The 66,754-nt window shown below is 38.6% G+C and overlaps 3 protein-coding genes across 14 annotated transcripts in view; 2 read left to right on the top strand and 1 right to left on the bottom strand.

The window, feature by feature from the left end:
• uts2r3 (urotensin-2 receptor 3) overlaps window positions 1–179 on the bottom strand; it is a 3,755-nt gene extending 3,576 nt beyond the window's left edge. The window contains exon 1 of the mRNA XM_030157974.1: window positions 1–179. This exon is cut by the window's left edge and continues 81 nt beyond it. The gene's annotated coding sequence lies outside the window, so the exon portion shown is untranslated.
• Window positions 180–19,807: 19,628 nt separating this feature from the next.
• On the top strand, window positions 19,808–26,628 carry kcnj14 (potassium inwardly rectifying channel subfamily J member 14). 7 transcript variants are annotated; one of them, XM_030157970.1, is made up of 5 exons: window positions 19,962–20,280; window positions 20,401–20,435; window positions 20,808–22,584; window positions 23,531–23,848; window positions 23,944–26,628. In XM_030157970.1, the coding sequence occupies exons 3-5, from the start codon at window positions 21,526–21,528 to the stop codon at window positions 24,166–24,168; spliced, it is 1,602 nt and encodes a 533-aa protein (XP_030013830.1). In that variant the 5' UTR covers window positions 19,962–20,280; window positions 20,401–20,435; window positions 20,808–21,525; the 3' UTR covers window positions 24,169–26,628. The 7 variants fall into 7 exon arrangements, with proteins under 7 accessions (XP_030013831.1, XP_030013828.1, XP_030013832.1 ...); XM_030157971.1 differs by adding an exon at window positions 19,808–19,926 and having other exon boundaries at window positions 20,127–22,584; window positions 23,944–26,625; XM_030157968.1 differs by adding an exon at window positions 19,811–19,926 and having other exon boundaries at window positions 20,079–22,584; window positions 23,944–26,625.
• A 1,277-nt stretch (window positions 26,629–27,905) lies between these two features.
• On the top strand, window positions 27,906–62,130 carry myh14 (myosin, heavy chain 14, non-muscle). 6 transcript variants are annotated; one of them, XM_030157960.1, is made up of 46 exons: window positions 27,906–28,164; window positions 31,396–31,576; window positions 34,429–34,635; window positions 36,571–36,727; window positions 37,871–37,898; window positions 39,564–39,678; window positions 40,351–40,398; window positions 40,683–40,694; window positions 41,730–41,822; window positions 41,928–41,991; window positions 42,098–42,196; window positions 42,363–42,506; window positions 42,604–42,818; window positions 42,905–43,057; window positions 43,253–43,426; window positions 43,621–43,794; window positions 43,909–44,023; window positions 44,409–44,477; window positions 45,524–45,729; window positions 45,837–45,958; window positions 46,184–46,253; window positions 46,357–46,517; window positions 47,322–47,430; window positions 47,700–47,831; window positions 47,939–48,145; window positions 49,140–49,277; window positions 49,472–49,595; window positions 49,824–49,995; window positions 50,087–50,299; window positions 50,765–50,909; window positions 50,996–51,202; window positions 51,381–51,485; window positions 51,618–51,770; window positions 51,968–52,216; window positions 52,314–52,427; window positions 53,341–53,439; window positions 53,528–53,740; window positions 54,354–54,515; window positions 54,597–54,725; window positions 54,827–54,915; window positions 55,004–55,127; window positions 56,100–56,308; window positions 56,463–56,571; window positions 57,096–57,268; window positions 57,467–57,490; window positions 58,751–62,130. In XM_030157960.1, exons 2-46 carry the CDS (start codon window positions 31,409–31,411, stop codon window positions 58,938–58,940), a joined length of 6,183 nt encoding a protein of 2,060 aa, XP_030013820.1. In that variant the 5' UTR covers window positions 27,906–28,164; window positions 31,396–31,408; the 3' UTR covers window positions 58,941–62,130. The 6 variants fall into 6 exon arrangements, with proteins under 6 accessions (XP_030013820.1, XP_030013821.1, XP_030013824.1 ...); XM_030157961.1 differs by lacking the exon at window positions 40,683–40,694; XM_030157964.1 differs by lacking the exon at window positions 44,409–44,477.
• Window positions 62,131–66,754: the final 4,624 nt, after the last annotated feature.

Raw genomic sequence — 66,754 nt, 5'->3', positions numbered from 1 at the left:
CTCCTGCTGTTGCTTGCATGTAGTTTGTTTAATCTCTTCGGGTTGAGGGTGATGTTTATTTCTCTTCGATAGGATGAGGTGGTGGTCTGATACTTAAGGCGATAATCTATCTAAACTTTGCGATCCGAACGCCTCTCCTGTCTTGTCCAGTCCTGCCCAGTGCAGCTCTGTCTCCTCAGGCTTTGATGTGTCTGAGTCCACAGGAGAGGAGTGTGTGAGTGGAAAGGGGGTGGGATGGGATGCTGAGTGAGGGGGCTTATCTTACACGGTCCTGAATATTAATTTGTTAAGTTGGAGTGACCTGAGCTGAGGTCCAGGGAACCCCCCACAAAGTTCATATTTTTAATCAATGGAAGCAGAGCAGCATATTAATTGTCCAAGTGTCATTTTTTTGTGCTATAACAATTCATAAAAAGCCTATACAGAGATGGATAATGTAGATATTTGTGTATGTATGATTTATGATCTGTTTTAAAGGATGGTCTTATATGGAAACTATAGTTGAAATCTGTTTGATATTAACGTGAAAATCTTTGGGAATCCCTGTAGAAGACAGACATGATTCACCCTCAGAGTATTCACTTTATGATGATTACAGTTGGTCTGTTTACTTTGGATTATGACTAAAAAAATGTTAGTAATTCAGTCGACAGCTGAGTAGTGGTGTTAGAATCTAAAACACAGACAATGTAAATACTATTATATGCTCTAAATTCTTTTCAGTATTTTACTGTAAGCGTGATCATGGTTTGATGACTCTCTAATGGTTTTTGCCGACCATAAATCTGACTTTGAATGTGAACACTTGAAAGTCAAGAGTTTGACCATAAATGGTATCACATCATCATATTTTGGCAAATAATTCCTTTTCTGTTTAAGTCAAAGATATGGTTAATACATCATGGTTTTAAACCTACCAATTTATTGGGATGGATTTATGAAACCTGAATGTTGTATAACATAAACTGAGTAATGGGTTTTCTTAGTAATAATACTGTCAATGATTAAGCAGAAAAAGTTTTAAAATAAGTTACTGGACATTTTTGTATTTTTTACATTGTGCAGTAAAATGGTGGTTTTATTTATTTACAGTATTCACACATTATACATTAGTGACAACATTTCCAGATGTTACGACCTGAATGCGGAAAACTGACAGGTTTTCTTGTTGAAGCAGATGAGTTTTCATTTAAACTATTATGACATCTCTTAGTTTTTATACTTAATGAATCTGAAGTCATTGAATGGATTATCCCTTGAGATATGGCATCTCATTTTCAAAGTCTTAAAACAACAAACAGGAGAACACATTAAAGTTCATACAAATAATACAGCAACACATAACATATAACACCACTACACAAATACCAACGTTTTACAGATGAGGACGGTTGGATTCTGATTAAATAAATGGGGCCTTGACAAACAAAAGGCCTGGGTTTGGTCACCCCAACCCCCCCAAAAAATCCATCAAGTGCCATGTCAAATTGATTCTGACACAGCTCTCCTTGTGAGAAGGTGTCATTTTCTGTTTAATACCTGAAAAATGTAAGCATGAGTATAAATGTGCTTGGTTGTTTCTTACAGAAAATAAGTGCAGCTCTGCTGAGTTTGGACTCTGTGGGAAGGGCACACAGACAAGCTGAACTAGCGGATCACTGGTGTCATTTTATGACGCACCGCAATAACTAATGTACTTCAACTCTGACCCAATGTCAATACCACATCAGCTCATGTTCAAACACAAGCCGTCTTACACCCCCGCAAAGCATTTATACAATGATTTGGTGTTTAAATTATAGAGGAAATTAATAATCCAGTTCAGGACGGGCCTATATCAACATTTTTCCATGTCAGAGAAAAGTTTAAATGGTCAGTCTAATAAGGGCCTGACTTTAAGGTCTGACAACATCACAGAATAAACGGCCTTTCAGGACTTATCAAAAGCAACTTACAGTTGCGTGTTATCCACCAAGTTGTTTTTGGCCCGACTGTTGTAACCCACAGCTGTGGTTTGCCAGCTTCGAGAGGTTGAACAACTTGGAAATGATTTAGTTGTGACTAGGCAGTAAAATGTGTAGGCTGTATGCCTCATGTTGGTGGTGGGGAGTCCACGTTGACTGCTTCATACATGTGCGGGCATACATAAGATAGACAGAGACAGGCAGTAAAGACGAGAGAGGGACAGGGGGAGGGGGGACATACCTATCCCCACGGGGTGTGAGGAATTTGTACAAATACCTGGCACAGGCATGCCAAAATAGGAGAGAGGGGGGAGACAAGCACAGAGCCATGAGAAGCCCTGGTCCAGTCATATGAGAAGATGGACAGGTATAACAGCTTATTAAATGGAAATGGAGACAGAATAAAAAAGCGCCATGGTTGGAAAGTCTTAATGAAGTGATATCAGGTGTTCGCTTAGTCTCAGATTTACATAGAAGTGGAAAAAAGGAGCACGGTTATGAAGTGTGTGACCAGGCATTTGGAAAAAGATATTGCTTAACTTAAACATGGAAACAGAAAAAGAGTAGTGGGGGAAGGAGACAAAGATCTGAGGCCTGCGCTGTTTATTTGACTTTGTTAGAACATATCAATCACGTTTGTACAGGCACATTATATAATTTTAATTACATTTACCTGAGCAATGGGCTTTGTTCTGCAGCTCTGACCTGCAGTGTACGTGTATCCCATATGGATTAGCCTCCCCTTATTCTTAGTATTCAAATCAGGAGGCTCTTCTGAGGCCAAATGAGGACTTGGAAAATGAAATAAAGGACTATGCAGTTCAGTAATGCTTTCAGGATAAACAGTTATTATATTTATATGTTCTGTTATACAAATGTATAATTTTATATTTTCCTGAATATGTAATTCCATTTTAGGATCTAAATGAGTTATCTCCCAATGAATAAACACTTAATTTGATTTTAAAAAAAAAACATTCTGCCAAGACATTCCTCCTTCACGTGACAAAAGATCTTGACCAATTATCGGCCTGACCAGATATCAACATTCGTTTTTAATATGGTGTGTGATGCGTGTGTTAAAAAAGAAAGAAAGACATTAATCTAAGCTGTGATGCAGTTGCCTCTCTGTCTGCATCACAGTCTGTTGTCTCCAAATCGTGAGCAGTCACTGAACCTCAAATGTCCATAGAAATGAAACATATTTTTATTTCATTTGATTCACAAAATCTCATTGAGTGCCTTTATATCAAACTTGAAAGCTAGTGGCTTCCTGCACTTTTTTTGTTTTGTGATGGTGTTGAAAGTTATCATTAAATTTCGGTTATTCTAGATTTAACACCAGTATTTTAATTTTGACTGCATAAGTGCATCAGTTCCAAACATCAGTTCTTATTCTCCTTGAAGACTCTGTGTCACAGCTGGCTCTTAAAAAAAAAAAAAAACCACACATCAGCTGTCTCTAGACCTGCAGTGTCTGAGTATTTTAATGTCTAGACCCCAAAAAAGAAATGTGGCATCTCCTTGTGACCCAGACTTCTAAAAATTCATAACAACTGCTGTAACATCTCCATTTCTGACTGAAAATAAATCCAAATATCTGTTTTTATATTGGATGTAAAAAATAGGATATGAATTCATGTTGATTTAATGTTCACTTCATTAAATCAAAATGAACAAAATAAGCATTAAAAGAAGAAAATGGACAAGAAATTACTGAATCAATCATGAAAATAAAGAAAATGACAATGAATAAAATAGTCAAGAAAATGAACAATAATGAACAAAGAAAAAGAGAAAATAATCAACAAAATGAGTACAGTTTTATCAAAATAATTTAGAAAATTTATTTCAAGTCACAAAAAATTAAGAAATAAGTGGCACATCAACAATAATAAACAAAAAATGTAAGAAAACAATCAACAAAATGAATAAAAATTTAACAAACTAATCTAGTGAATGTACCAAATAATCAAAAACATTAAAAAGATGAAGAAAATTATTAAGAACAAATGAATGAACAAAACAATAAACAAATAGGTGACCTAATAAAAAAGATTTTGTGACATTTTGTTTCGCAATTTTTTTTTTCTGATTTAGCAATTATTATTTAACATGTTAAGCTGGTCAGTTTCTTCTGATAATAATTGTTTCTTTTTCATTTGTGAAGCTAAACCTGCTCCAGCCTGTGACAATAACAGTGAATGACTTTATATCAGAGGCTGTTTTCTGCACACTGACATATTTCATTATACTAATTGCTTACTTGTCACTACAAATGTTGTCCACCGCATATTTTATTCAGGAGTTTCTCTGGCCCACGTGTTAAGATATCATGGAACTAAAGGGCCCCTGAGATGTCTTTGTGCTGAGGTTGAGTGTGTGAAAACAGAATGAAGTTTAGTGTCTCACTCACACTCGACTGAGAAAATAGAATTTGTTTTTCAGCGTCTTCATGTATTTATGCATCGCATTCAAATGAAGGGGCTGTAACAGGTCCAATCACTATGACAAACACCGACACGCAAACAGTAACGGCTCCCTAACCTTTTCCTGGCTGTCCTTCCTTTCTTCATTCATTTCATTAATTAGCTCCTGTGTTTTTTTTTTAGCAAACTGACTGACAAATTGCAGACTGGTTGACCGTCCTCGATATAGTGGACTTGATTAAATGGGCGGACGTTTTCGTGCGTGTGACAAATGGTTGTTGGACTAAGCTGATTCACAACTTGTGATGAGTTATTGATTCCCCCGTCCCACCCCCCACTTTCTACTGCCTGTCTGCATTTACAGTTTCCCATCAAATTTCTCTTGTTCCCTCCATATTAACCCAGGAGTTTGTGGTGTGTGGGAGTACGCAGAAAGATTTTACCTGCTTGTCAACCCTGATTGTCCTCCTGTCTTTTCTCTTGACCTTTCTGTTTTGCAAAAACTGTATTTGGAAGATAATTCACATTTTTCACATTTTGCCTGTGAACAATTTGCGGTTGAGCTTAATATCTGTGTATTTGTGTGCACTGTCTCTCAGTGCACAAAGGATCTGTCTTCCAGTGGTGGAATGAATACTTTACACATTTTTTCTATTTTATGGAACTTATACTGATACCACAAAACATCTCAGGGTCAATTATTGTATCTTTTACCCCAATGCATTTGTCAGCTTTAGTTATTTTCACAATAAAAGAATGTGATCAAATGAAGGATGGGGTGTTTCTTTATGGGTTGAAAGAATTCTCCTCCTTCATAAGCTATATAAATTCTTTTACAGTCCTCTTGGTTTTGCTGGAAAATGCATTGTCATAAAGCTGAAAACAGCTGTTTTTTCTGAGCCCTTGAAAAGCTGACTTAAAAACTTCTCATAGCACTGAGATTCAACAAACATATGTTGATCTTATACAATATGATGCTTCACTGTACAGGGTGGGGAAGCAAAATTTACAATGAACATTTAGTTGTTTTTTCTCAGCAGGCACTACGTCAATTGTTTTGAAACCAAACATATATTGATGTCATAATCATACCTAACACTATTATCCATACCTTTTCAGAAACTTTTGCGCATATGAGTAATCAGGAAAGCAAACGTCAAAGAGTGTGTGATTTGCTGAATGCACTTGTCACACCAAAGGAGATTTCAAAAATAGTTGGAGTGTCCATAAAGACTGTTTATAATGTAAAGAAGAGAATGACTATGAGCAAAACTATTACGAGAAAGTCTGAAAGTGGAGGAAGCAACAAAAAACGTACCAAAGCTTTTATTAAAGCTCTCAAATCCAAAATCCTAAAGGATCCAACCAAATCCATGAAAAAAATGGCAATTGAACTTGAGGTAGACAACAAGACCATTAGAAACGCAGTAAAATATGATTTGAAGATTTAAATTCTCATGACTTTCAATAAACTAATTGGTCATACACTGTCTTTCAATCCCTGCCTCAAAATATTGTAAATTTTGCTTCCCCACCCTGTAGATTGAACTGAACACTATATAAAGATGTTCAGATGAGTTCAACTTCAAACATCTACAGGAGTAAAATGTAATACATTCGTAATATGAATCCAAAAACATCACGTAAAGTAGTAACACACTGACAGGGAGTGTTTTACTGCACTATGAGTACTTTTACTTTATGTACATTTTGCTCATAATACTGCTGTTGTACTTTTACTCATGTAAAGGCTCTGTATGCCTCTTCCAATGCTGCTGTGTTCGATGTTGGCCCTTGAAGTCTCCCGAGGCCTGCCACCACACATTGAACCAATATGCACTGCCTCTGAAATCATGGAGCATTAGATTTGGACCTTGTGTGACCATGGCAAAATCTGGAACCCGTTAGTTGACACTGTCTGAGTTTGCTGCTCCATCTGCAGAAATCAGATCAGGCTTTCACAGGCCCATGTGGAGGGTTATCATAGCAGCCAGCATCCAACCAGCCAGCAGGGAATTGGACCCTTATCCTTATACGTACAAGCCAAAGCAACTCAGCAATAATTATTACAAAAGGGCAACATTACACTACCATTTTATTTCTTATTCATCCTGTTGAATACTCAGTGTTCTTCCATGATATTTAAGGAGGTATCTGTGAAACCAATTTGCAGGCATTATTGTTTCCCAGTTGTTATGCCTGTTAAAATGCTGAAGTCATAAAACACCCAAAGGTGTGAAGTTTTGCGTCTTTAGTGTCTGTACAGCTGCTGGGTCAACTCTTGGCTTGTAATTAGACTCCCAGAAACCAGGTGTATAGCTTCTGGACATTTTGCAGCAATCCACTCCAATTAGCTAATTACTAGTTTGGAAGGAAAACTTGCAAAGGAGAAAATGAGGCTGAGGTCTTCAACTGCAGGATCACAGACAGACAGACAGAGGCAAAAATAGTTCCAATCTGCCCACTGGTGGCTCTGAATCAGTATTGCATGTGCACATCTTGCAGTGATAATACTGGACTAACTATTATGTAATGCTGCATTGATCACAGGTTTAGTCTTTCATCTCTACAGCACAGTGTCTGCAAAGCATGTGAAAGAAGCCTTAGTTTATATCAAAGCTGCAGAGACTCCTTAATTATAAAATTGAAGTCACGTTAGTGTCCTATATCAACTTTCCAAATTACTGTTGTACATCAAGTGAATCACCATAAATACCACTTTGTGTAAATAAGCCATGGTCGAAGTGAAACAGTGGAAATGTTGGCTTGCTGTTGAGCAGTGAGCCCTGAGCACTGCTGGTGGCATTTATGCTTCATTACGAGTCAAATAAGTAAAAAGGAAAGTTCTGCCCCAGATGTGCATATTTTTCTTTGTTTGTTTTAAGCCACAGTGGCTGCAAAGGTTTACCACAATCAAATTAGGTTGAACATTATTTGCATGACACTGGGAGGATCAAAACTATTCTCTGATGCTCATCTAATAAGGGCATTTGGAGAGTAAACAGACAGGCCAGTCTTAAAAGGAGCTGGTCCTGTTTTGTCTTGCGTCAATTGTGTCCATGTTGGTCATAAACAAACATGAGAGAGTGACTGATTGTGTTTTTCCCCTTCTTTTATGGAAAAAATGCAATCCTTGTCATTCTGCTTCCCACATCACTATTGCCCTCCTCTCTGTCCCCCCCTACCTCACAGTTTTCCATCGCTCAATTACAAGTAGTGTATTTTCACACTTATGCAATTTAAAATTACAAAGCGTGTCCAGTTGGATATGTTCAGTAATCTATATGACATTGATTGTGCTTATTGTCATGTAAACATATTTGAGCACTAACAACAAACAGATTCATTTTGGTCAGTTACAACGTGCGTGCGCATGGTTTCAGCTTTTCAAATGTCAAAGTGTAATCTCAATATTTATGTGTTTAAGTTGTGAGTTTGACGTTGAAAGAAGGTACACAGCTGATTGTTGTGACTCTTACATCATCTCCTTCAGTGTTTACCATCAGTTTTCCTGATCCCTATCCCCACGCACTGACAGAGCTCACGACATCAGGTCATCTCTTGGGTGTCTTGACTCAGATTAAATCAGATTAAGTATTAGTAAACACACACTGGTGCTTTTCCTTTCTGTCCCTCACACATGTATATCATCATTGCCAAGAGCGTGATCACTTTCACTAAGCTATCCTGCAAATTCCAATTTACATTCACATTTAAATTAGCTTTAGCTTTAATTGACATGAACATAATTAAAGTCAGTAATCCGAAGGCATGTTTTAAGCCTTTATAAATACCTCATTAACATCAGGACTGATCAATACTAATGAACCTATTTCTGTTGATCTGCACTCTGCACAAATGTCAGAGAGTAGAAGTTAATATAACACCACCACAAAAAAATGTTTTGGGTGAATTTTAATGTTCAACCAAAAATACGGATTCTTTTGTTATTTAACATTTTTATACACCACATATGAATTGTATCGGCTACAGGTACAAAAATATATTTCACTGTGCTTTGTACTATATATAACTGTGCATGTGACAAATAATTGCTTGCACTGTCTGCACAGAACCATAACTGGTACCATTATAGTCTCACTCAAACCCAATGTGTCCACACTATATATTGTATATTGTATATTTTGAAACGTTATCTTGTTTATTCTCTATCTTACTTGTTTATTTATTTTATTGTATTTCATTGTATTTTATTTTTTTCTGCATGCTTACTTATTCTATGTTCTACGTATGCACCAAACCTCTGAAGCAAATTCCTAGTAATGTGAACCCTGTTTAGCTACATGGCAATAAACACGATTCTGATTCTGATTCTAAAACCTATCTTACATTCAAAGACTTACAAGTTTTTTGGGTGACTTCCAACTGAAATTTTCTCTACCTTTAACCTTTCCTAAGTGATTTATCACCATTTATTATTTATTTCTAGCTTCTGTATTTTTCATTGTTCAGTGAAAACTAGGTATTTTTCCAAATTTGATTTATTGTATATGTACATTTGCATAAAAGCTCAGAGTAAATTCAAAGGTTATTATGTCAAAGCAGAAAAAATGGAAGAAAAAGGGACTTTTTCAGCAAAATATATCATTGACTGAACATTAAATCAGTTGTCTACAACCGCTGCCATGTGTCAAAGTAGAAGATGTTGCAGAAGTGGACAATATTTCCATGTTTACTATGGAGCATCTGAACATCCAAACAGGTCATATCTGATGACCCTGAAAAGATTAATTATTAACCCATAAAGACCCAAACACCCAGTGGCAACCAAACCATTCACTGATTTGAAATGTTAAATACCTGTTGATAGACTAATCCTGTCAATACATGTAAATAATTGGTGTAAAATACAGTTTGTCGTCTTTTCATGGTCATCAGATATGACCCATTTGTTCGTTCAGAGGCTCAGTAGTGAACATAGAAACACCATCATCTTCTAAAACATTGATTCACTGGTAAAACCCATGGAGTTGGATCAATGACAATAGATGGAAACACTTTTTTTGAGTCCAGTTAACAATATATTTTGCAGAAAAACAATGTTTTTCCTCAGTTTTCTCTGTTTTGGATATAGTAACCCTCAACCTTAATCTGAGCTTTAATGAACATTTACATAATCAGTGAATTAAATATAAGAAAATACGTGATTTTCACTTAAAATGCTAAATTCAGAGTATAATATTAGAGTAAATGGTGATTAATCACTTAAGAAAGTTTAAAAATAGAGAAAAATTTATTTGAGAACTGCCACAAAAATAGCACCTGCATCCCATAACTGTGCCTTTATGGGTTAATTATTCAATATATTGATAGGATTAGTGGATCAAAAGTTATTCATTATTTTAGATCAGTAGATGCTTTAAGTTACCGGCGGCTGTGTAGGTCTTAGACAGGACAAAAACAAAAAACTACTAATGATTCCTGAAATGTGTGGGCATGAACTAGGCTTTGTATTTTTGCGTTTTTTAATAAGTCAATCACAAGCTGACGTGACAAGGTCACTCCGTGCGTGGGAGCGCGTGGTCAGGGGACACGGCGTCGCGACGTGTGCGCGCACATCCGCCACCTGAGGGGCTCGCGGACAGTTGACAGTCCTCGCTAACGTGGAGTGTCTCGCAGTCAGTTTTGGTTAAATGCGGTTAAAGGATGGAGCTAAACTAACGGCACGTGACGCTGAACTTACGAGAGGAAACTGGTCGACGGTCGGTGAGTGAGGAGACTGAGAAAATGACATTAATGCAGCTCTAATGCTTAGAAATGAGTAAACTGTTAGAGTCTGTAATTTTTTTATCTCTATTTTAGTGTCGTTTAAGTGAACTACATGTGACCTGACAGCGTTAAAACATCTGTCATTTAAATGTATAACTGACTGCTGTAAGTGCCACTGAAAAGCATTATTATACCTATTAAAAACAAGTTGTAAACTGGTGTTTTTATTCATCCAAAGGCTGATGACAGACCCAGAGTTTAGTCCAAAGACATTTATGAAGAAATTCTTGGACGAAGCATGAAAAAAATGAACAGAAAAACAAATTTCGATTGTCATCGTGGCCTGATGATTGATTTTTTATGAGCTATAAAAAAAATACAGCTTTAATTTAAGTTTATTGAGACAGACACATGTAGTTATTGTCATTGTGAGGATGTGAAACAGTGTCACAGTCCAGATTATGTGAAATAGATATGATCAGACTGAACTCAGAAACTTAATTTGTTGTGTTTCCAGCAATAAGAGATAACTGAAGTTTTTTCAATGAGACATATGAGGTAACAAGATTGGACCAAAGTACAGGATTATAAAATGACAGCAGCTGATTCTCTTAAAAAGACGCTCATTGTCCCATTTTGTAATCTGTGGTTTAAGGACAGTTCACTGAACTGCAGCTGATTTCCAGTACTTTTAATTAATGTAAAGTTAATCTTAGTTTTTCATCATTGGGCATCTATTTTGCAAGTTATCCCAGGTAATGTTGTGAGAGCAGCTTAATATTACTATATTTGGCCTATTTAGGTTAAACTCTAAATGTCTGTGAGATTGCATCTCTCATAATTCAGCAGAATGGTATCATGTTATTCCCGTCCTGCCTTGTAAATGACTACATCGGTCAAATTCAATGCTGCACACATTTTAACTGTTGTTATTTCTGTCCACTTGGCATTTTCTGAGGTTGTGACATAACACACAGTTCCAGTGTTCACTAAAAATAATAGAAGAATAACGTTTCAACGTAAAAGTCTTATAAAGTCTCACCTTTCCTCTGTAAAAAAGATGTCAAATAAATAATAAAAGTATCTTAAAATTCACTCAGTTTAGGATCTGAAGTCATGTTGACATGTTAAAACCTCTGTTTAATTGAAGTTGCTGTCATTGCAGTATATCATTGTGTCATTTAGTCAACTAATAACTATACGATTACGCACTGAAAATATTATGGGTTAGTATTGCATTACAAATGTGAGTATGTATTTTGCACATAGTGTATTTGGTTGCTTTTTCCATGGGCTCTAAGGAAACTGGGTGAAAGCAGCTGATGCAGTCAGGCGCTGGGCTTGTGCAGTGGTGTGTCTAGATCTCTGGGGAGTTGTGAACTAGCAGTGGCAAATAAATATAGGATTGTTGAATTCACTGACTGGATAAAGAATATTGTACATTGTTATTTAATACATCACAGTGGGTTATGAAGATGGGAAATGCCATGACTACACCTTTCAGTACACTGAGTATTATATTATTTAGAACAAGAGTTGTGCAGAGTTTTAAATAGCATATTGCAGCCTGCACCATCTTAACTCACAGATTAACATTTGGTCGTCATCACATGTTGACCTCGATTGCTGCACACAGCTGAGAGAGGGACGGTAGTGGAAAAGTTTCAATTAGATGGAATAAGGCTCAGAGCCAAAATGACTTCACACTTATTATTATTACGTCCACCAAGGAGGTTATGTGATCGTCTACGTCTATCTGTCGGCAGGATTATGCAACAACTACGGCACCAATTTTCATGAAACGTGATAGATGAGGAGAACGTGAGTCAAGGAACCCCTCTAAATTTGAAGCAGGTACATAAATATAAAGAGATGGATGATGGACATGTTTTTAACTCTGACATTGGCAAGTCCCTGTTACCAAGATAACAATCAGTTAAATGAAGCAGTAGTATTACATGATAAAAAGGAGGAAACATGGGTCGTAATTTGTGGTTGTCTTGTGTCTTAAAAAAATTGTGGGGCAAGAAAAACATCTAATTACTTCTGTACTTTTGAGGACCTTGTAGTTATTTTTTTTACATTTATGTTTTTATGTTGGGTCACAAATCACACTCTTCATAGCAATAATTATCATTTGTAGGTTGCCAAAACAGAAAGAATAATCAAATGTGATGAAGTATGGTAGGGTCATTTTACAGTATACTTTAATTAATCACAAAATAAACACAAAATTACATATATTGTGCTAAAAGTTTTCTGATGATATCTACTACCAGTCAGCAGTATTGCAAAGTTCATATATTTCATACAATAATAATAATAATAATAATAATAATAATAATAATAATAATAATATAAAATAAACAAAACATCATCAGGGAAATGACTACATTGTACAAAATGCACCAAATGGCTTCATAAACTGCATACTAAAATTCAACAAATGTCACCTACTGTTTATTTGGCTGTTGTGCTCTGTGATGTAACATCCATTACTGTTTGGATGGTGCAGCTATCACATGTAGCTTCTGCAAAGTATGAGTGCTGCCATCATATCTGCAGTTCACAAGAACTATATTGATCAGACTGGCTGAAAGCAGGAGGTCACTGCAGTTTTGTAATATTCATGCACTTTGTTTCCTTCAGATATTACTTATTATTCCAGCTGATGTAGAAGATCCAAAATCTGTCACATGTGACATAGAGTTGTGTGGAATAATTAAGCTTTAAATGAAAGAGATGGAGAGAAAAAGCCTTAGATAGAAAGCCATGTGACCAGGAGAGAGAGATCTAATGTGTGCCCTGGTTTCTAACCTCCACTGATCAATATTCAGTATTGATGTCTCCATATTTGCATTGTGCCTCTGCAATGTAGAGGGTCATTTAGTTTTGCAATGCTGTGCATCAGTGGCACAGAGTTGATTAAATTCTTCATATTACACCATCTGACCTAATTCAGCTTCCCATGAAATACTTTACAGAGCAAAATAGTTTGTGAACATTACTTACAAACTTTTGTATTCAGGACATATAGCACAGGTGTGATGCTGAGGAAGAAATAATGGGTGTGAGAGGGCAGAATAAAGAGACAAGTAGTTTATTCTTTTTCAATGACACTGAAATCATATTCCCTGCGAACCTAATCTCACTAGATAACACCTTAATATGATCAGATAATCTGGATAGAAAGAGGACAGGGGAGGTGGAGCAGAGGCAGAATGCAAAGAAACAAAGGTGAGCGAGACAAGTGGTGGAGGTAGATTACTGTGGTGTGGTAGGAGAAATATGAAAGTTCAGCAAACCAGATGTTTTGGTGCATAAAATGTGATCCATGCAGCAAGACAGTCATGTTTTAAAAATCATCTTAATTAAACATGAAGATGATCGTGAGATTCTTCCAAACCCTGTCCAGCGCTCCTCAATCGTTCTCTACATACATCAAGTGATTTGGCAAAAAAATGCCTCTCATTAAAGACTTGTGGTAGTAAAATTATTTAGATTGTTAATACCACACATAAAATACTCCACTATACTACTATGCATATGTTTAAGATGGTATTCATAGTAACTACTTTATATACTGTTGTGTAGCTTAACATTCTGCTTTTCTCAGTGGTTGCTTTGGTTGCATCTTTTCGCTACCAGAACTTGTAGTGTCTTCCATGCTGTCCATTTGTTTTTCTTTTAGAGATTTAATTGTTACATTTTAAATGAAAATAAATGGTACTTTGGGGAGTTTTAAGTACCAGTAGAACCATACTTTTTTATTCAGTGGTTCAGTTTTTTTATTCAGGTCAGTTTGACCTCCTTGGCTGTTCTAATGTTAAGAAGTAGGAAGTAGAAGTAGGATGAATGCATAAGAACATGTAATCCTTCATCTTACATTTGGTAAAATGTGGTTTTCACTGGACGTAAACAGATATTACCTGTAGTTAAAGCAACACCAGATAGAAAAGTAACTGCCTCTGAGGAGTAGATGTACCCTAAACTACCAGATAAAGGATGCTCTCAAATAAAGCACCTTAAATTTGTATTTAAGTTCATTACTTGAGTGGGAGCACTCCTTAGTAATATTCAACCACTGGAGTTTAACTTTTATCTTTATTAAAATAACCTTGAAATGAGTCTTTTACTAGTCTACCTCTGTAACTGTTGAGCCATAAAGATTAGCACAATTTACATTCTTAAAGACACTCTGAGTACCACTGACAGATTTCTAGGTTAAGATAAAAATTTTCCCTCTGAATTAAGGCTGGGTGATTTGGCCAAAGCCTGTACGAAATTAATAGTCGCTATATGTCACTATACAGTAAATTCATTTAAGAAATGGTTTAACGTAATTATGGTGCATTTTATGGAGTTTTTTTTTTTTTTTCATTTGGAATTTAGATTCAGTGTTATATTCAGTTTCCTTCATGTTTGTTTGTGTTGCCTTCATGCCGTTTAGAAGAGCACAAGACTTGCACAGTACATGACAGAAAAGACCCATTGGCATAACAGGGATAGAGCATTATCTGAAAAGACAAACATTATCTCAACACTTATTGTCAAATTGCACATCCCTTTTCTGAACTAGGTGCAGTTTTGTCACTATCACAATTTTGCAGTCCATTACAGTAGAATTTACTGCTGCTGATTAGCATTAATTGAACGTAACAGGAGTTTATGCACATCAAATATCAGTGTGTCTCTTAGAAATAAGTCTCAGGACTCAGTTCAATAATAATTATAATAATTATAATAGTAATTATAGCATAGCTCTCCATTCAGCCTGTTGTGCTTAAGTCCTTGTGATTTTGGTTGCACAACGCATGCATCTACATTATAAAAGCCAAGTGGCCTCTGCGTGTGTGTCTGGGGAATCAAACAAAATCCGGAAAGAGCTGACTGGTGCAGTGTGGCATACTTATGTATTTTTGGTCAAGGGAGACAGTAGCAAAAATGGCAAGTTGATAGGACCAATATTTTGGGAGATATTAGTAATTTTGGAATACAATAGCCATACAACCACCTTTCTTTGTCCAGAAGCTTTGGCGGTGACTGCTGGACAAATGCGGTACAGCATGCACAAATGCACAACGGCATAAAAACTACCACATCTAGAACCTGTGGATCCCCAAGGGTCAACATACTACTGGTAAATATATTACCACAAACTGAAATACCAAATAACCAAATAAAAAGCAGTTCTCATTTATAGGCTGAGTGAAAAAATAATATGGATATAGATATAGATAGAAGCACAACATGCACTACTAGAAGTTTAATAAATTCAACAGCTTCATATTATTATTATAATCCAGTTGTTTTAGATCCCTCATCTGAAGGGTCTTTGTTCAATTTCAGTCACTGCAGGTGTGTGTCTTAGTGAATCTTTCATTTGTAGAAAGTTAAAAACATTGCAGGAACACTTACACAATCAAATCAATGAGTACATTCTATCAACTGGGATGATTTTGTAGCACCAATTTCAGTACTTGTAACATTGCAAACGTGAGTGGATCAAAAGAAGGTTTTTTTTTTACTAAGTGCAACCATTTCTAGTTATTAATCCAAGGGAATTGGAAATAAAGTCCTGTCTCTAATATAAACCCCCTTCAAACAAAGGTCTGGTACCTTCTGCAGTTGAGATCAATAAAGGCCTTGCCCACAATTTGAGGGCATACAGTAAATCTTTTCATTTACATTTGCCATATGCAGCATGTAAACATTTGACTTATCAGACATATTTGTGGATACATGAACTCAAACCATTTGGTCAATCAGATGAAATCCTGCAGCTGTCAGCAACCCTCAATATTTATTTATTTATTTATGTATTTATTTATGTATGTATGTATGTATGTATGTATTTATTTATTTATTTATTGAGACACTTAAATGGCAGCTGTGTGGTTAGTGTCTTTGTAGCATCGTTGCAATATTGAACAGTGTTGTCATGTGTGTTAGCACATTACATTTTCAGTCTTCATCATATAAGGCAGGACTGTGAATCAGATGGAATTCAGAGAGTGTGAACCATGACTGCTCTTATATTAGAAGTCACTTCAAACATTTTCCACTTCACCTTGATAAGGTTAGACAACCTAAGGACACAATCGCATTCCCCACACACACATGTAGGCACAAACACACACTTCCCTCATCACCTTCTCCAGCTCCTGTCATCAGGTGGTCAGTGACACTCCAGCCCAATCAGAGAGATAACAAACCTGAGAGCATGCTCATTTGGTAGCATTAGAGGTACAGGCATCAAGGTCAAGACTGATCCCTCACTCAGTTTCATATTAACTGAACATCAGGCAACTCAACTGTTATAATATCTACCCTAATGGATTTGGGGGAAATTATTTTACAACTCTAATATCTAAATTGCCCATAGGTGTGAATGTGAGAGTGATGGTTTGTCTCTAAATGTCAGCCCTGTGATGAACTGGTGACATGTCCAGGGTGTACCCCGCCTTCGCCCATAAGTAGGAGCCCATAGGCTCCAGTGACCCTAGTGAGGATAAAGCAGGTTCAGAACATGAATGAATGAACCTTAATAGACTTTACATGTCTACGATGTCTGATAATACTCTGATAACAACTGTCCTGCTAATAATTATCTTTGACAGTTTTCTTATGGATGGTACAATTTTGTTGGCCAATAAAACTATTTATTTATTGAGCAATAAAAAAATAAAACTTCAGCAGCTTTAAAGCAGTTTTTTTCTCAGTCATTTAGCCCCTGAACTGGTTGAGAGCCAAATGGAGTAACAATTAATAACTTAAGCAAAAAGTGAAAAATGATCTCATTTGTTCGATTTTTTTTTAATTTTTTTAATTATACTCTCTTTAAATTCCCACATTTATTAAAATACTTTTACATCTATCACTTACGTTTTATTTAGGAAGTACATATCATAACTGCAGTCTAAATGATGCGATTCATTAGATAATGTATTGTTTGAGGGATGTAACAGTGCACTCGTTTGTACCAAACCATTTCAGTTCGGGGGCTTCGATGCAATATGGAGGTGTACCGAACAAATACATGTTCCCTATGTGAAGAACGCAAACACTTGCCTTAAGTTTCCACACGAACCTTGAAGCGGAACACACACCGTACAAGCAGGGTGACCTCAAGCAGAACCCATGTGTGGGTTTCCCCTTATATACATTCTGCAAAAAAACACTTTATTCTGAGGCTGGGGCACCAATGGGGGTAAACATGACAACAGAGACTATAACAGAGGTACAGAAGCTGGGTCGGATGTTCAAAGAGTGTTAAGCTTCACTTTCGGTTTTCTGTAGTTACGGAGCACCCACACACACACATGCATACACACACACACACACACACACACACACACACACACACTGGTCTCTTTCACTGTACCGAAAATGTTTTGAAAATGTATCGAACAGAAGACCCCTGTACTGAAAACGTACCGAACTGAAATTTTCCTGTACCGTTACACCACTGGCACTCATAATGTCTTATTAATCTTGTTATCTTCACTAACTTTCCCAGATTATTCTGAATCTTTTTATGACCTCACATTTTACCTGTATGGAGCGGAGGTTGCACTAGACATTCTTATTGTCCGTCATTTTAACGGACAAGGTTGTAAAAATTCTGTCATAACATATTACTATCCATCATTTCCATTAAGTTTTTTAATGATAATGAGACAAATTTAATAGTATTTAATGTTCAAAAACTTCTCAATGATGCAGCAACTTTAGTTGCTCCTGGCTGATAAACCAACGTGATATCATAACCCACATAAATATATCTCTATGCATTATAAGCTTTCTGTGTGTATGTTCATGTTGTGTCAAATACAACGCACTGAGGGTTGAGGTTGTGTGAACCGGAGATCTTGGCGTAAATTGACATGCCATCAAATGGTGTTGAAGAACACACGAAAGGTACAAAATGCATACATATAGTAGGCCAAATTCCATAAGAACTGGCGCATTACTTGCTTGTCTTTCATTCTCCACCGGATCAGTCCCTCTTTTTTCACAGCGTTTATCAATGTCATCACATTTACTGGGCTTTTTAAAATAACTAAGGAGACTCAGCTGTTTTGACATTTTGCACGAGCAAAGTAGCATATAATTTTTTCTAAAGTCAGCTAAACCATCAGACAAGACTTGACAATGACTGATTAATATGCACACTCACCATCAACTGGACAGGGGATGTACTACAGGTGAACTAACAATGAGTCATTTGAAAGAAGTAACGTTGTTGTATTCAGCGTAGTTGTGATGGTGGCGCTTTATAGTTATATACAGGTAGGATGCTGTTATGGACTGTTTGATGCCTTGTTAAGAGACAGACAGACCAGCGATCCTGGTCCAGGTTCTGTTCACAGTGTTGTGTGAAAACTGTCTTTGGTAGATTACCCTCAGTATTTTAACCTGTCAAAATGACGGACAGCCTTCAGAATTTTCTGTCATCTTTAAAAAAAAAAAATCTGTCAGTGATGGAATGTTTTTGGTTAATGCAACCTCTGGTGTGGAGTCTGTCTATAACAGTAGCATTACTTCTTACGTAAATTCTCAGCGGATTAGCAAAACCATCGGTGAGATTACCAAACTCACAAGTGCAGCTGTAATCCACATATCACTATATCCACCCCTTCACCCAAACACCTCCAGGCTCAGCCCTCATCTTAGCTACAATCCCTGTCTCAACCTTTGTCTCTTGACTCCAATCCGCTATCATGTATCACTAAGTTTGTTGATCATCCAATTCAGGATTCTGTCACGTGGAAGTTCTTCTTATTTTTGCCTTTTCTATAACTTGTTTGTCTTTTAAACTTGTAATCACATCAAAACCTCCTGTTTTGTTGTACTTTATGTAGTGCTCAGCAAATTTAGTGATGTTCCACTGCATCCTGATCATTTTAATTAACCTGGAGTTAGTTTATTAATATTTTTCCCTTTTTTTCTGTTTTTCTCTGTTTCTATTGGCAGGTTCTTCAGGGCTGTACAGATATATATGGATGAAGTTTTGTTTAGTCATGACCATCTAAACGAAGTCTGCAAGATATCTGACTGGTAAAATACATCACTAATACTTCACTACATACACTTCCACATGTTTAGATATTTGTTATATACAATGTAAGTAATTTCCGAGCTAGCAAAAAATGTGAATGGTTGGTATAAATTGAATGGAAAACGATCTTTTGTAATTGATCCCATTCTATTTTTACTTGTCAACGAAATCGTTACATCTCTGTAATGTAACACCCTTTTTAGCTAATATGTCATGTCAGTCACAGCTGTTATTCTAAATTTTCATTCTCTTTTACATTTCTCTTTAAACTTGGCAGTGCTTTTGTAAAGAACGCCCTAAAGAAAAGGAAAGCACAACAGAATGCCAGCACATCTGTACAGGGAATGGAATAAACAGCCAATTCTACACCGTTTTCTCCTGTGACTCTTTCCATCAGAGCAACAAAGATCAGTGCTCTAACTGAACATGTGTCATAAAAGAAGGTCAACACACAAGTGAAGATGAACCCCTATTTCACCTCTCACTTCAGGAGGGATCTTTTTCCTCATTTTCATTTGTTGTAGACATATTTGATTTCTGTTTATTCTGTTTATGACTGAATGTCATTGTGTTAATTATATTGACAAAGTTGGAGCATTAGCTCCTGTATTTTGTTGCTGTTCCTTTTCTACTCATCTCAGTGCAGAGTCAGGGTTAAGGGTTTGAGTCTGTCCAGATCTGGATGACGACAAACTCTGTATAGTCGGAATTCAGTAACAGAGTTCTTGGAAATGTGTGAAAGGTAAATACCAAGATTATGAACATATCAAGTTACAGTTACTTCTACTGTATGCATGCTTTTTTTTTCTTTTTTTTTTTTAAATCACTGTGGTTTTGTGGTGTAATTTAAAGTTGTTCTAATATAATTCTTAATTTCTTGTTCTTGCATATCAGATGTCTGTCTGATAATCTTTCTTCTTTGCAGACATACTCTGTATTCAGGCAGCCCTTTGTGATCTGGTTCAAACAGGGATGCTGATTCAGAAACTACAATCAGCAAACTCAGTGTTATTCTCCACCCAGTTACACAGTCATCCTTCATCCATCTAACAAGTTTGACGCCAAACCTGCTGCAAAATGTAGTGAAATTCCTAAGGTGATCTGTGTACTTACCTTTAACCTCACTGAAAAACTTACACAAAAAGCCAAAAATGTGATTAACAAGACAAGTTCAAAGTAATCTTTGTTGTTGTCCTCCCTTCTTATCTTTTGTCAGGTGGTTTCTCAGCCATAATGCTGAGCTGTGATGAGGTATGTCCAAAGTAAATGCTAACAGCTGTGAAGTTCAGATCAGTATCTACCCAACAATAGTTTAAACAAACTGACAATGGCCAGCAAGCCAATTTGTCAACACTTAGATACAAAAACTGGAATTGTCAAAGCAATGACATGATGGATCAGAAAATGGACATTAAAGCAAGGTTCTTTCAGTTGGGCCCTTATTGTTGGGCAGTAGTGAGTGACTTGTGAAAAAGTCATTCTGTCATTGATTTGATTCTACTATTCTCAGCATCTTCTTTAATGTCCCCTAAAAATTTTTTGAAGTTGAGCAATAATTAAAGCTACTAGGTATGTCATGTACTGAAAGTCTTCCATTCTTTGTTTTTTCATGCACATACCAAGGGATTGTGTAACTGAGAAGAACTTGATTGTAAGAATAGGCATGTTTTTATTTTGTTGTTTGCATGGTAGAAAATTTTATCACATCTTCCCCTAAGCTTAATTTGGAGTTGCTATATCCATTGTTTGTTGACCTTGCAATAATATTGCATTGAATCCTTTGTCTTCCTACTGCACTGTATTTTCAGTTTATAACTTTAACCAATCAGTGATGGCTGCAAAGATTTTCCCTGTAAGACTGCTGAACTGAAGAGAACCTATCCTGCATGATCTTGGTACATCTCTTAAGGTCAACCTTGCCCTACCACTCCTTGTCAAACTAGTCCTCATAAAAAAATAGTCAACACTGTTGGAATTATCGCTGGACTTTTTCCTTGTAGCACTCCAACTTGTTCTTACTTTCAGTAAGTATTATGGACATTTGTTACTGATAAATGCATCCCTGGAATTACCTCAAGAAAGTCAACTTTGTTTGCACTGAGATCTATCACTAAAAGGAGAGACTCTACTGAAAAACATCACAAGTTGGTTCCAGGACAGTGTAACAAGACACTGACCAATGACTTTGGAGGGTATTCTCCCCTGATTACCACTGGACACTATGGACTTGTGTTTCCATTGAGAAGGCAAACTATACTGTTAGCACCAAATACAACTTCTTTCACTGCACCAAACTGCATACTTACTACATCAGGTGTGCACATCTGTTTTTAGACAGTGCATGATGGGAGCGGCACGTGTGAAACGTCGCTTCAGTGCTGTGGTGGATGGGCCAGTGGAGGAGGAGGAGGTCATGAGGCTGGCACAGAGTGCTGCAGATACGGCTAGGGCAGGGGGGAGCCCAACAGGGTCAGGGACCCCGCCAAGCCCTTCTCCGACCCATGCCCTCAATGGCAAAGCTCTACCTCTTCAGAGCAACACCAACAATGCACGGAGGCAGAGTTTCATTGAAGAATCAGTTGGAGGAGATGCAGGAGGAGAAGGCGGAGTGAGAGCAGGAGGAATGTGCTCAGGGCTAAGACGTGGAAGAGGTGGTAGTGGCGGAGGAAGAGAAGGCCGTTCCTCTTCGGACCAGGACTCACTCTCTTCCCCTTCCAGTACCAGCCGCCGTCGCACCAGGCGCTCAAGCCGCCGGCCCCGACAACGCTTTGTGGGCAAGGACGGACGCTGCAACGTCACCTTCGTCAACATGAGCGAGAGGGGCCAGCGGTACCTCAGCGACCTCTTCACTACCTGTGTGGACATCCGCTGGCGCTGGATGTTAGTCATCTTCACCCTCTCCTTCCTTCTCTCCTGGCTGCTTTTTGGATTTGCTTTCTGGCTCATTGCCTCCGCGCATGGGGACCTCTCCATTCGGCTCACCCCAAGCCCAGGTGCCTCCTCTGGAACAGGGGAGGCCGGGTCTGGAGGGGAGTCTGATGGAGAGGTAGTGGTTGAGGAGCCGTGTTTCTTCCAAGTGAACAGCTTCATGGCGGCCTTTTTATTCTCCTTGGAGACACAGACATCCATAGGTTACGGATTCCGAAGTGTAACCGAAGAATGTCCCCTGGCGGTGGTGGCGGTCGTTTTGCAGTGCATTGTGGGCTGCATTATTGACGCCTTCATCATCGGGGCAGTCATGGCAAAGATTGCCAAGCCCAAGAAGCGCAATGAGACTCTGGTGTTCTCTGACACAGCTGTGGTGGCACTGAGGGACGGAAAACTTTGCATGATGTGGAGAGTTGGAAACCTACGGAGGAGCCACCTGGTAGAGGCACATGTCCGAGCACAACTACTGAAAGTAAGTGAAACTAGGGTAATGGACATGATAGAAAAAAGAACTGAAACAGTAAAGTAATGATTAGGACAAGTCATTCTTACAAAATAGGCTAAATACTACAGGTTTGTGAAACATGAAGACAGAAGGGAAGTGTCAGAAAATAGGTTGTTACTGTGAGTCAGCAGTAGAGGAAAAAAGGTTGCAGAGAAACAGAGAGCATTTAGACCATCTGGCCTGTATTCTGTGGACCGTAGTTAATGAGAGCTTGTTTTATTTTCCCTCAGGGGTTAGGAAGATTTACCATGGATTAACTTGCCTACAATTCTTTAACTGGGGACCATTGTCCTTCGTCATCTCATTTTCTCTTGCGTGAACTGTGGGTTTGGGGGATTGCAGTCTATGTATGCTGATATTTATCCTGTCTAGCCTAGTCTAACCTTATTTGGGTAATTTTGAAACTTTACCCATGTTTATTTGATTGTTTGTGTGTTTTGTTAGTCATTGCTCAGTGAATGTTCTTGCATCTGGGCCAATGAAGCTACAGCACAAACAATTTGATCTCTCTTAATAGCATGACCATATTAAAGTTCAGACAGGGCAGATAAGATTAAAGTTTGTGAGGATCAAAGCAATACAGTTCATAATGCTGGGACTGGATATTGTTCTATAGTATGGGATGGGTGAGTGATAAGCCTGTGCAGGTATGACCAAATATTAAGCTTTTAGGTCACACATTTAATTTCCAATAATTTTCTTGGGTAGCCTAGGAATGTGGCATCAAATAAATAGATTTTTTTTCCATATAGGAAGTGAAGATAATCTCCTGCTTCCACATTGGAAATAACTTCTAATCTCCCTTCCTTATTTTCCTACACATGAGAATACATTTTCTAACATCACAGCATGTAATATGAACATTTTTCTGTATGACTTCACGTCTATAATATTCTGTCTTTCTTACTCCCAGTCAAGGGTGACACCAGAAGGAGAGTTCCTTCCCCTAGACAATATGGACATCAATGTGGGTTTTGACACCGGCACTGACCGCATTTTCTTGGTCTCCCCGGTGACTATTGTACACGAGATCAACGAAGAGTCTCCCTTTTTTGAGATGGACAGAAAAACCCTGGAGAAAGACTCGGAGTTGGAGGTTGTGGTCATACTCGAAGGCATGGTGGAAGCTACAGCCATGACCACGCAGTGTCGCAGCTCCTATCTGGCCTCTGAAATCCTCTGGGGACACCGCTTTGAACCTGTGCTCTTTGAGAGGAGAGACTGCTACCAGGTCAGGGACTTATTTTTTTTGTTGCCACAGCCAATAAAATGCTTCTTACAAATGTGTTCATCCCAATTTACTTTTTCATTCTGCCCTTTTTCCAGGTGGATTACTCTTTCTTCAATAGGACATATGAAATTGAGAACACTCCTTCATGCAGTGCTAAAGACCTGGCTGAACAGAAGTACATTCAAAGTTCATGCTCGTCATTCTGCTACGAGAATGAAGTGGCTCTGCAACTTGTTTCCCCTGAGTCTGAGCAAGGCCCAGAGTGTCCCTCCCCACCAACCAGGAGACAGTCTCTGTCAGAACATCTCCACTATAACTGAAGGTGTAGGATAGCTGCCCTCAAAGGAAAAAAAAGACAAGAAGTTGACCCAGGGGTTTAGAAGATGTACAGGTAAAAAGAGCAGCATAGACAGGCAGACTTCATGAGATGTGATGGACGTACATGGATAATGCCATGAGCTGCTATTGTTAGAAACTGGGAGATAGGAAAGAAAGTGCAGAGTAGGAGAGAATCTAGAGAAAGTGTACAATGTTCTGAAACACATTGTGGGATAGAACCCAGAGTACAGATGTAGACAGGAGATCCACAGTTAGAGTTTTTGGGTCTGCTTGTTTGGAGATGGGATTACTACCTTGTTGTCTGACTGGCCCTGGCAATCTTGCAGAATCGTTGAAAACTTGTGTCTCATCTGGCCCATCACTACCACAACACGCTGGATGGCTCTTATACCTAACCAGCAGGATGTACAATAGCACCCCATGGTGGTTTTAACCTGCAACTGCACATCCTTTGTGGTTTTGGAAAGACCTTTGGACCTGAAATGAATGGCAGTGTACCTACTAAGGTACAACTCAGGAATGTATTCCACCATGATGAAGACTTATCATTTTAATGTTTTATTTTTGTATGGTAAGTATGGACTGTATACCTTTTGTATTATTATGAGTTTAAATTGTTCTTGAGACTGTTAGACTAGAGAAACAGTAACATGGAGAAACTGCTGGAAATTGGCAGCGGTTTTGAGCAGTATCTATCCATGTAATATATATTTACTATTTTAATGTGTAATGCAAAAATGCTGATGGATTGTAGCCTTTGCTTTAATTAATCAATGTGTTGTGATGAGTTGAATGCCATTTTTGAGCTCTAGTAGTGACAGAGATCAGATAGTCACAAGACAATCACAAGACCTACTTTCTTACATTAATACATGCATTATATCATCCTTTATTGTGTTGCTAAAATCAACTCAGATCACAAAATTGATTTACCCTCATGCTTTTGGATTCCTGGCACAGTGGTTCATGAATCCAAGGCAAATGAGCTGTTCTTGTTGACTCTGAATTCACTGGAGGCTTACGGACACCTCCACAATCACCCGAACACAAATTAGTGTTAGACTGATGCGGATAGTGATGTTGGGATGATTTATCATTCCTTTATCTTGAGAAGGGAGCAACTGTTTAACATCCTCTTAAATTGCAAAGAGTCACATTTCAAACTACACCACATTCATAAAATGATTCTTTATCATTGTGTTTGTAAAATCATGTAGCACCCAAGTTATTTGAATGTGTTAAGAGTTGGTTTCTCTCACAAACTGTGAGAACATTGTGGAGGGTGGTGCCTTCATAACAGTCGAGACATTTTAACCCTTAGTCTGCAGCAGTTTCTTTGATGCTTAAATTGTATTTATTTTGTGGGACTGTATTTTGAGAAGAATTCATTGCGCAAAAGTGATTATTTTTCAGTCACCCTAACACTTGCAATATGCAGTGCTAAGCAGGCCTGTCTATGCAGAGAAATTACTGTGAATCTACTCTATGACTGGGTAGTCTCAATATGACTTTGCACTGATACTGTGCAAATGCTTGTAGCTGTATTATGTTATAGACTATATAATAGTTGCACTTTGTTGTATTACATTGCACCTGGAATGTTCTTGTTTATTTCAAATCCTATGTTATTTTATAGTAAACTATGCCACCTGAGAATTTAAGCCTGCTGATTACAGGAGTATAACATAATGTGTTGACCAATAATCAGCCTGTTCAACGCACAACCTGGGAACTTGTTCTTTGTACTTTGCACTAATATATAGAAACAAATATTGCTAATGAAGCTCTACAACAGCACAGTGTTTATGGGACAGCTCAGTTTAACCTCAGTGAGTAAGTAGCAGTGTTTCAGTTGAGTAATTGAAAAGAGATTCTATGGAAACTCAGGGGAGAATGAGGCATTGCTCAGATATTATCCATTACAATTAGTGTTGATGTTGTTCTATGTTTCTGTCCTCTCTTATGCCTCTCTTTTATGGCTGCCATGTTCTATTTATTGGCTGCATGTGGGGTCAGACCATCCACCCTTCCTCCACTTCCATGAAATGTCACTTGAACTTAAAGTACCATCACTTTCCCCATGTTAGTAATTGTTAAACACTCTGAAGGAAAGATGCTTATGGATTATTTGGTCATTTCAACAAGTGTTAAGAGTTTTCAGTCTCACTATACACAGTAAACCATGAAATAGATAAAATTTCAAGATTTCTAACAAGCTACTGAGACAAACCAATGAATGCTGTAGTTTTCTGTCCCAGGTTATTTTTCCAGAGAAAAATATAATTTTTTTAATTTCGGAATTTATAGTAATATTATTTATTTGTAAAATAAATTATGTTTATATTTATTTTGTAGTAATTTCAGAGCTGCCTCTTGCACATAGCACTTCCAAAAACTGAACACTGGTGTAGAGCAAATAAAACATCTGAATTTAAATTCTTGTTTGCTTCTTTGTTTGTTTTTTGACGTTCATGTCAAAAGATCCTACACTGTTCACTTTTGTGTTGTTTATCAGAGCTTCCATCATACATTTATTAACACTGAAATAGTTTATTGAATAGCAATGTAACATGAGGAAAATGCATTTGTAAAGGCTTTGGTCAAATGTTACAAGATGGAGATTCACAGGTAATGTGATGAAATTGGGTTTTTATTAAATATTAATATAAAAACTTCCTAAGGATGTTGATCGTGATTATGTCATTACTGGTACAGCTCCCTACCAGTGATAAGATTCGTGTAGATGACATTTCTACCATGAACCTGCCTGTGACAGAGTATATCAAGACTTTATCCATAAAATCATAATGATTTTTATAAGGACATGAATGAATGGATGGATGATGTAAACAAGTCACTAAATATCTTGTAATATATGAATTGTTTTATTCTATATATATATTGTTCCTTTTATACAGTGATAGTGTTACTTATGTTATTATAAACCAAAAATATGAACTGAGTACATGAGAAAGGAGATGGGATACAAAAAAAGCACACGGTCACTGACAACAGGCACTAGGCACAGAGATGATGCAGTCTGCAATATTATACACCTATTAAGAATTAAAGATTGCACACAGACATGATAAGATCCGAATATGACAAGCTTGTTTTTTGGCTTCTTCATCAGATTTATTGTAGTGGATTAATTATAAACAATTTATGATATAATATAATATAATGTAATTGATATATGATGTATTAAACTGATATTAAACCCTGCCATTTTAGTTATATTTTTACATGCAGTAAGTGTTCATTAATAGCCCTGAGTCCATGAGAGTTTGGGTTCAGTCGGATTTTCAGGGATGATCTGAATCACGCGCCTGGGGTCAGATTATTCAGAGTGAACCACAGAAGTGTTTTTTTTCGTGGATTCAAACAAATCCGATCTCAGATCTGTGTCTGCGGTCACTGGCAGCCGCTGAGTGGTAAACAAAGAGCGCGCAAATCTCCCTACACTAGCGCGAGAGTGCCGCACGGACACCTGCTGCAGCATTTCAATTGGCTGTGATCCTTGTTAGTCACCATAAGTCCCGCCTTACATCATCCACGATTGGTTAAGGATGGAGTTTTTTCCTGCAACGGTTGACGCCATTCGTCACCGCTCCCGTTTCGTGCCAGTTCGGGGGCGGAAATCTCCCGTCGCATTCATGAGGCGGGTTCAAGGTTCTGTTGTAGATCTGGATTGGAGTTGTTTCTCTGTGGGGTTTGACCGAGAAGCGTTTTCTAGCGTCTGATTGGACTGACAACAGGAAGTGCAGCTCCCGGCTTGAAGCCGTCGCTTTGCCCTCACTGCTTTCTGTCTACTTACGGAGAAGTGTGTGCGGCTCCACTGAGAGAGCGCTGCAATGATAAAAGCCGCATATGCGGTAGGCAACACACCTATCAGACAGGAAAATACCTAAGAAACAGCCCCAGCCCTGTTCACAGCGCACCACAGCCTTATTCACGACCAGGAGAGGAACCTGAAGGTGAGACGTTTAATTGCCTTTCTGTAATCTAACTCGTATAGAGCCTGTGTGTATCCTAAACGTGTCATATTTCAGTGGGGTTGGCTAACCTCGCTAGGTCAGTCTAAATGCGGTGGCATATCGCCTAAAAATGAAACCGTGGTGGGACTTGAGGCGTCCATACCGGTTAGATTTTTATGTAGCAGGAGAGGCTTACATCGAGATGTCCTAAAGTCGGGCAAAGGAAGAATGATGTCCATAAATGGATTTCGACCTATTTAATTGTATGTTGTGGACCAGTAACAGTAATAATAGTAATGTATCCAAATAAGCCGGTGGAAATGAACAAGCTTTGGGCTGCCACATGCACGCGCTTTGAACAGTCAATTAAAGGCTGGGCCCATGTGATTGTTCATGTCTTATGTCCAAGGTGTGGTTACCTCCGTCAGGTTTTGTTCTGAGGCTCCAAAATGCAGGTGATTTGCAGGGGTCACACCGCAGCTGTAGAGCCCTGCAGCCGCACTGTAATTATTACACCCACTGGCTTCATAATGTCACCTCTCCTCACTGTCCGTGCAGTGCGCAGATGCCACCCTGATTATCACCGATAAAATGCCACTTCGCATCAAAGCTGTTGGAAAAAAGGCGTCTCCTGCTCCCTCACGCACGCACAATCAAACGCAGGCACCCACACATTAATTAGACACACGTACACACCCACCGCAGGACCCCCCGCAGTGGATGACCTCAGTGCAAACTCAAAAGGTATTGTCTGTGGGCTGCTGCTGCTGCTGCTGCTGCTGCTGTTGGTGCTCGGGGTGTTGCTATGGAAGAGGGCAGGCAGGTTTTGGCAACTCCAGCTGCTGCAGGACGGGGTTGTTGGTCAGTATCGGCTGTACTGCACCAACAGCAGGTCTATGGATATGTGTGTGTAAAGACTCCCTCACAGGGGGACTGAGCAGCATCATAGTCTGCAACTGTACAGCTTTTGTGTCAAAGTTGATTAGGGAAAATGATTGAGTATCCATACCACATAATAATGAGACGCATTTACGAACAGTATGACCGTTGCTGTGGTAGGCATTGTTGTATCTCTGTTCAAGATGTTACTTTTGTGGCACTGACTGAATTTCATTGAAAAATGTATTGCTGTGATACCACATTTAAACACCTTGGTGCATACAACATGTATGCATGACTTTTATTTGTTATTATCAACGATATTACACTCAGTCCACTTAAGTCATCGTAGATGTGGAAAAATTCCATCCTCCTGTAAGATTAAACTAAAGTCCTGAAACAGACAATTTGATCTGTTGCATAGTTTCATATTTCTGCATTACAAACCTGCTCCGAGTGTACAAAATAAAGATAAGCTTGAGATTTTTAAAGTTATGTATGTATTTTTTTTTTGGAGGGGGGGATAAAAGGAAAGCTTGATGTAGAGAAAGTGGTTTAAGAGCCAGAATCCAAACCAAGGTATGACATTTGCACTGTTTCAAGAAGTAACTCTGGTATTTGTTGACAATAGAACAAATCCTGAACCAAAATGGCTGGATTGAAAGCTGCTTTATGTCACTGAGGAATCACATATTTTCCATAGTGACTGGCAGGGTGGTGGCAACTCCTTTGTCATCATGTTTATCCCACACCCAGAGTCATTTTGTAGTAACAGGTATGGTAACAGCAGGGTCAGAGACCAGCACTGTCATGAACAGTCTCTGAGATACATCATGCATAGCAGGAATCAAGCCTGATGACATTTCTTTGGAGGCATGGAGACACCTAATAGTTAACACACACTGCTTGAACCCGTTTGCTTGTTTCGAAGGCTCACTTAAGAATTATCAGCTCACTCCTCCATAACATGCAATTTTCATCTTCATAATGAACTGTCACACATTTTAACAGTTTACCAGCCATCTCATCTTTCAGTCAATCAGAAAAAAATCAATCAGGCTATTTAAAAGAAGGTTATTATTTGACGTTGACAATGCTAACATTCAGTGTGGTATCTTGAGCCAGCGTTAATGCTTTTTAATGTATATTTGTCAAATATACCAGTTAATGAGTGCAGCAGCCAGATCATTTTAATGAGTGTCATTTCCTCTTCTTTCCACCAAGAGAACTTTTCCCAGATTATTTCTTGGTTGTCAGAGCAAGTCTAACATTCTGTCATAGTTGCTACTGCATTTTCTCAGATTATAGACTGTTTTCATGTTTCACTTCAAGCCACTGTAATGTCATGTCTCACAAGAAAATTGTCCCTAAGGTGAATTCACATTCCGCTGCCCCTCAGTGAAGTTTTCTGCTAAGTCGAGTGGTACATTTACTCAGTTACTGTTTGTACTTGTACTTTATTTGGGTATATCCATTTTATGTATAATTCAACTCCTTTTGATTTCAGGTGGAACTATTGTATTTCTTCTTCTACTAAACTTGTCTAGCTTTAGTTACTAGTTGACTATCAGACAAAGATACTACACAATAATAATCATAATCATAACTGTATCGTAACTCCTAAAATTTCCACCTTAAAACAGACTTATGTCAGTTATTTCTTCTTCTTCCTTCCTCAGCTGTATCTGGTGTTGTGACACACTGCTCTAACACTGCCTTGGTATTTATAGTTAAATGATGTGAGGAACCAAACCAGTATCTCTACTTAACTACTTCAGTTAGATTTTGCTGGCATTTTTCTTTAAGTAGCATTTTTCATGCAGTATTTTAGCATTGATATGTTAAGTAAAGCATCTGAATACTTCTTACATTGTTGCTGATGTTTTCCTTTTGTTTTTACAATAGATTCAGTTTATTTCATACCTCACTCTTTCTCCCTCTCCTTACTTTTCCACCCTTATTTCTTCTTTCTTTCTCCCTCCCCCCTCACTGTCATGTCAGTTTACTCAAACAGTTGATGTATCTCGCTGCTCCCCCACCCCCCCCCCCACCCCCCCACCCTACCCACTGATCTCTGTGCCTTCTCGCATCCCTGTCTTCTTCTTGGTTTCTCCTATCTTTCAATTAGGCCATCTCTGGTCCGTTCTCAGCTGTATGTGGCCTGCATGCTTCCACTGCTCTTCATTTATGTGTGGGTGATGTCTTGACACAGAATCACATCACTGTCATTGCCTGACATCACCCACAGCACTTGTTTTTCCATGAGGAGTCTAATAAGACAGTAGGCCACGAAGAGAAAAGTCTCACATAGCCTTGTTTTTTTTCTGTCCCCCTTTTTTTGTCCTCATATAGTGCCAGTAGTACCATGTCCAGGCCAACAGGGGGCGGTGCCAATGATGTCACCCGCTTCCTCACGTCGGGGGTGGGGCCAGGTTCTCCCACCTCCAACTCGTCTGTATTCTCTGCTGCCAGCCAGGCCGACTGGGCAGCCAAGAGGCTGGTGTGGGTGCCATCAGAAAAGCATGGCTTTGAGGTAAGCTGGTGTGGTCTCTTGCATGTTCTCCCTGTGCTTGCGTGGGTTCTCTCCGGGTACTCCAGCTTCCTCCCACCATCCAAAGACATACACTGATTAGTTTAATTGGTTAATCTAAATTGCCCATAGGTGTGAATGTAAGAGTGATTAGTTGCTTGTCTCTATGTGTCAGCCCTGTGATGAACTGGTGACGTGTCCAGGGTGTACCCCGCCTTCACCCATAAGTAGCTGGGATAGGCTCCAGCGACCCCTGTGACCCTAGTGAGGATAAAGCAGGTTCAGAAAATGAATGAATGAAAGAACAGTGTGATCCACTCACAACCAAGTCTGTGGATGTTTGTAAAGTGCACCAACTTTGGTTCAGATCACAGTGAAGGCAAAATAAGGGTCATCTATTGTTTCAGGGGCCAAAAGCAACTAGGAGAATGATAACTGAAATTCAGAATTCATTTTTGGACTAAAACTAAATAATATTGATATAAACTCAACCTTTTGATGATATAACCTTTAAATTAACAATGAAATCAAATAAAAAAGTGATCCTCAGCAATTTTTTTGCATTATGTGTTGTCAGTTTGGGAGACTCATGCATCATTAGTGCTAGGAAATGCATGAAGTGTTGGTCCATTAGAGGAAAAGTAATGCATTAGGTATTATAAAATTCAGATATTCATAAAAATGCTGAATTTGAAATCCGATAATGGTCCAGTCTAAATTAAACGGTAGTGTTTGATATTATTTTTTTTACCATTACGGGGCAAAAATACCAGTGGCGCCCTAATTTTGGACCTGGTCAAGGTTAAATACCTGATTGGGAGCTGTAATTACCAATTGCTGATCAGATTTTGTCAAATACAAAATGAATTCCACAGTTCTGCTCTCAGTCTCAACCCAGAAGCTTGGAAAAGTGGATTCACATTTCCAGAAAAGGATGAAATGACATTAGTCTTTTGATTTGGACTGAGAGGAGAGAGCTGTACTTGAAAGGTGTTTATTTTTCAATTCTGGCATTTCCCCCCCGATTTCAGCTCCTGCACCATTAATTGAATCGCAAATGTAATAGCAATATCAACTTGTGCAATTACATAAACACTGCAGGTTAAAGGGCCAGGTTTAGGAGGGTATAGGGTGATCTTCCAGAAATGTGTAGTATACAGGTATAATTTGATATTTTGGATTTAGTGACAGTGAGTGGAGACAAATATTGCTTTAAGGTTAGATTTGACTTTTCTTAAAAAAAAAAAAAAAAAAAAAAGAAGTAATATCTGCATTTTTCTGTAAGAAGTATGTCAACCATGTAGACTCGAATTGAAATCCCAGAATTGCCATACCCTTAATAGTTGCAGTATGACTTTTTCAGCAAATGGTGCAGCCCTAGTTCAATTCTAATGCAAAGTCATTAAACCTGAGGAATTCCAGGAATTCTTTACAACTTGTTACAATCGTGTTTTGTCATTATCAGAGTATTAATCCTCTGGTAAATGATTAGTCTTAAGTATGTAGAAGGTGTGTCAGACAGGTGGGGCTGGACAGGGTGTGTGTGTGTCGTTATGTGTCTGTTGTCATGTTATGAGTTTTCACATAGTGATGCTGACGTTTCCAAGCTGTCCTTTGTTGGGCTCCTTGTAAAGCCGCCTTGTGATTCCTTCTTGCACATTTCCGCCAAATGACTATCACAAGGCCCCTGTCATGTTATTGATTTGTTCCCCTTTGACTCAGTACTTGTGTTCTGCACAGTTCAAGTTTTCACTGGTGAATATTGTTTGAATGTGACATACAGTATGAATTCGATGTCCTGTGTCTGAGTGTCCCTCTCTCTGTTGGACTGGTTTAATAGGGAGCTCTATGAATAGAACAATAGGCTTCTTCAGCCTCCTAATGTTAAAGAGGCCAGCTCACAGACACTGACTTCATTTTACACTCCAGATCTAAGAATGAGACAAACATCATAAACACACATACATATTCACACATTCATACTGCACATGACATGTACTTCCTCTAAAACAGGAGACACACTTGCTTTTATCCAATTTTATATTCTGGACATGTACTGTATTTCAGTCTGTGACTAATATACACCCACACAAGCAAACACATATTTTATGTGTTATGCATGTCAAGTAGCAGAGAGAATAAAGTGAAGCAGAGCAGAGTCCTGTGACCCACCAAAGCAACTTCCTGTTCATGTAGCACAAGACTAATGGCATCACAGCAGAGGTCCTCTTGTCCATTTGTGTCTCTAGCTCTTCTTGTCTAGTGTCAATTACAGTCATCCTCTAAAGTGAAGAGAAATTCTGCCAAACACTTAATTTGATAAATATTTTAAATCTGAGCCAGAGGGTTTGGATCTGAACTAGACCAGTGTTGTGTTGTGTTCCCGCTGGCTACAAATCTACAACTAATTATTTTGACCTTTTTTTTTTCCAAAGTGCACTATGCATTCTTTGAATTGTTGCTTTGCCTTTTGGGTTATCCCAGTGTTTTAACTCAGTGATTGCAAATTTGATCAACACTATGAATCACATTGTGAGTAAATTTCTCAATATCTAAGTTAATAAACCAAGTACATTGTCCTCGGTTGTGCATTAATTTACTGAATATTTTTCTGTTTATCATTTATGTGCATTGTGGAAACTGTTCATTGTTGGCTCATAAAAGTAACTAATACAATAAGTAATAACTTTTTAGGGGATTTGAGGCTTACAAACTGGAAGAAATGATTTGGAGAAAATCTATTTTAAGTGCTGGTAAAAAAAATAAATGCATATATATAGGCTATATACAGAGGATTTCTCATTTTTGTCATTGAAGTGTCTCTAATCTTGAATCTTCTCTGTCTCTAAATATAGTCAGCCAGTATTCGGGAAGAGCGCGGCGATGAGGTGGAGGTGGAACTGACCGACAGCCAGCGGCGGCTGACTTTGTCCAGAGAGGAGGTGCAGCGGATGAACCCTCCACGGTTCAGTAAAGTGGAGGACATGGCTGACCTCACCTGCCTCAATGAAGCTTCAGTGCTGCACAACCTTAGAGAAAGATACTACTCTGGTTTGATCTATGTGAGTGCACAAAACACAAAAAACAAATTCAGTAAAAAAAAAAAAAGTGGAAGAACTACACCCCAGACCACAAACATGCATGTTAGCAGGCTGTGTGCACATACAGTGTGTCATGTATTAGCACTGAACGTTCTGGCATCTCCTGTGTAACTGATACAGGCTGGTAAGAGAAGTGTGGAGTCAGTTTACATGTTGTTCAAGTGTGTGTGGTGGCAGTGGGGGGCGTCTTTAGTTTCTGCCGCAGAAAAGAGGTGATGAGAGTGCATATGAGATAAGAGTAGGGTTTAAGAGACAGAAATGGAACGTATGGTGATTTAAGACAATTATAACTGACATGCAAGGCAATAGATAAAGCAGCAATTAAAGTATAATATAATATAAGGAGTTGATGTAACTGAGCTGCCTTTTAATAGAGTGAATAATAGGAGAGGTAGCTAAAAGAAATGATCAAGAGATGAGCAGGGAAGAGCAGGGATGGATCATTGGAATAGTTTAGAGAAGCATCATTGCAATAAAAGATAAGATAAAGTGGTGTTTGTGAGATATGACTTTCACTACATTTGAAGGGCATTATGAAACTCTGATGTATGAGTGTAGACGGGCATGGTCTGGAATATACCCCACAATCACAAGCTGCACTTACACAAGCCACTATTTTGTCCTCTGGCTGAATGGATGGTGCAACAGTGAACACTATAAAAGCAGCACATTCAGAAATATTGGTATTTTAAATAAAGATAGTACTAACAGATTTATTATCATCTTTATTCAAGCTATGATTAGGTCTGCATGATATGGGGAGGATCTGCCATGTGGGTTAACATTGTTCAGTATAAGTTGCAATAGATAAACAGACTAATCTTGCACTTGCCACCAGATTAGCCAGATCAGAGTTGATATGACTGGCCTAGTGGTATGAATGCATGGTCTGAGTATTCATGGTTTCATATAATATGTCAAACATTTAGATGCTTTTTGTGAATTTACAATTTAGAGTTTGACAGACAGTGGATTTTTAAATTCTGATACAATACATGTAGTTTGAAACAGGAAAAGTTAATCAGACAGTTAGTAAAGTATTCTGGCTCTGACTTTTTCAGAAACTGGATGACTGTTTTCCAACTTAGAGGATTTCAGTCAAAGTAATAAATATCTAAATAAGTAAATCTACACAAAAGAATATGAATGTCAAGGAAGTTCATTAATAAATATAATTTAATTTATTGCCCCAGTGTTCTTAAGTTCACTTTATAAGCCTACTATTAACCTTTGGCTACTATTCTACAGATACTGATAGTTTCTAAAATGTTCTAAAATGATTAACTATAAAAATTATTAATTGCATTTCAGGCAGTGTTTTGCATTGTTTTTATTATGCATTTTATCGTGTTGATGAAAATGCCGTTTTAATGGTCGGCACTGTGATTGCATTATATTTGTCTGTGTTTAGTATATTAACAGGTTAAATTGTTGTCCTTGTTTAATATGTAGTCAATAATTTCCAGTCATTCATTGATTTAAACCCAGGTGACAACACCTGCCTGAATGTCAGATTAGGCTTTAAAGTTCAGAGGTGTTGTGTTCACTGGAGCCACTGTAACTAATTAGGATGCTCCCAACATGCATAATATATTAAATCCAGAAAGACAGAGCTGCATTTAGTACCTGGCACGTCTGTGGATTTACTGCTGTACTTTCTATTGTGAGAAAATAGTCCTGCACTTATCAAACAAGGGCACGTCTGTCCACTTTCACTTACTGACAGTGACTGGAACATGTAACTTGAATGAGTAAACATTTTAGCTCAGATGGAGACGGAAATGTGTGTGTTACCTTTTGAGTTCATATGAAGCTTTTGTATTCTGACTGAAGCGGTAAATCACTGTGGATGTCAATGTGAATCTGTTTCAACTGTGATTTTTCTGCTTCTTCCAGACATATTCTGGGTTGTTCTGTGTGGTGGTGAACCCTTATAAGAACCTGCCCATCTACACAGAGTCTATCGTGGAGATGTATAGAGGCAAAAAACGGCATGAGATGCCCCCGCACATCTACGCCATATCAGAGGCTGCCTATCGGAGCATGCTACAAGGTACTCAACCCTATCTGTAACCGCTGACCCTTAACTCAGTATGATAGTCCACCAAACCCAGAGATCTGCTATCAGCTCAGCGGACCTAGAAAATGTTAATGAATCTCACCTGTGATCTTTGACCACCACACCACACACACAGCACTTTTAAAGGTATGTTTTCTTAACATGGCTGTTGTCATCAGCTTAAAAAGTGAAAGCTGATCTGATGTCCAGGTGTGGCACTACATGCGATCTACTGACATTATTGTGTTGGTTGTGTTGATGATAGTAACCACATATTAGATTAGTGACAACAGTGCATGACAGAGATTTTTTCTGACGTTAGCTGTCATGTTGGCTTCATGTAAAGAAACACAGAGAATTCCCAGGACCATTTAAAAGTAGTTAAAGGCTGATTGAGCAATGCCTCAGCCTCAGGGTGTCTTCCAGAGATAACAGAATGAGACAGACGAGGCTCTGTGTCTAACTGTCATTGTATTTTCTACCACCACCCCCCTTAGGGCAGGTTGTAGGTGTGTTACCACAGTGATTGAACCTGTAGGACCAGTGTGGATTCTTCCTCAGTGAATGTGTGGGAATCAAAGCAAATACAAACCTTGTCCACCCTTTGACTACCAGTGTTGTGCGGTCGTGCAGTCTGGAGAGACCAGTTCAGCCAGTGACCTGCTTCTCTCCACAGCGCTAATTAGAGAGTGTGTGAGATGCCGAGAGTCAGAACACAGTCAGACATCGAAACATCTGAGAAGCAGCCTAGCGTGAGTCCGCAATAATATATTACCACCCATCAGAAGTTGAGGTGTGTGAGGCCCTGTTGAGCAGTCTAGATCACTTAACCCCTGGTCTGTGGGGGTGGAGTCTAGTGTAACTGGAGCCAGAAAATGGCATCGATAGCCTAACACCTATACATCACCTTACAGTGTGTTATTTCACAGAATCATATGTCTGCATATCTAGACATAGTTTTTTGATGTTAACACTGATGCCATTGTCACAAAAATGAAAAGTCACATTTAATATCAACATATTAAAAGGATGTGGTAAAAGCATTAACTTTGACTTTAGGCAAAAAGTAATAAATCTTTCCTATTTATTTTATTTCTGACTCATTCATTTGTCTTTTTACTGCTTTTTCTTTCACAGACAGAGAAGATCAGTCAATCCTTTGCACGTGAGTATCCTCTGTGTGAAATATTTACTTATAATAATGAGAAAAATTTTAAGGGATGTGTGTCACAGTAATTTATGAAACTATTAGTTGTCTTACTAATAGTGCTGTCAAATGATAAAAAAAAGTAATCAGATTAATCACAGGGTTGCTGTGGATTAATTTAGATTATTCACAATTAAATATCATTCATTTTTAATCTATATTAATCGCATTTCATTTTGCACAAGCAAACAGACTCAAGAAAGAAGGGAATATATGTGCACTTAACATGTTTATTAAGCACCTTCAACAGTTTCAACAAAACATTTTGAAACAAAAATGACTTGAAACAACTGTTCCGTCTTGGTTTTTTGTCCTCATATTTCCATCCAGAGGGCCAACGTGCTGTTTAGCATCTTCCATCTTTATGGGTTGGTTCTGCTGCCTGTCACTACCAGATCAACTGTCCATTTTCACATGCGTGATGCTAACTCTACTTGGACAAACTGCCCCAAATGTGTTGGCAAAGACGTTCAGAGTCATTCTGCACTGCAGATGGGTTAATTGCATTAAAAGTTTTAATCAGATTAATCATGATGATGGATTAATCCGCGTTAACACTTTAATTTTGACAGCCCTACTCACTAATAATTGTAAGTAATGATTTTATCAGTAATTATTTCTGTTCGTTTTATGCCAGGAAGGCTGTTTATAGTTCAGTTATACAGATACAGTAATGAAGAGTCTTTTATTGGCATTGAACACTGAAACATAGAAATAGAAGCTGAATTTCTGTTTATCTTTTAGGTTTGGCCAAAAATTGTACATGGTAAACATAACATAAATAACTATTACAAAAGTATAACTAAATAACCTAAATATGCAAAGCCTTTAAGTGAAGTATACAAAGACATGCCTGCTAATGACAGGGACCAATGAAAGTGAATCTCAAATAGTGTAAAACAATATGACAATACTGATGAAATGTGACATTGGATCATAATGACAATTATGCTAAATAATTACGATTAGTTCAAATATTTGCATTATGGTGATTATCTAATACTTGTGACAGGCATATGTAAATATGCAGCTGTGTTAATGTCCACATTCAGGTAGCGGACACTGCTCATTATCCATCATTTTCAAACACTTAGTACTAAAGGGTCAAATGTAAGGGCCTTGAATGTGAACATATCCTGTTGTCTGTCTGCGTCCATCATTTCTGTACTTAAATTCTTCTGTGTCTACCATTCATCTCTCTGTCATCTGTCTTCCTGCCAGACTCTTCCTGTCATTGTCAAAGATCCTCTATGTTCATCTTGAATCAGTCTTGAAGTGAATTTGGGACAAGCTTCTGCTTTTAGGCCTTTTACAGCCGCTATTTTTGCTCTAGTCTCCTTCATTCTTTTCCAAAAGCAACAATAGTGACTCAGTCTATATCCTCCACACCTGCTCTCTGTTTAGACCTGTGGCTTTCAATGCCCTGCATGGGCTCCATATTTATTGCTGTGATGAATGTGTGTTTGGCCATGTTTTTCCTGTCTCTTCTCCCTCTTTAAAATGCTCTTATATACCCTTTGTAAGTAAGACCATATGTGTTTAAAATGGACCTACTAATGTAAATATTTAGTGCCTGTGTCTCTGTGTTTCTTACTTGGTTTTGTCTCGATGTGTGAATCCTAGAGGTGAATCCGGAGCTGGGAAAACAGAAAATACCAAGAAAGTCATCCAATATTTGGCTCACGTCGCCTCCTCACATAAAGGTGGCACTCTGGGAAGGAACAAGGAGGCTTTACAGGTATGTCAGAGTAGAGAAAATGACATCAAAGTAGTAAGAGTACAAAAAAGCAAAAACTGTAAAGAAATAGAAGGATGATCTTCTTGCAGGTTTGTTAAAATGTTAAGAATTAAGGAAAAGACAGGATTTGGGGTAAATAAAATACAAAACACATTATAAAGAAAAATAATTAGCTGAAAAAAATATCTGTGGCTGCATCAATACGGTGGAAATATTTAAGAAATGTTTAACAAAACGTAATAAACATAGACGAAGTTAAATCCCCATTGAAGCGTGCTTCAGCTTAGGATCAGACTACACAGGCTTGTTACTAACCCCCACTCTCTAACCCTGGTTATTTGTTTCATTTTTTGGCTGCCGCTCTCACAAATCACAGTCACAAGCCACAATTTTCATACTTCTTGCTCTCTTCTCTTCTATACAATTGTGTCAAGGGGGGATGATTTCTGAATCTGTCCCAAATCCTTGGATCTTTTTTGTCTATTTATTCATACTCACTGATACTCGGATTCTCCTGCTGGGTTGTTTATATTCAGCAATCATACCGTGGCATGAGTTTTCTTTCTTCTCTTTCTCTGCTTATTTCTCTTGCTTACCCTCCTTCCTTCCTGCACTCGTTTTTCCTCATGCTCTTTCCTCTGCATTGTCCTTCTCTCTGTCCTGCATGTTCAGATGGATGGCACTAGGTCCTTAACAAGAGGCAGTACTATGGTGAACAGGGTGAGTTACCTTCCTGTCCCGTCCTTTTTGCTTTCAGCCTGTCCTATTTTCTGCGTAACGACATCTTCTTTGAATCTTCTTACTAACCTAAAGGCTACTGATGCAGTTCTTCATAACATTCAAGCCTTGTAACTGTGCAGTATATTTGTTTTTTATTGTTTGTATTCCTTTGTTTGTTGCTGTTGTTGTTGTCTTATTTGTCTTTTTTTGTATTGTTTATCTCACCTTTCTATCCACCCATTCTCCTCCCCCCCTTAAACCTCATTTTATTCACAATTCACCAGAGTGTGCAATATGTGAGTATACAAATATTTAGACCACTTGGGGTTCAGTCACTGGGGAAAAAGTAGAACGGCTAAGATTCTTTTAAGTGAATGGTGTTTTTCGTGCATAGTACTTTTCTAGGGCTTCTTTGATGTTTGCTTTTGGCCACTCCATTCTGGTGATACTCATTTGGCTGATGGTTGGTTTCTCTTTCTGAGAGACTCTTAAAGGCCAGAAGTGCAGTGGAGAAAGTGTACATACAGGTGTGGAAGTGGGTGCGACTGCTGGAGCAGTCATCAATGTGTGTACACTGTTGAGTATGTGGTTATGCCAATGTGTGCAGTGTACACTTAAAAGGGCATTTACCTCATGCTCTGCGTGTGTTAGTGGGTGCATGTGTGTATTTGTTGTGTCTCTGCCTTTAGTGTCAGCTGGCTGAAATTCCTTGACAGTTTCTTTTATCACCTCCTGCAGCTACAGCTCCCTAAATACCCATCACTGCTGCTGCTGCATCGACGGCTACTGCATTGGCAATGCGACAACTGCAGTAATGCATTGCAGCTATTTAGAATGGACCGAAGTGTAGCTTGTCTACAATGTTAGCATCTAATGCTGCAGCTTCCTCATTTTTTGTTGCTCTACAACAGCGGTTCTCAACTGACTCAAGCTTCAGTAATATATCATTTCTAGAGTCTACCTTTTAATAATTTAACATTCAGAATATGAGTAGTCGAACATGATTAATGCCTTTATTATTGATTGCTCAACTAATGAGGGATCTTCCTATTATCTCTTACTGAGGTTGAGAATCATTTGTTGCTGGGTCTCAGAGCTTGTGAGAGTTGTGGATGCTATTTTGGGCCCTAAAATGCACCCTTTAGTGCCCCTGCTCCTGAAGGATGACTCATGCATTGGTTTTATTTTACATAACAGATTGGTAGTCAGTCCACAGAGAGCAGGATTAAATGATGCATTTTGGCTATTAGGCCCTGTGGAGGAAGTCTTTTGTTGAGGCTTGTTCATCAATAGTCGTATCAAGCTGATTCAATGTCTGCTGTGTTTCTTAGGGCGAGCTGGAAAGACAACTACTACAGGCCAACCCCATACTGGAGGCCTTCGGCAACGCAAAGACTGTCAAGAATGACAACTCCTCCAGATTTGTAAGAGCAGCATAGACTGTTTATACAAACAGACTACTCTATGTTGAATGTCAACATATTTAATACTTACTTCAACACATTAAACCACTTCTTCTTTGTCTCTAGGGGAAATTCATTCGCATTAATTTTGACGTGGCAGGGTACATTGTTGGTGCCAATATTGAGACCTGTATCCTTTTAACCTATCTTTAAAGATCAGTCTTTCCCTTCCTAGATACGTACACAGTAGACAGATTTGAGCATGCACTTATTATTATCCTAACCATATGAATCAGACCTCCTGGAAAAGTCCCGGGCCACCCGTCAGGCCAAAGATGAAAGGACATTCCACATCTTTTATCAGTTGCTTTGTGGTGCTTCAGAAGCAACAAGAGGTGAGGAAAATAAAGCACACATCAGCCACAGTGGTATTCTGAAATTCAGCCTTAATACATAACATATTGTATGTCATTGTGAAAAGAATGCACTGATAAAAAAATCACAATGTTTCATTTCTAATTAGATTTATCTGTCTGTTTTTGCTTCTTTTTACATCTGTAGCTGACCTGCTCTTAGGAACTGCAGATGAGTACCGCTTTCTCAGTGGAGGTTCAATCCCTGTTCCTGGTCAAAGTGATTCAGAAAACTTCACCCAGACCATGGACTCCATGGTCATTATGGGTTTCACCCCAGAAGAGTCTGTGTGTAAGAGAGGGATGGTCAACAGGGAAGAGAAAAGGTGTTTGTTTATTTAATATGTTATGAAGTATAATCTGACTCTCCCTGTCTTCCTGATCCTCAGCCATGTTGAAGGTGATCTCTTCCGTGCTCCAGTTTGGGAACATTTCTTTCACAAAGGAGAAAAATCAGGACCAGGCCTCCATGCCTGATAACACAGCTGCTCAGAAACTGTGCCATCTGTTGGGCATCAACGTGCTGGAGTTTACTCGAGCCATCCTAACCCCGAGGATCAAAGTGGGACGAGAGTATGTGCAGAAAGCTCAGACCAAGGAGCAGGTAAAATATCTGTGTGTAGAAATGTGTGCGGGTCATTACACATTCATCTGTGTGGAGTGTATTAAATAACATATCTCTCCTTTTAGGCTGACTTTGCTGTTGAGGCTTTGGCAAAGGCCACATATGAGCGTCTGTTCAGATGGCTGGTTCACAGAATCAACAGAGCTCTGGACCGCAGACAGAGACAGGGAGCATCCTTCATAGGCATCCTCGATATTGCTGGATTTGAGATTTTCCAGGTTTGTATCCGTATTTCCTTTTACCCCTGGACTTTTGTAGGCGTCTTTTTAATCTACCTTGAGATCAGCATTATTGTAGTGGTGAAACATAATCAGCCTTACAGGCATGAATGTGTGTGTGTTTCTACAGTTTATATTGCATGACTTTATGAATTATTTAATCATTGTTTGCTTGATTAAATCCCTCCTCTGCAGCTCAACTCATTTGAGCAGCTGTGTATCAACTACACCAATGAGAAGCTGCAGCAGCTTTTCAACCACACCATGTTCATCCTGGAGCAGGAGGAGTATCAGCGCGAGGGCATCGAGTGGAACTTCATTGACTTTGGCCTCGACTTACAGCCCTGCATTGACCTCATCGAAAGACCAGTAAATACACACAGAAACACTATTTTTTAACCTCCATCATTTGTTATGAGATGACGACATAGATGAGATATAGAAAAATTCCTTTGTTTTATAGATTAGATCTGTGGCTTCTGAAACATGCTTAATTCACTAAGGAAATTAAATCACTTAAATCTGCATCTGACTCACAGTAAATGTTTGTTTTTCGCTGTTAGGCTCATCCACCTGGTGTTCTGGCCCTGCTGGATGAAGAGTGTTGGTTCCCTCGGGCAACAGACCGCTCGTTTGTGGACAAGCTGTCTGGAGAGCAAGGCACCCATCCAAAATTCTTCAAATCAAAGCAGCCACGTGGGGAGGCTGACTTCTCCATCATTCACTATGCTGGAAAGGTAGCTCCTTCTCCTCTTGGCTGCTGTTTTTATCACTCAAGGGAACAAAATAGTCAAAAATGTGCACTTCTCTCCATGCTATTTCATCTTTTGCATCCCCTTGTACACTCACAGGTGGACTATAAAGCAGATGATTGGCTAGTGAAGAATATGGATCCTCTGAATGATAATGTAGCATCTCTTCTCCATCAGTCTTCTGATCATTTTGTCTCAGAGCTCTGGAAGGAAGGTAAGAATTTAATCATGGGCTCATCCACTGCTATATGTACAATGTTAATTCTTGTGTTGTAGAAAACTAAATTCACAAATCTCATAACATTAATGGAAATAAATCTAAATTAACTTAAATAATAACACACTTCCTCCCTCACAGTCTTTATTTCAACCCTGTCATATTTAAATAATGAAGCTTCTGGTGCAAAATGTATTAACTGTAATTATCTTTCTTTTCTTTCTCTCTGTAATCTCTGCTTTTCTTTCTATCTTTCCGCTGCTCATTTTCTGTTCTTCTTCCCTCTTGTTCTCTCCTGTGTTTGCTTGCTTTCTCTGACCCTCTACACTCATTTGTTATCCTCTTGGGCTACTTCTTTCTCCTTCTTTCCTTGCTGCATCAGATATTCAGACTCTTCCTCGTGTCTACTTCTTTGACTCCTATGCCACATTACAGGCTAATGGCTCCGACAGTAGGTTTTTCTCCTCCTCTGTGTGTCACAGTCACATTCCTTACTCCCACTTCTGCTCATATCACATCTTTGTGCTCTGCCTGCTCAGCTTCTGAATGCTGTGTGCTTTTTGTGTCTTTTTTTTTGTGTTATGCCTGTCTTCATTAGTTTGATTTTTGTGCAGTGGTATCTTAAGCTGTTGTTTTATTATGTTAATTTGTTTTGCTCTATCTTTGCTCTTTCTTTCACTATTTTTGTGGTAGTGTGTGATTTAAGTAACAGTGTTATGCCTGTGTGAATTTTTTCCCATTTACACATTAGTAAATCCACCTTGCTTTTGTTGTATGGGAGTGTAGAAGATAGTGTCAGAATAGCTGCACTCTCTCCATCTGCCACAAAAACCAACATCCAAGAGTCTGCCACAGGAATTTTTAATGTAAAACATCTATGTACAAGGAAAAATGTGATCCTGAATGATCTCTAGAGATGCGGCATACTAACTAGTAGATATCTATAAATAGAAACTTTCGAATTCTAAATTTGGAGTTACTAATTTTGTGATGTGTCCTCTGAGTATAATCTCACAATTTTCTAAATAAAAAGATTTGTAGCCTCTCTTCACTAGCTACATCCACTACTAATAACACATTTTCCATACGAGTGGCTGTGGCCTGCTATAAGTGTTGGCTTAAAGTACATACATACGACTGCATCTCCAATTATATCCTCCTGAGACCCAGCAAGAGTTTCACGGCTTTACTTAAAAAATGAAATCCATGAAAAGGACATTATGTAAAAAAAAATAGAATAAAATAAAAATGTATCTGAAAAAACTGTTGCATCATGCTGTTTCCAATTAAGGCACTTATTGAATGCAAAATGGTGAAAATGTTTACTTACTGGGTCTCAGGAGGATATTCACAATCACTGCTTTCCTCATTTTTTCAGAGTTGACAGCAGGAGTAAAATCGTTTAGTCATGGCATTACATCAAAATCCTCAAAATCAACTCTTTTGATAGACAGTGCTTCTGAAAGTCAATACATCTGTGTCTGTATTTCCTTCCAGTTGACAGGATTGTAGGTCTGGACCAGGTGTCATCAGGAGAGAACAGCGGCCCCGTCACTTTTGGAGCGGCAGGACTGAAGACGAAAAAGGGGATGTTTAGGACCGTTGGCCAGCTGTATAAAGAGTCCCTCACCAAGCTGATGGCCACACTGAGAAACACCAACCCCAACTTCCTCCGCTGCATCATCCCTAACCACGAGAAGAGGGTGAGATATGGCTGAATGACAGAAGGATAGAGGTCACAGTCAAAATCAGATATTTTACTTTCTCCCTCCTGTGGGTTTTCATTCCTCTTTCTCTGTTTGTGTTTTAGGCAGGTAAACTGTCACCCCACCTGGTTTTGGACCAGCTGAGGTGTAATGGAGTTCTGGAGGGGATCCGTATCTGCAGACAAGGATTTCCTAACCGAATCCCATTCCAGGAGTTCAGACAAAGGTGTGCACTAATGTTGTGTTTGCGCCACATAGAATGAAGAGGCTGTAAAGCAGACTCAGATAAAAAACCTTTCATAACCAGCTGTCCCTCTTTAACACTCTTTGGGTCTTACACACATGCTGCACACTTCCTTACAGTGCTTCATTAACACTGGCACCTGATGATGACTTTTTAACTTATCCTCGTGTCTCTTGATCACGTTTACTTAAAACATTTGTCTTACAGATATGAGATCCTCACCCCTAATGCAATTCCTCGCACATTCATGGATGGAAAACAGGCATCAGAGCTCATGGTGAGTCACTCTTTAGTGTCTGTAAACATGCAGTGTACTCTATCATCATTTAAACACTGGACTGATTAACCGCCTTGTATATAATTTTTTTTTTTTTTTGCAGATCAGTGCATTGGAACTGGACAAGAACCTGTTCAGGGTGGGCCAGAGTAAAGTGTTCTTTAGAGCCGGAGTCCTGGCTCACCTTGAAGAGGAGAGAGACCTTAAGATCACTGACACCATTATACGCTTCCAGAGCGCTGCCAGAGGCTACCTCGCACGCAAGTAAGAGCTTCACCACCAAGTTATCATTTAGCAGAGTGACAGACGTGACAGATGCAGGATTAGGCAACTTTGCAAATGATCTCATTGGGTTTTTCATGTGTAAAGATTTCAGTGGCTTTTTAGTCTTATAGTTGTAGGTTTACACATACAGTGTGTATGATTAAAAACACATTAATTCCATTCATTCATTCAATTCATTCATTCATTCATTCATTCATTCATTCATTCATTCATTTAACCTTTAATTTCAGAATATACTGAGGTAGAGGTCTTATTTACATTATATGTAATAAAATGACTAAAAGGTAATTCATTAAACCAAAACAAAAATTAAAGGAATTACACCAAGAATAAGTTGCATCAAACAGTAATTTGACTTGACTCATCTTATTAGCCTACAACTTTTAAATACTGAATGTCAAACCTTGGTGTGTTGTCTGGCAGGAGCTTGTTGCCATTTTTGAGGTAGTTTTGTATTTCACTCTTAAAGGACATTAATATTTCAACTTTCAACCCCTATCAGTGACAAAGCAATTGTAACAACACTGACAGGCACTTGGCACAACTTAAGGAAACGTGTAAATCAATATATCAATAATACAGTTCCTTTTTTACAGTGGTAGCAAGTAGGGAAACTAATTGGGTTTGAAAAAAGTATCTGCACATTGTCACTAAATGTCACTTCATGGCTGAGCAGGGAAAAAAAAGGACGACCATGTTGTTAAGTACGTTTTAAATAGTGTACTACCTCTATGTGCTTATGTACTTGTGTTAAGGTGGTTTTTTCGTAATTTTATTTCTCAGAGCTTATTTGAAGAAGCAGCAGCAGCTGAGTGCACTGAGGGTGATGCAGAGGAACTGTGCTGCATACCTCAAACTCAGGAACTGGCAGTGGTGGCGACTGTTTACAAAGGTAGTATGCACCAATGAAACAAAAAAATGGCCTATAAACACACAACAAAGCATGTCTCTTTTTATGTTCCTATGATTGAGCTCTAACACTATTTCAGATAGTATTATAATTCTGTTGTGAAAACATTTCATTTATTGTAGAAGCACTTTATTTCTGATGCATATAATTGAAGGCATAATATTTTTCCTTAAACTGACATATTAACAAAGAGGCTGTAGTCAGTAATGAAAACATGATCCGACCTCTGAACTTTGCTTGATGTCTGTCAGGTGAAGCCTCTGCTGCAGGTGACTCGGCAAGATGAAGAGATCCAGATCAGGGAGGCAGAGCTTCAGAAGGCGAGGGATAAACTGTCCAGAGCTGAGCAGGACTACAATGAACTGGACCAGAAACACGCTCAGGTAATAAACAAACCTCCACCACCTCTGTTCCATCAATGCAGAAACGCCCCTTAGGATTCAGTCTTCAACATATCACCTCTCCAACGTCAATCTGTGTCGTTTTAAAGCTGTTGGAGGAGAAGGCAGTGCTAGCTGACCAGCTGCAGGCTGAGGCGGAGCTGTTTGCGGAGGCAGAGGAAATGAGAGCGAGGCTGGCGAGTAGGAAACAGGAGCTGGAGGAAGTGCTGGGCGAGCTGGAGAGTCGATTGGAGGAAGAGGAGGAGAGAGGTGTACAGCTGACCAATGAGAAGAAGAAGATGCAGCAGAATATACAGGTTAGGAGGTTCAGTGAGAGAAGTGAACCAGTATCACAATTTTGTATTCAAGATATGTAATGGTGGGAAAAGGATTCAGAAAATAAAGTAAGTACTAAGTAAGTACTAATACCACAATGTGATGTACTCCACTACAAGTAAACATTCTGCATTTAAACCTTAAATACTATGGAAGTATCAATCAACTGTACTTAAAGTATGGAAAGTAAGGAAATGTACAGAAAAATGGTCCCTGTCAACATTTTATTTCATATATATGATGTTACATTAATGTGTATGTTGCATTTCACTGTTGTAGATGTTTAAGGTTGAGCTCATACTACTTTATATACTGTTGTTTAGTTTAATTTACATAGTTACAAGTTACAAGTTACATATTTTCTAGCTTTGCTGTTCTGTTCAACCACATATCACTGAAAAATCCAGTTGAAAGGGTTTAAGTAAACTGAGAATTTTTTATTTTTATTTTTTTACACCAAAAGCACCTCATCCTTCAGTTTATCACATACATTCAAGTAACACATTTGGTTTTCATTGTACAGGAAGGTAATGAACTATTGCAGTCTGTAAAGTAATTAAACCTGTTAGACAAACAGAAAAAGTAAAGAATGGATGGACTATTGATAATATGACTCCCTGTGTTGTCGCTAATGTTTATAAATGTTGAAAATATTAATAAAAATTAAAGTAATTGAAAATAAAAACCTGGTAGTCAAAAGTGGTGGAATAAAAAGTACAATATTTGTCTTTGAGATGCAGCAGAGTAGAAGTATAAAGTATTATCAAATTGATAAAGTCAAGTAAATTACGAGTTCTTCAAATTTATACCCATGTACGGTACTTTAGCAGAAATATTACACTTCAACACTGCAGATACAGTCATATTAAAAGTATATTTATACGTATTGCTATTTTTTGTTTGAATTTTAGTTATTGCCCTTCCCTGTCTCAGTTCCAACTTATTACTTACGATGCTCAATCCTGTCATTATTAGGACTTAGAAGAGCAGTTAGAGGAGGAGGAAAGTGCCAGACAACGCCTTCTGCTGGAGAAGGTTACCTTGGAGACCAAAGTGAAAAGTTTAGAGACCGATCTGATGAATGCAGTGGAACAGAGAGACCGACTCAGCAAGGTCAGCATCACATTATTATTGTTTCCCTTGAGTAAAATTAAAGATAGAAAAAAACATTTTCTTTAAGTAAAACACATATATACTGTTTATGTATAGTATCTGTCTCATTGTTTTAGTGTTCTTATTGTAAAAACTGTCTTGTTTGTTATTGAATAGATATGTTACATATGTATTTGCTGTCTTCTTTTGAGCAGGAGAAGAAACTGTTGGAGGAGCATCTGAATGAGGTGACTGATCAGCTAACTGAAGAAGAGGAGAAAACCAAAAGTCTTAACAAACTGAAGAACAAACAGGAGGCTGTCATCGCAGACCTAGAGGGTAACTTCATCCATAATAACTAATTATTGTTATTATTACTATTATTATTAACAAGAATTTTAGCACACATGATCAGCAAATGTTGCTATTAAGGACTTCATGACCTGAACATCTACGTCTCAAAGTTGTCAGTGACTGTTATAATTCCTCTGGTTTCTGACAGTATTTTTTCTTGTAGTTAAGCTTTTTCTTTTTTCGCTGAAGTATGATGTTGTTTCAACACTGTAGAGCGTCTGAAGCGGGAGGAGCAGGGTCGCTTAGAGCAGGAGAAGTGGAGGAGGAGGATGGAGAGTGAGTCAGTGGAGGCCCAGGAGCAGCTGTCAGACCTGGGAATGCTGTCTGCTGAGCTGAGAGGCAGTCTGGCTCAGAAGGAGAAAGAAATCACCACCCTACAGGGCCGGTGAGATTTCAGGAAGATGCAAATGGAGACAGTTTTAGATTAGTCAGCCTGCATCCTTCAACTGTCTCCCCTTTTTCTCTGCTTCTGTCAGGTTGGAGGAAGAGGGAGCTCGTCGAGCAGAGGCTCAGAGGGCGCTGAGGGAGGCCATGTCCCAGGTGTCTGAGCTGAAGGAGGAAGTGGAGAACGAACGAGGGATGAGAGAAAGAGCGGAGAAACAAAGGAGAGACCTTGGGGAGGAGCTGGAGGCTTTGAGAACAGAGCTGGAGGACACACTGGACACCACCGCTGCCCAACAGGAACTCAGGTATGCACTAAATATCATTACAATTTATTGATAGTAAAAATAAGCATAACTTTGAGCTTTGAAATAAAAAATGTGATATGTAGCATTTTTCTACAAATATTTGCAACCACAAAAATAAATGAGGTAGAAATAAATTCATTAGCAATATGGGTTCAACCTGTAGGTATCTGTAGCTTATTATTAGAGTAGCCCACACGACCCAGTAAAAACTGTTCCCAGCATTCAGGACAATACATAATAAAGAAATTGAAGTTGATAAATATTTCATGCCAATCAGGCCTGCATTGTGCAACTTTACAAAACATTACTCCTTGATAAACTGCCTCCTACAATCACAGCTTTCAGGAAGTATTAATAGTGATAATATCAGTACATGGATCTTAATTTTGTAAGAAAATTAAAATGATAGGTAACAATAATAGGCCTAAAAAATGTTTTATCCTGCTTCCTCTTTTTCCTGTTCAGGTCTCGACGGGAAGCAGAGTTAAGTGAACTCCAGCGGTGTGTTGAAGAGGAGACCCGCCGCCATGAGGCCCAGCTTTCAGAGATGAGAGTGAAACACAGCGCTGCTATCGACAGTCTCCAGGAACAGCTGGACAACAGCAAGAGAGTAAGAGGAAGGCAAAAAAGAACCAAGGCTCTCTCAAACACAGATGTACCTACACATTCATGGTCAAATGTCATGTTCTCTTTCAGGCTCGTCAGTCGCTGGAGAAGGCCAAAGCGGTGCTGGAGGAAGAACGTCACAATTTGACCTCTGAACTTAAGAGTCTCCAGGCGAGTCGCACAGAGAGCGAGAGAGGACGCAAGAGGGCTGATAATCAGCTGCAAGAGCTCAGCGCCCGCCTGAATCAAGCAGACCGAGAGAGGGAGGAGAGAGAGGAGCGAATTCACAAGCTGCAGGTACAACAACATGCAAGAGAGCAGATACTGAAAATGTACAATATAAGTTTAAATCATTTCCTCATGTATAATATGGGTCTTCATAAGATAAGGCACTTATCAGAACATAAAAGATTAAAGATTATTTCTTACTGCACTATAAAAGGATCTTTACATTTCTTCTGTTTGACTTTTTCAGTGTGAGATTGAATCTGTATCCAGTAATTTGTCCTCATCTGACTCCAAATCCCTCCGTCTCACTAAAGAAGTGAGCAGTTTGGAGAACCAACTGCATGATGCACAGGTAACAACCTCAAACACTGATAAAACTATATGACATAGACAGTTCAATTTAAATCAAGACAGTGGAAAAGATTTAACAGCTGTCCTGACATAGACACTTAACAGCTTCCACACAATTTTGCCTCTCTCACAGGAATTACTGCAAGAGGAGACTCGCCAGAAGTTAGCTCTGGGTTCAAGGGTGCGAGCGCTGGAGGAGGAGAGGAATGGACTGATGGAGAGACTAGAGGAAGAGGAAGAACGAGCCAAAGAACTGACCCGGCAGATCCAGACTCACACCCAGCAGGTACAACTGAGACCCATGCAACATCATTAAACATCAGTCAGCTTAAATTCATCCAGAATGTCAAAATTAAAAGGAGATAAAACCAAGTACATTCATACAACAACTAAGGAACATTTATAGTTTTATACAAGAAAAACCGAAGATGATTAGTAAAATGTTATTCATCTATGACATCTACAACCCTCTTTTTTGTACAGCTGGCAGAGCTTCGTAAGCAGTCGGAGGAGGTGAACACAGCAGTGGAAGCTGGAGAGGAGATACGCAGGAAACTTCAGAGAGAGCTTGACAGCGCCACCCAGAGGGAACGGCAGAAAGAGGAGGAAAAGGAGAGAGTTGAGAGGCAGAGGGAGCGACTGAGGGAGGAGATCGAGGACATGACGCTGGCTGTGCAGAGAGAGAGGCAGAACTGCACTGCTCTGGAGAAGAGGCAGAAAAAGTTTGACCAGGTTAGTGTACAGGTTTAGTAATCTCAAGAAGTATTCACTCTAATATGTTTCATGTATCCCCGATTGCTTATTGACTTCTCTACTTGATTTTACTCAGTGTCTGGCGGAGGAGAAGGCGGTGAGCGCTCGACTGGCTGAGGAAAGAGACAGAGCAGAAGCAGACAGTCGGGAAAAGGAGACAAAATATCTAGCACTTTCACGAGCTCTGCAGGTAAAATGGACATCAGTTACATTTATTATATGGCTTGGTTGAATTCTTGATTCTGATTGATCAGTGGCTGCGCTGTAGCGTCTATTATTCCTGTTGCTATGAATAACAGATCTTTGTTATGCAATACAGTTCCCACTATAGAACCTAACACACAAACATTTTTAACTGCATAATGAATTACCTAAGATAAGGTAAGATAAGATAAGATAAGATAAGATAAGATAAGATAAGATAAGGTAAGATTGTCTGGGAAACCCTAGTCATTTACTAATAGGATGAAAGAATAGGATCCTTAATCTCAGTAGATTCAATAGATACTAAGTCTCAGAAATGTAATAATACGCAGTCCCTTTTGTAGATTTCACTCTCACTTTTGGTTCTTCAGATATTTGATCGTGTGCAGATCTGCTGTGGTATCTGTCTATCTTTTTCTTGGTATCAGGAGTAGGATTGATTGATGCTTGAATGTCTCAGATTTACTTGGAACAAATGCATCATTTAGGTGTCAATGCTGATGAGCCTGCTATTGTTCACACTATGGACATTCTAGTCTATGCTGAGTGGTTTTAGCAAGTACAAACATGCCCCATTTTTCTTACATGTGCTTAAGGAGTAATTGCATTTATTTATTTGTATGTTTAAATAGTTATGTATCTTATATTAATGCTATTAGTAGTTTTTAGCTGCACCAATTTGTGTGTTCCTCTTCATCTTTCATTTTTCTGTGGGATATTCAAATATATGTATGTTTTGATCTCCTGAAAAAACAGAAATAAGTGACTGAAAAGAGTTACAGAAATTTAACTGGTACTGGCACTGTATGTTTTCCCTTTTCTTGCCTGTTTGAGTGTGTCATCCAGCGATAACAATATTGTGATTGTGCTGTTTTTTTGTTTTTGTCTATGCCATGTAGGAAGTGCAGGACCAGAAGGAGGAGCTAGAGAGGTCCAATAAGCAGCTCCGTCTGGAAATGGAGCAGCTTGTTAACCAGCAGGATGACGTTGGTAAAAATGTAAGCATCCACCTGTGTCTTTTCACTTCTTTGTTTCCTGCCTGTCGCAGTCTCCAATAAGTCATCCTGTTATTCGCTCTTATGTTAGGTTCATGAGCTGGAGCGGACGCGCAGGGCTTTGGAAACAGAAGCACAGAACCTGCGAGTCCAGACACAGGAGCTGGAGGAGGAGCTATCGGAGGCGGAGAACTCGAGGTTGAGGCTGGAGGTCACTTTGCAGGCACTGAAGGCTCAGTTTGAGAGAGAGATCAGTGCCAGTGAGGAGAAGGGAGAAGAGAAGAGGAGGGCGCTCAGCAAACAGGTAGAGTATGGAAGGGGAGAAGATAACACAGGTTTAGCCTCTTAAGCCCAGTTGCCCCTGGTACCTGAGGCAGCCATAGCTGTGTCTGTGTTACCACAGTAATGCTATGCAATGCTTTCAGCAATATACACATTCTACATACAGGTGACTAGAGGAACATCAGCTAAAAACTCAACAAAACTAATCATCAGACAACAGAACACAATCCAAACAAGCACTTAAATCAGCAAATATCTAAAATAAGCTAACAGTCTGAGGCCAACATATGTCATGAATAATTTAATAAAACAACAGACCAATGTGGCAAACATTGCAACGTTAAGCTAACACTAAGCAGATCCAAGAGTATAAGTATTATTTCTCTAATGCTAAAATTCACTGAATTAGACAGAAGAGCAATATAATGGTTACACTATGAAGCACTGGTCATGAATTTTGTCTTACCTTTGCTGTTTTCTGATCATAATTTGGTTTAAATGGATGAAGCTTCTGCTAATCCACTGTTTTGTGTTACATTGAAATAATTCCCACTGGAAACAAGTGGCTTAACAGGCTAAGCTTAAAAATCCATCCCCAAACACTCAAATATCTCATCCCTCTTACCTTATCCCAGGTGAGGGAGTTGGAGATTCAGCTGGAGGAGGAGAGGAGTCAGCGCTCTCAGTCCGTGTCGTCCAAAAAGCAGCTGGAAGCAGAGCTGCAGGAAGCCGAGGCCCAGCTGGAGACGGCCAGTCGGGGCAAAGAGGAGGCTGTCAAGCAGCTTCGAAGGCTGCAGGTAAGACAGAAACTCCCTCATTAACTTCCCACCCTCGTCAATGAGCTGCTTTTTAACAAGTCGTCTTTTTATTTGTCACAGGGTCAAATGAAGGAAATTATTCGTGAGCTAGACGAGACCAAGTTGGGTCGAGATGATGTGATCTCTCAGATGAAAGACAGTGACAAGAAAATTCAAACACTGGAGGCAGAAGTCCTGCAGCTGACGGAGGTACGTTAATAAAAACACTGATACGCCGTAGACATAATTCAGTTGTCATATTGAGTGATAAATTACTTTGGATCGTCCTTGTATTTCTTTTTTCTGTGTAGGAGCTATCTGTGTCTGAGAGGCAGAGGCGGCAGGCTCAACAGGAGAGAGATGAGATTGCTGATGAAATGGTCAACAGCAGTACTGGAAAGTTAGTGTCTAAAACATCTAGTTTATGGAGCTAACTGATGTTTCATTGGTATATGTGCACTATTTACTAAAATTGTATGTTTGTCCAGGACCGCTTTGTGTGAAGAGAAGCGCAGGTTAGAGGCTCGGGTGAGTCAGCTGGAAGAGGAGCTGGAGGAAGAGCAAAGTAACTCTGAACTGGTGGCAGAGAGACAAAGGAAGATGGCTTTGCAGGTATGCAACACGCAAAAACCCTCAACCCCTGTTGCATAATAAAACAGACACAAAACACACAATGGATCTGGTGTTGATTAATAAAAATCCAGAGATCTTTTTTTTTTTTTTTAATACAGTTGAAAGTTCCCCTCACTGTGTGAATGAACAACCTCCAAGCTCCAACCACATCCTGAAAATATTCCATTTTGACGACACACTTCTATTTATGTGCCGTTTTGTTTTGTAGGGATTTAGCGATTTTCATGTAAATATGCTTCCTCATACACGTTCTGTCAAAACAACTTCTCTCCCAACACAATTTTGTAAATGCAGTCACAACAACCTGTAGTCAGTGCTACTCAAGAACTAACCATCAACCCAAGAATGATAGTAGATGCTGCCAAAGCGATCTACAACACTGGCCCAGAGCTAATGAAGTGTGGAGATAGGTCTGGCTATGTGAGAGTAAATAAAAATTACATTAATGTGGCTGCTTTTAATAAAGGTCATTCTACAATTTACAGCATCTCTTTTAAATCCAAGCAAAATTGGTATTGTCAATGAAACATCCTAAATGAATTGGGGAAATTAGTGGCAAGTATAAGCCCTAAAATACAAAGTGACTACATTTACATACTCACCAATGTTGCACTCTTATTCCAGACATGTCATATAATGTAGAAACATTATGTGTTTAAGACATATGGGATGTGCGGATTTTACGGCCAGAGGAATGCTCTTTGAACATACATACAGCTCATGTTTATGGCCAGCTTTCTGTTTTACAGGTAGAGATGCAAGGAAAAATCACATATTTATGGTCAGAAAAGTGAATTTCCCCCCCTGTGTGTGAAAATGTAATAAAGGTGATTAAAGAAATGAAAGAGCAAGACTTTGCTCATATGGTTGACATTGGTAGGAGTAGTAGAAGAGTAGGAGGTTCTTTTTGGTACTAAGGGTAATGTGATTCTCATGCTGATCTTTGTCCAGGTGGAGACCCTGACGGTGCAGCTGCAGGGGGAGAGGACTCTGGCTCAGAAGGCGGAGGCATCTCGGGAGCAGCTGGAGAGGCAGAACAAGGAGCTGAAGACCCGGCTGGGGGAGATGGAGGGAGCAGTGAGGGGCAAACACAGACTCAGCGTCGCTGCCCTGGAGGCCAAGATAGAGTCGATGGAGGAGCAGCTGGAACAGGAGCGACAGTGAGAGAAACAGAAACTGTTCTATATAGCTGTACAAATGCTTAGGGTTACATTTTAGCTTGATTTGTTTGAGGCTTAGATTAATTTTCTACTCCTCCAGATGCCCTAAAATGTAATGTCAATAGTTCAACAGTTAATTTTTTCTGTGTCTTAGGGAACGAGCCATTGCCAACAAACTGGTGCGGAAGACAGAGAAGAAACTGAAGGAAGTGATGATACAGGCAGAAGACGAGAGGAGACACGCAGACCAGTACAGAGAGCAGGCAAGGCTAACATTATTATTATAACTTTAACATTTAGGGCAGACACAAATTTATCTAAGGTGATCCACCGAGCGAAGGGGCAGGGCATTAAATAATGAGTTAATGGGGGTCGGGTCAGCTAAGCCCACTGCTCTAACTGAGCCTCAGGGAACAAAGAGAGTGTTGAAATATCGGCCTAAAATGAGTGATTTATTCAGCTCAGTCCAACATAATCCTAATCCCACCCAGCATCTGTGTGTTTGTTGGGAAGGAATGGTGTACTCCACTCCAAAATATAAATCCGTCCAACCACAGCAGAGACACTGACTCCACTCCAAAATATCATCGGTGATAATCTGCCAAATTTAATCTCACTCCTGATCCCTACCGGCCGTCCTGTTCACAGACTAATCTGACTTTATATACACGTCTGTCCCTTTTCTCTTTCTCTCATCTTGTTCGTCTCTTCTGTCTGATCTGGTTTCTCGCCCTGACCTCTGCCATACCCTTTCCTCCTCTTCCTCCTTCCTCTCTTCCTCCTGCAGCTGGATAAGTCCATGGTGCGACTGAAGCAGCTGAAGCGACAGCTGGAGGAGGTAGAGGAGGAGAACTCCCGCTCCAACGCCCAGAAGAGGAAGCTGCAGAGGGAGCTGGAGGAGCTCAGCGACAGCAGTCAGAGTATGTCACGGGAGATCACCGCCCTGCGCAGCCAGCTCAGGTACAATACATGCAACTGAACCAGTGTCTGAGCATGTGTTTGTTTGTTTGTTTTTTCCATCATCCTTATTTATCACTCTTTTGTTTGTTTTTAACCATCTATTAACTTAATATTTGTTTTTGCTTTGCTCTTTGGTTGCATCCATTGTGTCCATCTAACACTGACACATTGTCCGTCTGTCTGCACCACACCACTCAGCATCCCTGAATGGAGAGCAGATAAGTAGGTCTCAGTGTGTGTTATTTTTCACTTTTTGTGTCTGTCTGTGCCTTGGAAGGTGGTGGCTTTGAATATGTATATAATATATACTTTCACACACTTTGTTTGAGTTGGGCTGCACTTTGTGGTTCCTTTGTAGTTAAATAACATGTAATTAACAGATTTTCAAATAATAACTCAAAAGTGCTGTTATTTTTTCTTTCATTTCACTGCTTTCTTCTATTGACCTGATCTATTTGAAATGAATTTACAACATTATTCATATTTGATTAATGTGTTTATCACAGTCAGTCATTTGTCAGAAAAACAAAAATGCAGACTTTAAATGGCTTTATCATCTTAAATTGATGATTAGCTGGTTCATGTGATTATAAACTGAAAATATTTAGGATCTAAACTGTTACTCAGACAAAACATGTAATTTGGGCACATAATATTAACTTCAAATTAGCAAATAATCAGACCTTACTGAACTCGGATATTAACAGTAGCCCTGTAGCAACCCGTAATATAGTGATTTCTTGAAAATGTGATTAAAGTTGCTGCTCAGGATGCTGATATATATGGCGGCCTCCCAAGGAGGAAGTTCAACACCCACTTGATAAGACCAGGAAGTCGATGTATATCCCTGAGTTTCTGACTGTGTACATACGACTGTGTGGAAAACATAAGTCTGTTTTCAGCTTATTTCATTCAGTGTTCGTATTTATCATTCCTGAATTCATAAAACACAAAATATGTTGTCTGGTCTGAAAATGAACACACATTATTGTCAAATTATTAAAGTAGCCGAGGAAAACTGTAAATGTAATAAATTAACAGACAATGTAATAAAGTTTTATGTTGTAAGTAAAAATGTTATAACAGTATTAATAATTTAGTACTGGTTGACATACTGGATGAAGCAGTCTATAGTTTTTTTTTCCATCTTCTATCCCACAGCAATAACAATACTCAATAACTGCTAGATAAGGTTGTGTTTGCATTTGTGCTTTTCTTTTTTTTTTTCTTAACTTTTATAATATCCAGTTAAAGCGATACAGCTGTATCATTTCATATTTGCTAAACCACATTACTGGGTTTTAATGCACTTTTGATCAAATCATATGTCAATTTTATCAGGTTTTTTAGGAAATGATCACATTATGTGGTGCTACAAGCCTTAAGTAATTAAAAACCAGATTTCCTTTTCCACTGAAATCACCATGGTGTCTTTGGCTTTATTTGAAAACTGGACATAACCATCTAACTGCTCTTGTCTAGGCGTGCTCCGTTGCCCCTGGCGATGCGTGGACGCAGAGCTTTAGTGGATGACCTGTCGTTGGAGAACTCTGACTCAGAGGAGCCTCCTGCCTCACCGACCCCTTCATCTGGACTCCCAGGGACCCCGACTCCTTCGTCAGAACACAGCCTGGACCCACCACCACCCTACAGCATCAACAACACGGAGTGACGCACACATGGACTCAGTCACACATAAAACACACATAAACATAAACAGGCATGCATTAGCCTCTCACAGCCTCGAATACTCAGGGGTGAAGGAGTTACATGCACACAGTACTTTATAATTCAAGTAGATTCCTACATCAGACGCTATAATATAAAAGAACCTCACTGTTAAAATAATGCTCTTTAAGATTTTGCCTGTTTTTTCTTAACAAAAACAGAAAACATGTAAAGAATAGATTTTACAAAGAGCCAACCGGAACTAATTTTTATTTTGTAACAAACTGTGACATAAGAAGTGACAGAACAATGACATTTCTACATGACATCCCTAAAAAACATTTCTGAGGAGGCTAAACTACATTTCCCATACATCTAAGAGAAAGCTCATTATCATCAAAGTCATTTATCTTATTTCATGACAGTGTACAGCTTAGACGGCAGTCATGTGTTTTACAGTAGGAGGTATTCTAAAACTAAGCCATGTTTGACCCTTGAGTAACACAGGTACAATCTGATTTAACAAAGGGCTGTTGGAGAAGAAATACTTCTGACAATCTGAGAAGTTGAACACACGCACATACATTAAGGGTAGGAATATTCTCCACATACATGACTTTTTGGATATTTTAATTGTCGATTATCTGCTGTCACAGTGGTACTAAAATTTAAATTACTTGGCAAACAAAAAGGAACATCACTTAATATATGAACATGGTAAAGTAATATTTTATGGGTGAAATGACAGTAAGCATTATTTAATTTTCAGATAATTTGTCACAGTTTTAGTGACACAATTAATGTTAAAAAGCAGCCTGAATTATGGCTGTATGAAATGCTAAATCTTTTTTCTATAGATTAGAAACAGTACATTGTTAGATAAAGCAGTAGGTGGTATTAGATAGTTTCTTTAATTAAAACCTTAATATGTTGCTTCAGAAATTTTAATTTGTATAATTTATATCAAATATGGAGTTAAGTTATCAATCGCTGGTTGTTTTCTCTCATTGGGAAGCGTGAAGTCTGACTATTTCTGTCACTGGTGTTGGTCTGATCTGGATTACGCTCATGCTTCCATATTTGTGTTTGTGAAGTCTGATCTGAGGGTGAATTTAACACAAAGGATATTGCTGATTCAGAGAGGAAATGTCTGGTTTGTCTAAAATGGCAACAACTTTAACTTAAGAACAATAAAATGTAAGGAGAACTAGTAGGTTTTATCCAAAGCAGGCAGAATTGTGACAACATATCTCTTCTTTTCCCTTTTATATACCGAAAAACATGTCACTTTTTATGTTGACAAGCATCTTGTACATTGTAATTTTGATTTTTACTGATTAACTGTGTAAATTATTCGTCAAAACAGAGCTTTTTTGTTTAACCAAATGGTGGGCGTATGGATGAGAAAAAGGGACTTAAATTTGTAGTAAATGTAGAGTAGTTTTAGACTAGAGTAGATGCCAGGAGTAGAGGCTGGTTGGATGCTCTGTTGTCATCGAGTGCAACTCCACTCGTGATTCCACAGTAGAAGAATCTCAGTCTCTGCTCGCAGTTCCTCTGTAGAAGATTGTAGAATAAATGAGCATGAGACTTAAAGCATTTTCAGATACTAGTAGTATTAGATTAAAAAATGGCAATGGAGGCACTGAAAAATGAATTTTGTATGAAGCAAATGGCAAGTAGAACAAAAGTAGATTTTTTTTTTTACTCTAGCAATCAAATCTCAAAATGACATGCGTGTGGTGTGAACCAAACACAGTACGATGACCCTGCTATGATTACGAAACCTGGGTTTTAATCTGATTTTCCTTGTTGTGTTGTACTTATCATATCAGAGGAAGTGTTTTGTATTTAATCTTTGTTTTCTTCATCCTGTCCTGGATGCCTGACAGCACTCAGGGTGTTCAGGAGGTTAATGTGAAGACTATTGTGACAAGAGGACATGCTAATTATATTACAAAGAATGTCACTTTTTAAAGGGTCATTCCGCCAATTTTGTGCTGCACTTTCATTATGATAAATGTCCGGCTTTTAGTCTTTAATTCATATGAAGCTCGAACACAATAGCATCATTAGAGGTCCTTCCTGCCTGGTCATAATCATTCAGACAGTGTGTGATGATGTTTGGATGATGTGATGATGGCTCACTCTTTGAGACTTCCTCATGTTGGGTCGTGTCCACATGAAAAGTAAACAGAGCTTCATGTGTAAAACTGGTGAAGTGCCCTTTTAAGCTTTTATTGGAAACACAGAATTATTAACATTGTGAAGCTAAAATCATATATTTCTGAAATTTTTCTGAATGTTTTTTCCCCTGATTTGACACCATACTACTGAGAGCACAGACTCAGTAGTTTTAGGTTTTCATTACTGCTACCTCTCCTGATAACTACTTTAAGAAAAGCAGTAATGTAAAGCTGATTCTGCACTGACTAAACAAGAATAATTAACATGCACACTACTTGATGTATTTTTAAGCATGCCGAACCCTTTATTTTTTGTTTGTTAAACCAGGTTCATTGTGATTCGCAGTTTGTGGCAGATATATGATAGTTGGGTCAAAGAAGTGTTTAACTACTGACGACATATATTTAATGCCCTATTTGAAGGGTTTTATTTTTATTTCTGTATGTATGATTTTTTTATTTTAGCAATATGCAAAAGGATTAAGTTTGGAGCTGTGTTTTTTAAGACATTGTGTAAATGCTGCACTTTACACACACACTACCAGTGGAGATAAACACAGTCAAACACTGTTGGTACATTATGTCTGCTTCGTCAGGTTAGACTGTATCTCCAAAGAGATACCGAGCACTAAGCCAAATGAGCTGACAATACGTGTCATTATGATACATCTGTCACTTTTCAACTATTCACCTAAATGTTGTAATCTCAAACTGTCATATCAGCGTCTAAATGTGGTGCCGTTGGCACCTTGATAGACCAAAACGTAATGACACATGGATTGAACTACTGATCGAGAACAGAACTGCTCTGTTCACCTGTAGCGAAAGACGAGGCCGGTACTTCTCAAAGGTGTTATTTTTTTCTCTGCGTTTGTTTATGGCTAATGTGGAACTTGAAACATTTTGGAAAAATGTGTTTTATTGTTTTAGCTTTTTATTTTGTTAATGATGCTGTAATTATAAAACATCTGACTGGGGTTAACTTTAATATATGTCGTTGGTTTTGAACATTGGTGTGTCCTTGTATTTCTTTAAGAGGTTGCAAATAAGCAAGTAGGTTCATACAACACACTCTGTAGAAAGCAGAATTATCACACTTGATTTATGACTTTATTCTTTCTATGTACACTACCAGTCAAAATTTTGGACACATGGTTTTTCTTTATTTTCATGACATTGTAGATTCTCACTGAAGGCATCAAAACTATGAATTAAAACATATGGAATTAAGTTGTTAAAAAAAGTGTGACATAACTCAAAACACGTTTTATATTTTAGATTCTTCAAAATAGCTATCCTTTGCTTTGATTACTGCTTTGCACATTCTTGGCATTCTTTCGATGAGCTTCATGAGGTAGTCGACCTGAAAAGTTTTCCAACAGCCTTGATGGAGTTCCCAGTGATGTTGAGCACTTGTTGGCCATCTGCGGTCCATTTCATGTCATTCAAATGTGAAGGTGTGTCCAAACTTTTGACTGGTAGTGTATGTGACACTACTTCAGTTATTCACTTTTCATACTGAAGATAATTATCGTGAGACTCACACAGCTTATATTAAACAAATGCACTCAAAATACTGTGTAAAGACTATAAATACTGCAGTAAGTACTGCAACAAGAAATACAAACAACTGTATATATATTTTTGAATTACTGGCTCTTGAGTGTAAGACAGACAAATTTTACTTTGGTACATGTTGCATACAGTTTTATTTTCAGCTTTTATTTATTATGTCACATTGTTATATTGGTCAAATATGCAGTTTTAATATTTTTTTAATAGCTAGCTAGATAGCTAGATAGATAGATAGATAGATAGATAGATAGATAGATAGATAGATAGATAGATAGATAGATAGATAGATAGATAGATAGATAGATAGAGGTCAAATGTAAATTAAATAAATAACATTAGCAAGTAACTAGTTACATGTAATAGAGTCATTGTATCTGTTATTGTAATTGGGAAAATGTAAATGTATAATTACTAGTAAAACTATTGGTGATTACAAAGACATTACATCTGAATATATTGTTTTCTGTTAATAGCTTACAAGTAGAGCACATAAAACAGATCTGAATATGCCTTTTCTAGAGGTCCGGTGTCATGCCGTCCCCCAGGATGTCTGTGAACAGCCAGTCTTCGTCATGAGGTGGTGATGGTACCGGACATAGCTCTAGATTATAAACCGGAGCAGAGAACGACTGAGCGACCCCCTCAAATGGTGTAAAGCTCTGGTTGTTTTCATAATTTCCCAGCATACAGGCACTCTGCTCCTGGGTCTGCTGGTACATCTGTGACTCTGAGATGTTGTAACTGCAGCTGATGGAGTTTGGAGGCTCAGTTTGAGTGATGTTAGGACCATGACATATGGGGAAGTTATTAAAGTCTGTTTCTTCATTTTGGTTCATAAACAGCCCCTGTGAGCTGCTCTGCTCACTCTGGAAGAGGTTAGTGGCCAGTCCTTCGTTGCCATGACAGCTGTATCCATAATCACATCTGAGTAAATCCCCCACCTCATCAGCACCGACCTCCACCCCTGCATCACCTTGGCATGAGCAGATACTTTCGAAAAAAGCCTCTACATCTGCACAGCCACCGAAGTCTTTGGTGTTGGAGCTGAAAAGGTCGACCACGTCTCCCCAGTGACTGTCTGCAACGTCAGCAACGCTCCTCTGGGCCAGTGTGCAGTTGGAGATGTCCGTGAACATCTGGACGGAAAGGTCGCAGGAGTCCAGAGACAATGGGGAAAGCTCTGGAGAGAAGGAAGGAGAGGCGTCCACATCTAGGCCAAACTGGATGAACCCGGCATCATGTGTATCTGTCTGAGTGTCTCCTGGGGGGGGGTTGTCTGGCTGTAGTGGATTTTCTTCATCATAGTACACTGTGTGAACGTGGTCTATACATTTTGGAGAGCTCACAGACATGAATCCAAGCAGTTGTTCATTAAATTTCTGTCTCCCTTTTTCCTGGTTGTTCTTTCTGGTGGTCCACGTGGGCCGCTGTGATTTGGGAAAGTGTCTCCAAAGATGTCCAGACTGTGTGTCCCCTTTTTCACTGGTCTCAGTTTCATGTGAGCCAACAGAGATGTAACTCCTAGACCGGATGAAACCATCTCCATCTGCAGAGCATTTGTCGGACTCCTGTAGACTGTCATCTTGTGAGGGGTGCTCTGACTGCTCTGGTTCAGCTGACTTCTGCGTTTTTTTGTCCTCATCCTTAAAATAAAGTGTAGATGCCAGTCGGTGGTTTGCAGCTTCAATGTCTGCAAACTTTCTGTGAGAAAAATTGGAGACAAGATTAACCCTTAAAGACCTGAACCACAGAAACCAAAAACGTCTGCTGATCTGAAATGTTTAATCATTTCCAAACCACTAATCCTACGAATACATGTAAATAATTCAGGTAAAATACAGTTTCTCTGCTTTTCAGTGGCATCAGCTATGGCTCATTTAGACATTCATGGGCTCTACAGTGAATATGGTAACATAGTTATCTTCTGAAACACTGATTCATCAACAAAAACCATGTTCACTGTTGCCCACAAAGCTGGAATAAAATATTTGTACATCTTCTCATGGTATGATTGTGACAATGTGATTTGTTCTTGATAGATGAAGTATAACTGGGACTCAGTATGTAATCACTGAACCTGGTCAGAGGTGATACTGATGTGTATAAATAAGAATAAAAGGAGGAATGTGGCTGAAAACACAATTATTCCAACTTTATGGGTAACAGTGTATGCTGTATGACCATAAGGTTACTGTATAGTGTATGTGCATTTGTATATAACTGTATGTTCATTTGAATTCAATGTTTTTTGGTTTGGTTTGGTTTGGTTTTTTCTCAACTTATTTGAGTTTTTTCAGTCACAGGTTACATGTGTACAACACATCTTTATATGTTAAATTATATGAAGTCAATAACCTAAGTGACAGCAATGTATAAAAACAAAATCAAACAACCACAACAAAGAACTACACAGACAAACAAACAGTACCTCGACATTAAAGAACACAATTATACGATCCTATGTAAGTCAGTCAGTGGAAACATGGTCCATCTCAGCATTTAAGGCGCCTCATTGCACACATAATCTCAGGCTCCTATATATTCAGGAGTAAATTAGGTTCAGTTCACTTCAGTCCAGCGAGGGAACGGACACATATGTGAATACAGAAGACACAACAAATCAGTCAGGGTTAGCAGGGAAATTTAGATCTCTAGCATATGAAAGTAAAGGAGTCCACATTGTATAAAATTTGGTCTTGGAGCCCTGGAGTGTGTATCGTTTCTTCTCTAGATGTATGCTGTTCAAGATGGATTTGATCCAAAGAACATGGGATGGAAGAATTGGAGATTTCCATTTAAGTAAAATCAGACATCTTGCCAACAGGGTGACAAACGCAAATGCTCTGGTTAAATTCCGTGTTTTTTAAGGGACTAATCAGCTACTTAGTCCATGGCTTATTTACCTTCACTTAAACTCTGAATTATGCTATGGCATGTCAGAATTTAGCTGATGTCCAAAAGTATTGCAGAAAGGTGATTACTGATATGTATAAATAGAAATAAAAAATAGGAATGTCTGAAAGCACAATTATTCCAACTTTATGGGCAACAGTATTTAGACTAATGCCAGTGAATGTACAGTTGTTTTTAATGTTCATTCAATGATATATTTTCCTGAAAAAGTCACTTTTCACAGTTTTGATACAATATTTGAATTGACACTGTGCTTTTATGAACATCTCCATGATGATTAAATTAAATAAAGGAAAGTACTTGATTTTTACTGAAAAATACAAAATGCAAAGGATAATGTTTTAATAAATGGTTATAAATCATTATATGTAGAGAAAATTCAGTTTGAAGTCTCCATAAAAGTAGTTCTGGATCTTTAAGAGGTAAACAGCAGTAGGTGATGAAATGTCAAATGAAATTCATTTACAACATTTTTAGCTTTAATTTCTGTTTATTCATTTACTCATGACAAGAGAATCATCAGTTCTGACTTATGACTGGTTCCTTGTTGTAAAGCTTAATTTAGAGGTAGAAATTTTTGCATTGACACTTTTTGTCCTGTAATTTAACATAAGTTACAAAGCAATAAAAAAGTGATAGACTTGATGTATGTCTTCTCTACTTTTGTTATTTTTTCTTTCTAGTAATTTTTTAATTGCATTTTCATGTTTTTCGCCTTCATTTGTGCCACCAATTGTATTATACACTGCAAAAATCAAAATCTTATCAAGTGTATTTTTCTGATTTCTAGTCAAAATATCTCATCACACTTCAAATAAGACATAATCACCCACAGAGTAACTTGTAAGTGAGATATAAGAGCTTATTTTTAGACAATAGATCTTGAAAATTTTATTTCAAGAAATCTTACCAAGATAATTTTCACTTGTTCCAGATTTTTTTGCTTGAATCTTTGCATTGCAAATTATTATTTGCAGTGCATGAGCTGCTGTTGTTTACCTGAATCTCTGTATAATATTTTGTCAATTTGAAACTATAATTAGCTATAAAGTATTTGTATCCTCTTATAAAAAAACTATTTATACTGTCAAAATGTGTCATGTAGCCTATGTTATAATTAAATGCTATACATCCAAAAATGTGA

The sequence above is a fragment of the Sphaeramia orbicularis genome, chromosome 16, assembly GCF_902148855.1.
Source record: "Sphaeramia orbicularis chromosome 16, fSphaOr1.1, whole genome shotgun sequence".
NCBI lineage: Eukaryota > Metazoa > Chordata > Actinopteri > Kurtiformes > Apogonidae > Sphaeramia > Sphaeramia orbicularis.
The sequence above is the reverse complement of the archived record's forward strand: the minus strand, read 5'-3'. Positions and strand labels throughout refer to the sequence as shown.

Excerpts from the sequence above, each read along its gene's own strand:
- myh14 (XM_030157960.1), top strand. The coding sequence starts at position 31,409 with ATGTCCAGGCCAACAGGGGGCGGTGCCAATGATGTCACCCGCTTCCTC. Across the intron at positions 49,596-49,823 it reads TGTCATCGCAGACCTAGAGG|AGCGTCTGAAGCGGGAGGAG; the intron begins GTAACTTCATCC and ends TCAACACTGTAG. Across the intron at positions 57,269-57,466 it reads GCCCTGCGCAGCCAGCTCAG|CATCCCTGAATGGAGAGCAG; the intron begins GTACAATACATG and ends CACACCACTCAG.
- kcnj14 (XM_030157970.1), top strand. The coding sequence starts at position 21,526 with ATGATGGGAGCGGCACGTGTGAAACGTCGCTTCAGTGCTGTGGTGGAT. Across the intron at positions 22,585-23,530 it reads TCCGAGCACAACTACTGAAA|TCAAGGGTGACACCAGAAGG; the intron begins GTAAGTGAAACT and ends TCTTACTCCCAG. Across the intron at positions 23,849-23,943 it reads AGAGGAGAGACTGCTACCAG|GTGGATTACTCTTTCTTCAA; the intron begins GTCAGGGACTTA and ends CCCTTTTTCCAG.